Source organism: Coregonus clupeaformis, chromosome 35 (genome assembly GCF_020615455.1).
Source record: "Coregonus clupeaformis isolate EN_2021a chromosome 35, ASM2061545v1, whole genome shotgun sequence".
NCBI lineage: Eukaryota > Metazoa > Chordata > Actinopteri > Salmoniformes > Salmonidae > Coregonus > Coregonus clupeaformis.
The window spans coordinates 3,040,769-3,112,857 of record NC_059226.1 but is presented as its reverse complement, the minus strand read 5'-3'; the positions used below and the strand labels follow the sequence as shown (position 1 = coordinate 3,112,857).

Sequence of the window (72,089 nt, the reverse complement as noted above, 5' to 3'; positions counted from 1 at the left end):
CTGACCAGAGTACCTTCTTCCATATGTTTGGGGAGTCTCCCACATGCCTTTTGGCGAACACCAACTGTGTTTGCTTATTTTTTTCTTTAAGCAATGGCTTTTTTCTGGCCACTCTTCCGTAAAGCCCAGCTCTGTGGAGTGTATGGCTTAAAGTGGTCCTATGGACAGATACTCCAATCTCCGCTGTGGAGCTTTGCAGCTCCTTCAGGGTTATCTTTGGTCTCTTTGTTGCCTCTCTGATTAATACCCTCCTTGCCTGGTCCTTCAGTTTTGGTGGGCGGCCCTCTCTTGGCAGGTTTGTTGTGGTGCCATATTCTTTCAATTTTTAAATAATGGATTTAATGGTGCTCCGTGGGATGTTCAAAGTTTCAGATATTTTTTTATAACCCAACCCTGATCTGTACTTCACAACTTTGTCCCTGACCTGTTTGAAGAGCTCCTTGGTCTTCATGGTGCCGCTTGCTTGGTGGTGCCCCTTGCTTAGTGGTGTTTCAGACTCTGGGGCCTTTCAGAACAGGTGTATATATACTGAGATCATGTGACACTTAGATTGCACACAGGTGTACTTTATTTAACTAATTATGTGACTTCTGAAGGTAATTGGTTGCACCAGATCTTATTTAGGGGATTCATAGCAAAGTGGGTGAATACATATGCACGCACCACTTTTCCGTTATTTATTTTGTAGATTTTTTTGAAGTAATTTTTTTCATTTCACTTCACCAATTTGGACTATTTTGTGTATGTCCATTACATTTACATTTAAGTGATTTAGCAGAAGCTCTTATCCAGAGCGACTTACAAATTGGTGCATTCAACTTAGGATAGATCCAAATAAAAATCCATTTAAATTACAGGTTGTAATGCAACAAAATAGGAAAAACGCCAAGGGGGATGAATACTTTTGCAAGGCACTGTATCTCTATCTCTCTCTCTCTTTCTCTCTGTCACCCCCTAGTTGTAAGGTGCATGTTGCATGGCGTGTTGGTTGCTGTGAAGGAGGTGATCTGGGTAACGTTAGATGAACAGTACGGCAATAGCCATTAGCCAATCAAATTGTCACTACCAACCACATATTTGCCTATCTATTCATTGTATTTACACATAGCCTAGTTCTAAGTCATTATATAGGGCCGGGAGTTTTGTCCAGACAATCTGATCCAACCAAGAAAAACCCAAGGCTCTAGTTCAGAGTTAAAAGCTAACAAGGGCCCAGAGTTTTTCCCAACCCTGTGACCTGACAAAGGAAAACCTCCTGGCCCTGTATCGTGAGATTACAATTCCACAAATTAATCATTACGCTAGGTATGGCTGGAATCCATCCAATGGTTACCAGCCGTTACCAAAGGCTACCAGTGGTTACTCATGTTTAACACATTGTTCTTTCCCACCTCAACCTTTCCTGACCAGGGCCTCCGTCCCGGTCCTATCCTGGTCACAGCGAGCTGAGCTAAGCAAGGCTGAAAACAAACATGTCATTACTGTTGGACATGATAGGCCAACCGGTTGGGAGGTATCGATTTCAATCAAACCACCCCCCTACGGCCTGTGGAGCCCTAAGACCACACACGCACCCATGAAAGCACACAGACACGCGTACACACGCAAACACGTGCACTCTTCCAAATCAGCTAAGAGCTGCAGGGCTGGGATAGATGAGAGCTGTTACAAGGGTCGACGTCTCAAACACAAGAGTTTGAATAGAGAGAGACCAACGCAGGAGGTTATCCTACACAGCCATGCACTGTACCTTTGAATAAGGATGTGTGTACTGTACCCTACACCTAAAGTGATGCTAGTCAGATGCATATGTAAAGATATGAAAAACGGTAATTAATGCTAATACGTAAATATATTGTATTAAGAGAGTAGACACATGCACATATATTTACACAACATCAATTTGGGACAGAGGTACATGCTCAGTACATGCTCAAGTTTTAATACAGAATCCTGGAAATTACTGTACCCTCAAACAGGCACACAAACCATTAACACACATGCACATGAACACACACACACACTCTCATCACACCTGCTCGGCCAAAGAGGAGTGGTCAGGTTGTGAGGAACACGATGACCCAGATCTGTCGCGTAGCTGTAGCGTACTACCCAGGTAGTATTACCCAGCATGCCTCCTGTTCACAGCACCAGCACATGACTGAGTGGCTCCTATAGGCTGTGCATTTATGTAAGAGCCTGGCGTCAAACTAACTTACTAACTAATCCGGCCGCGACAACGTTAGCCCAGTGCTCCCCAACCCCAAACCTTCCCCTCAGTGTGGTGTTCTACGTTCTAGGTCTAAGTTCTAAATTCCAGACAGAGGCCCAAATCATCTGTTTTCTGGAGAGGATGGAAGTATAGTAATGATATGAATACATGGTAGTTGTGATAGTTCAGTAATTCAGTGTTGTATTATTTTGTTTTGTGTTCTTTTCAGATTTTGATTAGTTTGTGATGACCCAAGTTTTGTCTCTCATTTTGTTTGTTAGTTTGTGTCAGTGTGAGGAGAGGGATGGGAGTTTACAACCTCTCCCCATGCTGTTGGCGACTATGGCCCACATTTAATCAACTACAGATATTGAAAGAAACCGCCATACCTGCTGAAAAAAAAAACAGCATAGACCAGCCTTCGTTGTGTTTTCACTGGTTACCAGCCGTCGTTGTGTTTTCGCTGGTGACCAGCCTTTGTTGTGTTTTCGCCGGTGACCAGCCTTCGTTGTGTTTTCGCCGGTGACCAGCCTTCGTTGTGTTTTTGCCGGCGACCAGCCTTCGTTGTGTTTTCGCCGGTGACCAGCCTTCGTTGTGTTTTCGCCGGCGACCAGCCTTCGTTGTGTTTTTGCCGGCGACCAGCCTTCGTTGTGTTTTTGCCGGCGACCAGCCTTCGTTGTGTTTTTGCCGGCAACCAGCCTTCGTTGTGTTTCCGCTGGTGACCAGACTTCACTGTGTTTTTGACATTGATGACCAACATAAGCTGGTCACCCGCAAAACCAGCATTAAGTCAGATTATGCTGGCTTGCGAAGTGATTTCTTATTCCTATCGGAATCCAGACGGAGTAGGGATAATCATAAGGTACAATCATCACTGCACTTTGAAATGAAGGTGTGTGTGTTTGTGCCAACCGTCAGTTGAAGTGTTGTACCAGTTTAAGGGGGGTGATGGGTAATGTTGTCAAAGGTTGAGCACCTCTTTTAACACTGTCACTTCTGCAATCTTTTTAAGAGCATGTGACATTAAAGAGCTGCACTGTTAAGAGGTTACTGTGCTTTTCACTAGTGATGGGAAACCGAGGCATTCTGAAGGCTTCGGCGCTTTCACCAAAATGTGCCGAAAAACGGAGCTTCATTATCTGTTCACAATGCACATTAGTGACATCTGCTGGTTAGCAATAAATAGCAGCGTATGATTATCAGATAGATGTTGTTTTTCTCCACTGTTTTCATCAAAACTCTGTGGCGCAGCGGTAAGTTGTTGGCTTCCATACCTACAATCAGTTGGAATACCAGTTCGCATCTGTCATCATGCTTCCCTTTTTTGTCTTCAAGTTTACTATTTTTCATAATCTGAATCTATGGCGTTATTTAGGATGCTGAAGATAGAAGCTTATACTATACTAAATAAAACAAATTATTTGAACAACAATAACTTACTGGCACCTTAACTGGCAACCTAACTGGCAACCAGATGTCAGTAAGTTATTGTAAAATGCACAGTAACTTACTTGCAGTAAGGTAGCTCACTGTACCTTCACTGAACATTTCTGATTACAAGATAGCGTATAACATTAGGTGATAACTACTCAGCATTCTTTGTGGTTAGCACACTTGGGAACCAGCCTCACCTCGCCTCAACCTCTTGGTTGATAGCAAACTGACCTTCCTGCCACACCATCAGGTCAGTGAGCATGACAGAGATCAGCCACAATAAGTTCCTGTGAATTTTACAATAACTGCTTGCAGCAAGCCGACAGTAAGTTAATGAAAATTAAGCATGAACTTCCCAATTAAAAACTGCCATTAAGTTTCTGGAAAATGCACAGTAACCTCTTAACAGCGCAGCTCTTGATTGTCACAAGCTCTTACAAAGACTGTAGAACTGGGAGCGGACAAATGAGGCGCTCAACCTTCATCATCTTCTTCTTCTATTATATCATGGCGGTCCGCAAACAACCGTTTCATTGCATGCCGTTACCTACTGTGCTGGAATGTACGATCAATCATGATCTGCCCAATTCTGTACTACCAAATAAATTCCTACTAACTTCTACCACACCCTCCCCCTCTCCCAAAACCCCTCCCCAACCCCCCGTACCCCATTAAACTTGACCTATATCATGCTGAAACACTCCACCCTTAGGATTGTTCAACATGTCAACAACCACTTCAACAGTAACATCTGTTACCTCCAATATCTCTTTTGCCGTCTCCACAATAACCTTCAAAGTGGCATTTCTACTTTCCACAACCCGAGTCGCATTGATAACCTTAACAATAAAAGCTATGAAGTAAACTTTATTCATTTATTCCTTTGACACCCCACATTCATGAGCACAAGATTTCTGAACAGGCCTCGAAACCATGCCAGGACCAGCAGAAACACCGGGGTGGTGTTTCTGCTGGAACCAGCCTCACCTCGCCTCCACTTACTACAGGAGCAGCCATGGAAGTGCCATCATTCCATACTGTAGTTCTACCAATCTGTCTTACAGCCTCTGCATACGATACATCATGACTCATTCTATATCTCTGAGACTGTCTAGCCTCTCTCTGCACCTGGCATCCACCAAATGCTGCATTGTTCCCCCACACAATTACAACACTTAACCTTCATATTGCTCCCACATTCACCGTAATCATGTTCCCCTCCACACTTGGCACATCTTTTCTTTCCTTTACATTGAACAGCTACATGTCTCATTCTTTGACATTTAAAACACCGCAATGGGGACGGGACAAATTCTCTGACATTGAAACTAAAGAATCCTATCTGTACTTTCCCAGGTATAACCTTCTCAAACCTTGGCAGCACTGATAGGCTTTCACTTCTTTGACCTTCTTTCCTACTGATCAACCTTTTGACCTCAATCACTCTTCCTCCCTTCACATTTTCTTTAACATCATCTATGGACATAGATATTAGGACCCTAGTGATGACTCCCCTCAATCTAGCATAAGCACCAGGGACATGGCTTTTAATCTTCTTCACGTTAAGCGTTTCCATTTTCAGAATCTTCTCTTGCTGAGCCTGGCTACCACACAATATTAACAATCTACCATTTCCAATAAACCGAGCTAATTTGACCTACCTCTTTTTCTACGGCATTAGTTAGTCAGACAGGGTGTAAATGTGGCCCTGTGGTCTCATCAAATACTATCACCACTTTCCACTCCAACGCATTATTACTCTTGCTTCCTACCTTGGCCCTCGTTATGTTTCCTTTACTAGACGCTCCACTGCTTTCTGTATCATGATCTCTCTTTTTCCTGTGTCTTTCCACTACCGACCCTTGAACCTCATCCTCCCGCTCCATACCATCAGAACTGACTCCCATGTTGTTCGCATTCCAGCACAGCTGTTGCTTCACCAACTTTTTCTCCATTTCGTCCACACTACTCGCCGCCATTTTCGACTCCCAGACACCACACACTACACCTAGAAGATTGCACCGGTTTTCAATGTCTATGGACTGCACTCATTGAGCAGTGATCGCGGCAGCACACTGCACTGTACGATAGTTGTTCCTCCTCAACCTTCATCAACATAATGATAAAACCACTTCAACTGGTACAATACTTCCACTAACAATTGGCACAAATACAACATCTTTTAGACCATGCCCCCAAATATGCTAATGAGCCCCACCAGCACATTTCAAAGTGCAGTGAAAGTAAGGTAAACAAGTCATTTCACAACAATAACACCTTAATTCAACTGTAAAAAATCAAGTGTTTAAAGTTTAATGGGTTCTCATGCACAAAATGCATATCAGCCAATGAAATCTTTATTTTTTAAAAACTATTTTCTACATTGTAGAATAACAGTGAAGACATCAAAACTATGAAATAACATATGGAATCATGTTGTAAACAAAAAAGTGTTTAACAAATCAAAATATATTTTATATTTGAGATTCTTCAAATAGCCACCCTTTGCCTTGATGACAGCTTTGCACACTCTTGGCATTCTCTCAACCAGCTTTACCTGGAATGCTTTTCCAACAGTCTTGAAGGAGTTCCCACATATGCTGAGCACTTGTTGGCTGCTTTTCCTTAACTCTGCGATCCAACTAATCCCAAAACATCTCAATTGGGTTGAGGTCGGGTGATTGTGGAGGCCAGGTCATCTGATGCAGCACTCCATCACTCTCCTTCTTGGTCAAATAGCTCTTACACAGCCTGGAGGTGTGTTGGGTCATTGTACTGTTGAAAACAAATTATAGTCCCACTAAGCGCAAACCAGATGGGATGGCGGATCGCTGCAGAATGCTGTGGTAGCCATGCTGGTTAAATGTGCCTTGAATTTTAAATAAATCACTGACAGTATCACCAGCAAAGCACCCCCATACCATCACACCTCCTCCTCCATGCTTCACGGTGGGAACCACACATGCAGAGATCATCTGTTCACCTACTTAGTGTCTCACAAAGACACGGCGGTTGGAACCAAAAATCTCAAATTTGTGGAAATCAGACCAAAGGACAGATTTCCACCGGTCTAATGTACATTGCTCGTGTGTCTTTGCCCAAGCAAGTCTCTTCTTCTTATTGGTGTCCTTTAGTAGTGGTTTCTTTGCAGCAAATCGACCATGAAGGCCTGATTCACACAGTCTCCTCTGAACAGTTGATGTTGAGATGTGTCTGTTACTTGAACTCTGTTAAGCATTTATTTGGGCTGCAATTTCTGAGGCTGGTAACTCTAATGAACTTATCCTCTGCAGCAGAGGTAAACTCTGGGTCTTCCTTTCCTGTGGCTGTCCTCATGAGAGCCAGTTTCATCATAGCACTTAATGGTTTTTGCGACTGCACTTGAAGAAACTTCCAAAGTTCTTGAAATGTTCCGGATTGACTGACCTTCATGTCCTAAAGTAATGATGGACTGTCGTTTCTCTTTTCTTATTTGAGCTGTTCTTGCCATAAGGACTTGGTCTTTTACCAAATAGGGCTATCTTCTGTATACCAACCCTACCTTGTCACAACACAACTGATTGGCTCAAACGCATTAAGAAGGAAAGAAATTCCACAAATTAACTTTTAACAAGGCACACCTGTTAATTGAAATGCATTCCAGGTGACTACCTCATGAAGCTGGTTGAGAGAATACCAAGAGTGTGCAAAGCTGTCATTACATTTACATTTACGTCATTTAGCAGACGCTCTTATCCAGAGCGACTTACAAATAGGTGCATTCACCCTATAGCCAGTGGGATAACCACTTTACAATATCTTTTTATTTGTATTTTTTTTTAGGGGGGGGTAGAAGGATTACTTTATCCTATCCCAGGTATTCCTTAAAGAGGTGGGGTTTCAAATGTCTCCGGAAGGTGGTGAGTGACTCCGCTGTCCTGGCGTCGTGAGGGAGCTTGTTCCACCATTGGGGTGCCAGAGCAGCGAACAGTTTTGACTGGGCTGAGCGGGAACTATGCTTCCGCAGAGGAAGGGAGCCAGCAGGCCAGAGGTGGATGAACGCAATGCCCTCGTTTGGATGTAGGGACTGATCAGAGCCTGAAGGTACAGAGGTGCCGATCCCCTCACAGCTCCATAGGCAAGCACCATGGTCTTGTAACAGATGCGAGCTTCAACTGGAAGCCAGTGGAGTGTGCGGAGGAGCGGGGTGACGTGAGAGAACTTGGGAAGGTTGAACACCAGACGGGCTGCGGCATTCTGGATGAGTTGTAGGGGTTTAATGGCACAGGCGGGGAGCCCAGCCAACAGCGAGTTGCAGTAATCCAGACGGGAGATGACAAGTGCCTGGATTAGGACCTGTGCCGCTTCCTGTGTAAGGCAGGGTCGTACTCTCCGAATGTTGTAGAGCATGAACCTGCAGGATCGGGTCACCGCCTTGATGTTAGCGGAGAACCGACAGGGTGTTGTCCAGGGTCACGCCAAGGCTCTTCGCACTCTGGGAGGAGGACACAATGGAGTTGTCAACCGTGATGGCGAGATCATGGAACGGGCAGTCCTTCCCCGGGAGGAAGAGCAGCTCCGTCTTGCCAAGGTTCAGCTTGAGGTGGTGATCCGTCATCCATACTGATATGTCTGCCAGACATGCAGAGATGCGATTCGCCACCTGGTTATCAGAAGGGGGAAAGGAGAAGATTAGTTGTGTATCGTCATCAAGGCAAAGGGTGGCTACTTTGAAGAATCTCAAATATAAAATATATTTTGATTTGTTTAACACTTTTTTGGTTACTACATGATTCCATATGTGTTATTTCATAGTTTTGATGTCTTCACTATTATTCTACAATGTAGAGAACAGTAAAAATTAAGAAAAACCCTTGAATGAGTAGGTGTGTCGAAACATTTGACTGGTACTGTATGCAAAAACGTGAAAATGTTGTCTAACGTTAGTAGTAGCTAGTAGCCTAATCAAGGATGCATCAGTGCAATATTGGCACACAACATTTTGTTACAGACCAACAGAACAAGTCAATCTTGAATTTGTAGGTTTAAAATATCCCTCTAGTGGCCAGGGTTGACCTATTTTAAGAAATGTCATTGGTTGGTCGATATAAAGTCTAAGATCTTTCATAGGCTGATGAAGAAATTGTGCCAGGACATAATCAGTACCATTTGATGAGATTAGCATAGGGCTAATGTGTGCCATGTTATCTGATGGGACCAGTACAATTTAGCGTCACATGTAAGTAAATTGAGGCTTTTCATTGGCTGATACACATTGTGTGTGTGAGAACCCATTTAACTTGAAATGTTTGCTTATGTTCACAAGTATGGCCCAACTGTATTTTTTTTACTGCAAATCAGTAGCAGGTAACTAATACTTGTAGGATACTTCAGGCACATCTGAAGTATCCTATAAGTATAACTGTAAAATCTGTCATTGCTTCTACCTGGAACCAGAGGGTTCTTCATGAGAGGGTTCTTAATGGAACTCAAAAGGGTTCCCCTACAGAGGCAAATCAAAGGGTTCTACGTGGCACCCAACGTTCCTGAACAGTCATTCTGAAAAGTACCTTTTCTCTCATGGCTAACTACCAGGAAGTTTGAAAAGACAGGATGAGTGGGTGGGGAGCTTATATTCATGAGCTCGCCATGACTGACAGCTCTTTGAAACGCCTATGTCAAGCAACTTGGATGCAGTGTTGCAGTAAAATCATCTCAAGCTAAGTTAGTGATTCACAAAGCAACTCAAACAGTGAAATTGCAACAATGATATCATTTTTTTTATATATATACATATCCCGTTTGGGATGTCTCTTGTGATGCGGTTCACAGCAGCACTGACGGATGGGTTGACTTGACAACTGCGTCACAGTTTTGAACGACCCTTCCTCCTCATCTTCTAAACCCTGGCAGTAATTCTGAATGCAGACTGTGGGAATCCACTCTGGTTGGATTCCAATAGGAATTAAACATCATTTTGTAAGCCAGCATTATGTGACTTGATTCTGGTTTTGCTTTAGCTTATGCTGGTCACCAGCAAAAACACAATGAAGGCTGGTCATCAGCGAAAACACAACAGAAACGCAACGAAGGCTGGTCTGCCAGCATAACCAGCTAGACCATGCTGGTCAGACCAGCTTGACCAGCTAGACCACACTGGTCAGCCAGCAGAACCAGAACATGCTGGTCAGACCAACTTGACCAGCTATACCATGCTGACAATGACTAGTATGGACCAGCATAGACCAGCTTGAAATTTATGCTGGTCTGTGCTGTTTTTTTTTTCAGCAGGGCTGCAGGTTTCATTCAGAATGTTGATGCTGTATTTTAAGGGTAGATGTGGTTTTACAAAATCCAAATATCCAATGACAATATCTGTGAGACCTTGTATACAACGTAAACCACTTATCTGTGATTGATTTAATTGGATCCCAGGTTGATGTTTGATGACATGTGATGTGACTGCCTTTCCACCCTCATTCATTCCTGCCCAAGGCCACATTCTCTATTATCAGTAACGATGAAACAAAGTCATTAATGACAACAAAAATAACAATAATAAAGGACACATTAGGAGGAGATATGGCTGTTTGGGTTTAGAGAACAGAGGATGATCAAACCTATCCTGTTATGCCACCTAACCTGAAGATTCTACTGCTTGGTCATGTGTGGTGAGGTTTATATCCAGACTGCTGCTCTATTGTAACTTCACAACACGCACACACACACACACACACACACAAAGTTAAGTGATATAAATATTTTCGCTCCCCCCTCTTTCGTCTGAATTGTAACTGGGAAGAGATAGACTCACTCTTAAAGAGGTGGTGTTAGATTTTGGCTTGCTCTTAAAGGGGTGGTGTTAGATATTGGTTGTGTTCCCCTGCTCAGAAGTTGCTGACAGCACAGTCAATGACGTGGCACACAACCATTGGTTGATGCATGCAACGTCTGAGCAGGGGAATGCGGCCTTTGGCTCACTTTTAAAGGGATGGTGGTAGAATTTGTCTCACTCTTAAAAGGTTGTGTTGAATTTTGGCTCACTCTTAAAAGGTGGTGTTGAATTTTGGCTCACCCTTGAAGGGGTGGTGTGAGATTTTGGCAGATGCAACAACAGCTTGAACTTGTGTCAAACCTCGACCTACTTTGCTCTACCTGATCATTCTCCAGGTTATTGACATCTGTTCTCTAAAAATGTCAAACAGACCGACAAGTTGTAAGAAATGCTGAGGAAGCAGGGATGTACAGTAGTGGCAAAAACTAAATTCAGTCACAATGACTAGTTGGGAGAAATTCAAATTCGAACACTAATCTGGCGTAATAATACAGTTGAAGTCGGAAGTTTACATACACTTAGTTTGGAGTCATTAAAACTCATTTTTCAACCACTCCACAAATGTATTGTTAACGAACTATGGTTTTGGCAAGTCGGTTAGGACATCTACTTTGTGCATGACACAAGTAATTTTTCCAACAATTGTTTACAGACAGAGTATTCCACTTGTAATTCACTGTATCACAATTCCAGTGGGTCAGAAGTTTACATTCACTAAGTTGACTGTGCCTTTAAACAGCTTGGAAAATTCCAGAAAATGATGTCATGGCTTTAGAAGCTTTTGATAGGCTAATTGACATCATTTGAGTCAATTGGAGGTGTACCTGTGGATGTATTTCAAGGCCTACCTTCAAACTCAGTGCCTCTTTGCTTGACATCATTGGAAAATCTAAAGAAATAAGCCATTTTTTTATTTATTTTAGACCTCCACAAGTCTGGTTCATCCTGGGGAGCAATTTCCAAACGCCTGAAGGTACCACGTTCATCTGTACAAACAATAGTACCCAAGTATAAACACCATGGGACCACGCAGCCGTCATACCGCTCAGGAAGGAGACGCGTTCTGTCTCCTAGAGATTAACGTACTTTGGTGCGAAAAGTGCAAATCAATCCCAGAACAACAGCAAAGGACCTTGTGAAGATACTGGATGAAACAGGTACAAAAGTATCTATATCCACAGTAAAATGAGTCCTATATCGACATAACCTGAAAGGCCGCTCAGCGAGGAAGAAGCCGCTGCTCCAAAACCGCCATAAAAAAGCCAGACTACGGTTTGCAACTGCACATGGGGACAAAGATCGTACTTTTTGGAGAAATGTCCTCTGGTCTGATGAAACAAAAATAGAACTGTTTGGCCATAATGACCATTGTTATGTTTGGAGGAAAAATTGGGTAATTGCAAGCCGAAGAATACCATCCCAACCGTGAAGCACGGGGGTGGCAGCATCATGCGGTGGGGGTGCTTTGCTGCAGGAGGGACTGGTGCACTTCACAAAATAGATGGCATCATGAGGAAGGAAAATTATGTGGATATATTGAAGCAACATTTCAAGACATCAGTCAGGAAGTTAAAGCTTGGTTGCAAATCGGTCATCCACATGGACAATGACCCCAAGCATATTTCCAAAGTTGTGGCAAAATGGCTTAAGGACAACAAAGTCAAGGTATTGGAGCGGCCATCACAAAGCCCTGACCTCAATCCTATTGAAAATTGTGGGCAGAACGGAAAAAGCATGTGCGAGCAATGAGGCCTACAAACCTGACTCAGTTACACCAGCTCTGTCAGGAGGAATGGGCCAAAATTCACCCAACTTATTGTGGGAAGCTTGTGGAAGGCTACCCGAACCGTTTGACCCAAGTTAAACAATTTAAAGGCAATGCTACCAAATTCTAATTGAGTGTATGTAAACTTCTGACCCAATGGGAATGTGATGAAAGAAATAAAAGCTGAAATAAATCCTTCTCTCTACTATTATTCTGACATTTCACATTCTTAAAATAAAGTGGTGATCCTAACTGACCTAAGACAGGGAATTTTTACTAGGATTAAATGTCGGGAATTGTGAAAAACTGAGTTTAAATATATTTGGCTAAGGTGTATGTAAACTTCCGACTTCAACTGTATGTGCATAGAGGCTATCCACAACACGAAAAGGTTACGTTCCACAACATCCCTGGGAAGGAGGAGGAGGAGGAGGAGGAGGGGAAGAAGGCAGGCTTGGACCATGAGAGGAAGTATGGGCCTGCATCCACAATCCGTCTCAGTAGGAGTGCTGATCTAGGATCAGGTCACCTCTGTACATTAAAAGCTTATCTTATTATTTTTATTAATGATGATCTAAAAGGTCAAACTGCTCCGAGATCATTACTACTGTGATGGGGGCTCTGAGGGGAAGGTGTAAAGGGTGAATAAGGGGGAGGAAGCCAGCTTCTGTTGGGCCCGGTGAAGCTGTCAGTGTTTTCATAAGGCCTTCCACCACACACAAACACACACACACACACACACAGTAAATGTTCTGCTTATGTTTCTGTTCCCAAACCCTGACGACTTCACCAGGTCCAAGTTGGTCACGTTGTTATTCTGGGGAGGTGCTGAATAGAGCTTTGACTGTATGTACTGTTGCCCTGTCCGTCTGTCTGTCCCTCTGTCTGTCTGAAGTCTGTCTGTCTGGAGGTTTAGAATTCAGTGTTGGAGGCTAAAACATCTGGATGCTGAGTCTGCCCTCTCTCTCTCTCTCTCGATATCGCTCTCCCTTTTTCTGAGAGACAAATGAGAGTTATTCCCTCTCTTTGTGTATGCCAGAGGGAGCTAAAAGTCACTGGAGCTTGACACCAGCTGTTTTATCCATCAGTACTCTCCCCCCTACTATATTCTACTGTACTGTGCTGTACTTTACTGTGTTGTACTGTGTATGCTGGTGCTACTGACAGAGAGCACCATTTTGTATTGATGTGGCAAGATTTTGATGACATATTTTCATAACTCATTTTCCTGTTTTGTCCTGTCTCTCCCGTCTGTCTGTCTTTCTCTCTGTCCCTTGTCTGTCTGTTTGTTTGCTTTGGCCTTAAAACTTGATTTGGATTTTCGGTTTGGCTGTTGATTTAACTTGATTCGGTATGATTTTTATTTTTATTGTTTTATTTTTGTTAAACCTTTTTATTCATAACAATTGGTATTCCTTGCTATTTCTAACCCATTATATATTTTAACACGACATCTTTCTCTGTCATCCAAATTATATCCATGTCCTCCTTAAACAAATAACATTAACAATCGCTAATAATCATTCAAACATTTAAATTAACCACAAACATTTATGCCATTTTACTTTCTTTATTTTGTACCAAATGTCCTGCATTTAAACTGTTTTTAAACCCTAAAACTACTTTTCCCAAAACACCACTGTTGATAACCTCTGCCACCTCTACGGTAACCCCTTGACCTCTAACCTAATGTAACCCTTTAACCATGACAACCTGGTCACCACAGCGACAGGCTATGAGAAGTCCCGCAGCCTCAATAACATTTCGGGCATGTCAGGAGCCCCTATGCGCCTCACCCCCATCACCAACCCTTTCGATCCCCCGGGAACAAACCTCCGCCGCTGTCACTCCCCCATCCCCTCCATTTTGTAGCGTCATGATGTGGAGAAGCAAGCCAACAAGTCAACTGCAGGAGGAGCACCAGGAAAGAGAGACATACCAACACCACTGTAATCCCAGTACTCCCACTGATATTAGTCATATAGTGATAATGATAATGAACTGTAGGGGGTGCCATTTAGCCACATTTTAATAATGCTCTATATTGAAAGCACGGTAGAGGGGGACATTCAGTGTATAAGGGACTTAGAATGAATAGCAAAAATATCCGCTATGACTACATGCACTTTCCCACCACATCCAACGTGCAAAATGTTAAGAGGTATTCAGCGTTAGTCTACAGCAAATTTTATTTTATTTTATTTGATGTTACGCCTGATGGAGCAATGAGAACACACATCAACACAGACACACACACACACACACACACACGTATACTCTCACACACCTGCCTTATTAACAGGGATTGAGTGTAGGTTAGTGATTTAGACTGATAAATTATGTAGAGCTACAGTAGCAGGCCTCCCTGTATTATAATAAATGTGTGCTGTTCTTGCACTCAGTATTACCGCTAATCCTAAAGAGCTCCTTAGTCAAATGAGACTTCTTCTGATACTCTACACCACCACACGTCATCAAGCCTCAACAGCAAACCCACTCACACACACACCGCTTGTATATGGGAGAAGAACACGTACAGTAACTAACACCAACAAAATATCTAATGTGTGTATATATATATATATATATATATATATATAAAATGCATGCATTCGTTTTTTTAAAGAAAACAACTAATGAAAAACAGTAGGAATAAAAATCACACAAAGAAATTCTTATATTTAACAGAAAATCTTTGAAAAGAAAAAAAGAGGCAAGCCCAAAGTAAGAAAGGTATTTTTTAGGAGCACCCATAAAACACGCCGTGTACTGGTTAGTGCTAGATCTCCCAGGGGAGTTGACTCATTGGACCGTTAAATGTGTTTCTGTGTGCTGAAAATAGATTGTTTCATATACACACAGGCACACACATACACAGAGACCACACACACAGAGACTAACTGACCGCTCAAACAGCAATGTATCATTTTAAAAGCTGGGGTGGGGGGGGGTGATAGGGAGTTATACTATACTTGCGTTCATTCATGACTACTGTTATTATCATTATCATTATTGATATTATCAGTGCCATGTAGAGAGCTGGAGCGAATGCAAAGTGTTCTGGGGCTTTTGTGCAATACACAGACTCTGATGGAAGCCTGGACAACGGCCATCAATGTTTTAAAGAAGAGAATGCGAGTAGCATCCTAACCCACAGAGAGGGAGGACATAATAACACACTATTTTTATAATGGTTGTGAGAATTAAAGGGCAGAAGGGATGGAGGGATTCTCTCTTCTTTCTCTAGGGGGCGGGGTTAGGGGTGGTAGAGAAGAAGGGGTGGGGGGTGGGACTCTCATTCCCATTGGTTGGGAGCAGTAAAAGGGGAAGGACCATCGAAGCAGGGGATCAGTATTTCTCATCATTGAACTTGTGCCCATATACCAGCCCTACCGGCCCTCTTGTATGCAGGTGCATGAAATGAAATGTAGCTTCTTTCTCTTTTTCTAAATATGGCTCCTCAGAAATCTGTACACATATCAAACTATACCCTTCAGTCTGCACATGTCAGTGTCAGGAGGGTGTGGCTTTATTGAGAAGTGGCTTCGGGTCACCCGTTAGACGAGAGATCAATTTCAGTATTTTTCATCTTCGTCATCGATCTTCCTCCACTTCCTCAATCCTTCGTTGTCTTCCTGTATCGAGCATTTCACCACATCGCCACTCTCACAATGACTCTTATGATTTAGTGTAGTGATTTTTTCAGTTTTCTTTTTTTCTTTTTCTCTTTTGTCCTTTTTGACCCTCCTCCCACCCCCCACACCCCACCTCCTGGTCCTGGCTGCTGAACCATCGCTCCTCACATAAAAAGAGGGCACCGTGAATGGAGGATGGACTGACAGCGCTTGGTAGAAGAACAGAACGAATCAATGACAAAATGAACAAAAAAGGCAACATACATATATAGAAATATGCAATGTATAGAAATATATTTGTATCTATGTATAGTTAATCCTATGGAGATATGCTGTATGCTGTATATCTGTGGCGCACATGGGAGTTGTGTGGTTTTGTGTGCACAGACATGCATCTACCTCTGGCCCAAGATGCAAGAGTGCCAATTCATCAGAATTACAGATCATTCCTTTCTTTCTCACTGTTTTCTGGGGGGAAAAAAGGAGGGAAAAGGAAGTGTTGAAGTAGGACAAACATTTCCCCTCCATTACAGACATCAGAAAAAAAGAGACCAAAACTTCTTCAAATCCTAATTTCTTTTGAAATTGTTTGTTGAAATGTAGAAGATGACAAGGTTATAGTGACAATGTTAAGACCACTCTATCTTGATACACCCAATGTCGACATTTTAATTATTGTCACTCTTATGGATTGTATATTTTCATTTAAGCGGTTGATTTACAGAAATGTTTATTTTTGTATTTTCCGATGTTACTGTCGATTTTATTATTGATATTTATTAGCATAGAATGTTGCCATCTATTAAGGTAATGCTTATGTCTCTAACTGGTTGTATCCAGTTCTGTTGCTTGGAATTTGTCCGTTTGATTTGATGTGTTTTTTTTTGTTTGACCTACCCATCTCTCCCCCTCCTCATCTCTTACTCTGCCACCTTCTCCTCTCTCACTAGAGACAGACAGAGGGTTGTGTAAGGACCGAAGATGCAATCTTTTCACATTTCGTAGGAAAGGCATTCTCTATGACTGACATTAGCAGTAGCCTGTATACACTCTAGATAGCGTTAAGCTAAAAAGGCTATTAGGGCAACCTCGCTCAGCGATCAAAGTAAAAAAAAGACAATAAGACAAGACCATTCGATAATTCAAAGCTCAGGACTCGTTAGGTTGAGAAGTGTATCCTCTACAGGCTCAAATGATGCTATGAGGTTTGACTTTTATTCGATTAGAATATGAACTGTTGTCGTCAGTCACGTGACATAACTCCATATCTGCACTTATCCAATAGTAGCCTGAGTGCCAGTCTGTTTGTGCTCTATTACCAAGTCATTGTCACTCATTGTCACATCAAACATGTCATGTTTAGCTTGCCAATGACATATGAGTTGGCTAGACAGCACAAACAGATCTGGGACCATGCTAATCCAATAGTAGTGGGTGAGAATCCGAAAAGCCTTCATCTGTGTAGAGTTTGAGTTTGAGGTGGGAGTGTCAGGGAGGGGGAAAGTTTGACCTATAACTATAGTACGGGTGGATTCCATTTTGATTGCAGTCAATTCAGGAGATGCATTGAATCTCAATTCATTAATTGAAAATCGCCTGTTATATTAAATGCGGATTCTTTTCAATTCATGGTTTGCATTTTTATTCACCTCCAGAGTTGATATAATATAAATGGAATTCACCCCAACCTACACTAGTACTCTGCACCCAGAGTAATATATATGATAATATAGTTATATATGGTAGTATACATAGATATATTCCCTATATATGGTTCTGTTGACACCCAGACACCAGTCTACAAACTACCAAATCTATTTTTCCTCCCTTCCTCCCCTGTCTTCTCCCTTGATCTAGTGCTTTGGGTGTTTGTTCTTTAATGATAGGAATTCTTCTTATACCTTTTATTGGTCCAAATGTTCTGTACAGTTATTTCAATCTGCATGGGGTTTCCATTGCAAGCAATAAGGAATTGATATGTCTATATCCATAATCAAGGAAATATGATTTGAGAAGACATCAGATTTTATCATAAGCTTAATGAATGTGTATATATTTACTGTATATATTAAGTGCATATGAATGTGTATATTTCTATACACATAACATATAGACTAACAGCATGCTATTAGGGGAAAAAAGCATTCGCCTCTCACAGTTTTGTCTGAGAAGAGTGGAGCTTATATATGCATGCTAAGATGCTATAGGGTGGAAGAGATCATTTGTACCCAGACGGGGAGGGGGTTTGGGAAAGTTTATTTTTTAATGATGGGGAAGGGTAACTAGTGGTCTTGTGTAGCTGCTCTGTTATTTCTTATAGACCTTACTAGACTAACTGGTAATAATAATTACTTTATGATTTATAATTGTTGTTATCTTTTTACAGAGAACTATTCTGAGAGCCCAGTGCTTATCAGGTATATGCAAAAAGAAGCAGTAACTGTGAATTAATACTAGAGAAAAAAAAAATATCTACTTCTTCCCTTTTCCACGTTAATCAGAACACGTCCTCAAAACTCAATTTCCCAAAACCACATGTGAAAACCACATTGGCCAAAGCCCACCCCAACCTTACCGTCTTTTCTACACACTTCATCACTTCCTCTTCTCTCTGTTCTCCCTCTCACTTATTCCATCAATCCATCCTGTCCTGTCCTGTCTTGTACCCATCTTACTTGAAATATCCTGAGATACAGTACATACAGAACATTTTAGGGGTTTAACGTTTGAAAGTAACGGAAGTTACTCTACTTTTGAGTAGGTTACAAATTCCCCTCACCTCCACTATGTGGAAGGAAAACTCACACAACGTTTGCATTATTAGTGATAAGAAAATGGTGATAATAAGTAACCACAAGGTGTAGCATAACGAAGTAGCATTTAAATGCACATCATATCCCAGGTTACAGGTTATTAGTTTATGACACTTATTGAGTAATAGCAGATAGCAAAACGAACCTCGACTGTCACTAACAATCTACAAATAGACTATACTTTCCTCTCTGGTGGTAGAATTGACACGTAACCAACTGTAGGCTACAGACATGAATGACTCATTGTTGAGCAAAAATACTTATGCTACTTCCTTGTGCATCCTGCAAATTTTTTAAACTTAGGTTGCATCTGAAATAGCACCCTACTCCCTATATAGTGCTTTCTGCAATTGAAATGGCAACCCATTCCCTATATAGTGCACTACTTTTGACCAGAGCCCTATTATAGGGAATAAGAATAGTCAATACCCACTGGGCACACACTGGTTGAATCAACATTGTTTCCACGTCATGTCAATGAAATTACGCTGAACCAACGTGGAATAGACATTGAATTGACGTGTGTTCCCAATGGGTATTGAATATTCCCCCATTGTCACTGGGACAGGAGGGTGCTACTCTTTGACAAGCAGTAGGAGGTGAGCATGTGACATTCTAGAATGGATCAGTATAGGTTGTTGTGATAGGTGGTTATATTGCTCATTATTGATGGGAAAGTTGATGGTTTAGTTAGTGGTTTCAGTTAGTAGAGTGATGTTCAGGTCTGTGCATCATAGCATGTTTTCGTTCAATCATTGCAGATAAAAAACTCTGGGAAGAAAGATACTTTTTATCAATCCTAAGAAGGGAGAATGACTTTAAGATGCTAAAATTGAGGATGTTTGTAGTCTAGCCAATAACTGACGTAGAAATGAATTTAATAATATCATCAGTGCAATGTTTTTGACTACACCTCTGTCTTCCCCCTTTTCCACATTTCCCCTTTCCCTCTCTTCGTCAGTCTCCCTCCATTCACAACTCAGGTATATCTCTCTCTATGTTGGTTTAAATCAGTGCTTCCAGACGTAATGTCTATCAGAGCCGAACAGTGAGAAGGTTTGAAATGTTTCGCTTCGTCTCTACTGTATGCATGGACCTGTAAATAGTGTATGTCCTGTGTCCTCATCCCAGCTCACCTATGTACCCTGTTATGTAATTCTGAGATTTTGTCCCTCCACTCTCCTCTCCCTCCGACACACACGTTTCACCCCATCTCAACCTCTCCACCTTCTCCTATTCTTTTTTAATTTGTATTTTGAGATGTCTCTACTGCTTCCATTACAAAACCCACAAATTTAACAACAGACTTTGGGGAAAATGAAAAGACCACCGCCATAAATGTTGAAGTTCCATCTTCCCTAAAAGTGGATTACAAATGTCTCCCGAGGATAGGAGTGGACAGAAAAAAGGACAGAAAGACTGTCAAACGTTACGTATGATGTTTTGGGGGGGAAGTAGGAACTGTATATTTAAAAAAATGATTGTCAACAAAGGAAGAACCATGAAATGGAGGACAGTTTGGGGAAGAAAGAAAAAAACTAAAAGAGAGGAGGAAGGAAGCTGATCACTTCTCAGTGTAAGGATGCGTGTTTTGTGTTCTGTGTGCTGTTTCGCTCTGTGCTTCGTGTGCTGTGTTTCCGCAGTGTGTGTTTGCGTTTGTGTGTAACTGTGTTATGTGTTGCGTGTGTTCGCTCTGTTTCATGTCTCATTTTTTCTTCCATGTTGCCTATCTGTGTGTGTGTGTGTGTGTGTGTGTGTGTGTGTGTGTGTGTGTGTGTGTGTATGCTGTAGGATACATACAGTGCCTTCAGAAAGTATTCATACCCCTTGATTTATTCCACATTTTGTTGTGTTACAGCCTGAATACAACATTGATTAAATATATATTTTTCTCAACCATCTACACACAATAACCCGTAATGACAAAGTGAAAACCTGTTTTTAGAAAATTTTGCAAATGTATTGAAAATGAAATACAGAAATATCTAATTTACATAAGTATTCACACCCCTGAGTCAATACATGTTAGAATCACTTTTGGCAGCGATTACAGCTGTGAGACTTTCTGGTTAAGTCGCTAAGAGCTTTGCACACCTGGATTGTACAATATTTGCAGATTATTCTTTTAAAAATTGTTCAAGCTCTGTCAAGTTGGTTGTTGATCATTGCTAGACAGCCATTTCCAAGATTTTCAACCCAATTTAATTCCAAACTGTAGGCCACTCAGGACCATTGAATGTTGTTTTGGCAAGCAACTCCAGTGTATATTTGGCCTTGTGTTTTGGGTTATTGTCCTGCTGAAAGGGGAATGTGTCTCCCAGTGTCTGTTAGAAAGCAGACTGAACTAGGTTTTCCTCTAGGATCTTGCATATGCTTAGCTCTATTCCATTTATTTTTATCCCCCCCCAAAAAAACTCCCTAGTCCTTGCCGATGACAAGCATACCCATAACATGATGCAGCCACCACCATGCTTAAAAATATAAAGAGTGGCACTCAGTGATGTGTTGTGTTGGATTTGCCCCAAACATAGCGCTTAGGATTCAGGACATGAAGTTCATTTATTTGCCAATTTTTTTTCAGTTTTACTTTAGTGCCTTATTGCAAACAGGATGCATGTTTTGGAACATTTTTATTCTGTACAAGCTTCCTTCTTTTCACACTGTCATTTAGGTTAGTATTGTGGAGTAACTACAATGTTGTTGATCCATCCTCAGTTTTCTCCTATCAGATCCATTAAACTCTGTAACGGTTTCCTTCCTCTCTGGAAACTGAGTTAGGAAGGATGCCTGTATCTTTGTACTGACTCTATGTATTGATACACAATATGAAAATGGATGCACTCACTAACTGTAAGTCGCTCTGGATAAGAGTGTCTGCTAAATGACTAAAATGTATAATGTAAAATACACCATAAAAAGTGTAATCAATAACTTCACCATGCTCAAAGGGATAGTCAATGTCTGCTTTTATTTAATGTATTATTTTCATCTACCAATAGCTGCTCTTCTTTGCGAGGCATTGGAAAACCTCCCTGGTCTTTGGTTGAATCTGTGTTTGAAATTCACTGCTCGACTGAGGGACCTTACAGATAATTACTGAGTTGAGGTAGTCATTCAAAAATCATGTTAAACACTATTATTGCACACAGAGTGAGCCAATGCAACTTATTATGTGACTTCTTAAGCACATTTTTACTCCTGAACTTATTTAGGCTTGCCATAACAAAGGGGTTGAATACTTATTGACTCAAGACATTTCAGCATTTCATTTTCTATTAATTTGTAAAATGTTCTAAAAACATAATTTCACTTTGACATTATGGGGTATTGTGTGTAGGCCAATGACACAAAATCCCAATTTGATCCATTTTAAATTCAGGGTGTAACACAACTAAATGTGGAAAAAGTCAAGGGGTATGAATACTTTCTGAAGTGCTCTCAGCTCTTGGTCTGTGTTTAGCTAAGCTAACAGTCCTGGTGGGCTGTAGTCCTGTGTGGGAATGACTCAGTCCTTTTTGCTGGAAAATCACCCTATTGGACTATGACTAACCAATGAATTAAGAGGTAGACAAACACCAGCGGACTAAACAGCCCACAAGGACTGAAACCACCCACACCAATTGTATTGGTGTCTGTGCGTGTGTCTGTGCAAAACGTACAGGCTTTTCTGCCTTTTCGTATTTTGTGTACATGCATGCCAGATGTGCTTTGCAAAAAACAGGTATTTCGTTTGCTTTATCGTCTATCAATCAGTTGAATAATTTGAAGAGTTGTACTCATCATAAGTAAACCCAGCCATACAATCAAACACTTGACTATAACATTTGAGAATATGAAATGAATTCAAACTCCCATTCAAGCTCATGTTAGGTTAATAATATCAACTAAACTACCCTAGATCGTGTAGGTTTTTAAACATCCAGTCGTAGCTGGTTGATATTCTAGGTTTGCTGGAACTTTCCACTGATTCTTCTCCTTGTTTCTTTCCTCTTTTTCCCCCAGTGTTGAGTTTCTAAAATTCCCCTTTCTGTCCAAGAAGAGGAACAACCTTAGGACACAATTCACCCAGAGCTCCCTACTGGATTCACTGTAGGCTGAAGGGATACGTAACCGAGAGAGAGAGAGAGAGAGAAAAAAGGAGAGAGAGAGAGAGAGGAAGAAAGAGAGAACTGAAGGTGATGATGAGCGGATGATGAGCGGACAAAGAGATTTGGTCATCCCTCCACGCCAGAAGCATCCTTCGTTCCTGTGGACTCCTCAATCAGCACCATCCCTTCGAAAACAAACTCCAGACCAACTTGACAGACTTACAGTGACTCTGACTACCTGGAAAACACTGAAACACATACCTTATGTCACCCTGCTTTACCGAGTCTTATTATACTAGGTCATTGACAATGAAATCTCAGACAGATAATAAAATAAACAAACAATAGAGCAGAATGCTACTAGGAAAGAGCCAAAGGGTCATGGGACAGTAGGACAATGTTCCACAACTTGGTTGTCATCCTACTGTTTCATAGACAATGTATGCTCTTAACCACTGTCAGACGTTCCCTTAGACAAATTACATCTTAGTGGCTCTCAGATACAGTATATTCAATTGTTTTTAAATCTTCCTATTTAGTACTTCAAAGATTGGACATACAGTAGGGTAGGCTATATAAACAAACTACTGCAGTGTTCTGAGATGACTCACCATAGTCAGCGTGGATGTGACTACAGAAAAGGAAAGCCAGGTGCTAGCCAATGGCAAAACATTTACATAACAGTCATTTGACTGTCTTACAGCCAAACACTATGCAAAGCTATGAGGCTGAACGACCACTGGGTCCAGTGACTCTTGAGTCGGCCCTCTATGGTGACACTATCTTCTTATGTTCAGTCAGTCACACCCGTTGGAGTGTTTTCATTGATTGACAGCCCTCCTCTTACCTCTCACAAGAGACACACTTCAGAAGATACTGAATTATGGGCCCCAATAGTAGATTAACCAGTCATATAGTACACCAGGCCATTGGCCATTTCATATCAGCCTGTACGTAGATCTGACATGAAATACACTCCCTGACTGACTGATAATGACTCACGTTGCATGAGAGAGGGTGTCGGACAGACCTACTCATCGACCACTTTGAAGGATTTGGACCCAAAGAAAACCAGAGTATATGTGTGCGCGTGAGAGTGTGTGTGCTGGAGAGTTGAGGAGCACGCCAAAGGAGAGACACTGGAAGCATGGCCGCAACGCGCATGCCAAGAACGGAAGCGACTGCTGGAGAACAAGGACATACATTGCCCTCTCTTTCTCTCTCTCAATCTCTCCCTCTCTTTTTCTCCACCCCTCTGCATCTCAGCATTGCTCCCCCTCCGTAGCAAACTGCATGGCATGATCGAAGAAACCTGAGGGGCGAAACGTAGAGAACAAAAGGATGGAGAGAGAGAGACCAGAGACTTTTATTTTTTAAACCAAACAATCAAACAATCATAGTCACATCAACCTTTTTCAAAAATATCCAATTGGTAACTATCTGCAAGTGTCAAGATGACAAACAGTCGACTGCTCGTTGAGAGAGTGGCTACTATAAGGGTCTCTCTCCTTTCTGTAGAAAGGAGGAAGCTCAAAGAGCACTGTACCTATGGGGGGGTCAGAGAGGTTCACAAGGAAGTGCGGGAAAAGAGCGGGAAGAGGGTGAACTTTGATAAACAATTCCCGGGAAAAAAGTGAAAAAGCATTTTTATTACTTTATTTACCAGCATGACTATTCTGCATGACTCTACTTCTGCAAGCCCTAATCCTCCCCCCCACCCAAAAAAAAAAAAAAGAGGGCTAGGAATGGAAAAAATGAACAAAATCGAGACAAAACAAAAAATATTTATGTTATATGCAACTAATTTAAAAAAGAGCAGGATTATATTAAAAAAAAGATCTATATTTTGTTTTGGGATAATAAAAAAGGAATAATGAAAAAAATATATAGGATATATAGCAAGATACACATTGAACAATGTTTTCTTAGATAAATAAGATACAAACACCACAAAATCTACCAGAGATGAACTGTGCGAGGAACTGATACTACAACTACTACGACTTCGATGACTACTCTTCTCACTCTGCTACTTCTTCTTCTACCGCTCTCACTCTCTGGTCCTACCGCCCTGATTGCGCCCCCTGATGCCAGTTCTCTGTCTTCCACCCCACTGTCCATCCAGGCCCCCTCTACACTGTCTGTCTGCATAACTCTGTTTAGTTGGACTGCATTCAGATCCGATGTGTCATATTCACTAGGATACAAATGGAAGCAAACGGGCCGGAACGGGGAGGCACTATACCTGAACTTGTCTGACAAGTTTTCTGCTGCAAATCGGTTTGCTACGGTGTGCACTAATGAATACAACCATGATGGACTCTGTTGTTGTTCTTTCAGTCTCGTGCTCAAGGTGGGAGATGGCAGCTTCACCACTGGGACGCTGTTGTAGACCCTATAAGGTATCGGCTAACTAAGGCAGTGTAGCGAGGCTCATTGCCCACAGCGCATTGGGAGAAAGTATCTGATCTGGTGAACGAGATTAGCTATGACCTTACACATAATACATTACATTGATTGGATCATGTATACTGTAGCTCTGCCACTGTACTGTAGCTAGCACCTGTAGCACTGCACTGACTGGCCATAGATGGCGTCATATTAGCTCAGCCCTGATATTGTAGCTATACGATGTATAGCTTTGTATTGCTATGTGATAATGTACTGTAGGCCTATCTCCATGATTACGGGGATGTGCATAACGCATCGTTGTGGCATTTAACACAATCGCCCCCCTAAATCGCTAACTCTAAAGCCCATGTGACAGTCAACAGTGTTTGTTTCACACATGCTGGTTCCCCCGGCGTCGGTGAAGCAGCCATCTTTGCTCCATTTCCTCAGGCGGGGATAGCATATTGCCGGGACAACTGCTGTTCAAATACGTGTGAAGGGAACGCGAAACGGTCTATCTATGCTGTCATAGTGAGCTTATCTAGATAAATTGTTGTTGTTTCTGTTGATGAACAAAAGCTCTTGTTGACCTTCCACCACCACTGCCTGTTTTGCAGTATGCACCAGGCACCTCACCACACTCTCAACAACAACAGATGTTTTGTTTTATTTCCCAGTTTTTCCATGTTTCTTTGGCAAGTGAAAACTAATGTTGCTTTGTTCTAAGCCTGTATGTATAGGTCATATGGTATAGCTCATATAGCTCTGCTGGTAGAGCACGGCGCTTGTAACGCCAAGGTAGTGGGTTCGATCCCCGGGACCACCCGTACACAAAAAAATGTATGCACGCATGACTGTAAGTCGCTTTGGATAAAAGCGTCTGCTAAATGGCATATAAATTAATTAATTAATTAATATATCACCAGTCACTGCAAACCCTTAGCTAGGTCTACATCAGAGTTTAGATAATATGCTGCGTATGTAGCCATGGGGCGGCAGGTAGCTTAGTGGTTAAGAGCGATGTGCCAGTAACCAAAAGGTCGCTGGTTCTAATCCCGAGCCGACTAGGTGAAAAATCTGTCGATGTGCCCTTGAGCAAGGCACTTAACCCTAATTGCTCCTGTAAGTCGCTCTGGATAAGAGCGTCTGCTAAATGTGTAAAATGTAAATGTAGCCTACTCTTTGTCGCCCTCTACTGGGCTCCAGTGCATTGCGGGGGATGTAGTTTATCCCCAGTGAAGAGTGCCATCATCTGAGCCGTGATTAGTCTCTGGTGACTTTCTGGTCTAACAGAGTGTTCCAGCAGAGCAGGGTTCATATCAAGGGTGTTATTTAATGTTACAGTGGGAGAGGAGTGTTAATTATGTTTTTAAATGACGTCACTTCGGACCGTGTCAAATACAATTTGGGACACTAATTTGCATATTGCTCGATTATATTTTTGTCTCAAATGCATGTTAACTTGTGTTCACTTGCCAAAACTGTTCTTTTGTTTTTGTTTTGTTTGTTTATTTGTTATTACGCAATGATGAAGATTTTGATGATGTTCCAGAGATGTTGGGGGCTAACTGTACTGAGAACTGAGCAACTACCTATGCAAGAGTTTGACTGTAGCATACGATTATACTTCAGTGTTTCATTGTGCCAAAGGAGTTCAGTGTGTTGGGTCTGTCTGTCTGTTGTGTGGGAGGGCAAGAATGGGGCAGGGGAAGGGTGAATAAAGGGGGCAGCTACTATATCTAGCATGGTGCATTGTTTACTGCAGTAAATGGGGGTGTGGGGTTAAAGTAATTAGAATAGGGCTCCCCTGAAGACCCTGGAGTTTGCCACTCAGGATATGTCCCTGAACTCACCGTTTTCATTTGATAACACTGGATCTCTGTCATTCATCACCTTATGTCTGATTCCTCCCACTTTTCCTTCTCCTCCTCGACCCCCATCCCTTTCACCTTCATTCCCTCTCTCCCTCTCTTTCAACTCCGGACTACTCTTTCTCTCACTCTCTCCCTTTCCAAAAAAGTTTATTATGGCACGATGTTTGTTACCAAAAGAATGATTTGAAATGATAGAGACATATGTAAGCATAGACTATGGAAGGACGCATTGCTACTAGACATTTCATTCTGAAGATGGAAATGATTGTTTGTGGGGTAGAGAAGGAGAGGGATCGGGTGCAAGGTGGATGGGAAGAAGAGGGGATGGGCACAACTGGCTTAGATACAGCTAAAGACAGAAGTGAATGGATCATACACCCCCCTCCCCCATCATCCTTCAGGTAGCACAACTCACACAGACACTTTAAATGGAAATATAGACCGTTCCATTTACAATGTCAGGGGGGAGGGGGGTCTATTGTCAGAGCAATAATTTGTTCCAAACCCTCTATTTTGTGGGCCAGTCCAATGCCATTTACCTAACCTTACTGTCAAAGTAACCTTACCACCTGTAAAAAAAAAAAAAAAGAACACAAAAAAACCCTGTTAAATACTTTCTTCTGTAATGTTTTCATCTTGATTTTAAAGCATGCATACACATCTAGTCTCTCTGAGTTTTGGGATGGGTTTTCACAAAACAGGTGGTGAATATACTGTGAATAACCTCCATCGTATGTGAATGACTGTACTAGCACAGTTGTGAGTCTGACTGTGTGTCAGTGGGAATGTGTGTGGGCTACCAGAAGACACGTTGTGCAGGTGGGGGGGGGGGGGGTGATCCTGCTCCTGAACTTGGCCACGCCCACTTGAGAGGGTTGACAGCTCAACACTTGTGTAACTTTACTTGAAACCCAAATACAAAACATATCAAGAGGAGCAGAGTAAAGCCAGAAACCCCGCTGTCATATATTCTCTCTTTCCCCGACGTCTTCCTCCCTCTTATCCCCCTCTCCTTCTCTCCCTCCTCCACACATTTTTGAGGAAGAAGCTCTTTTTGCATCCTTGTTCTTGTGTTTTTCTAACATATTGTTTAAAGTTGAATTCTAATGCATGCGTGGGAGAAAAAAAAAGACGGCTTAACTTATTTGTGAATGGCCAGAATGAAGTAACTCTCTTTTCGCCTGCAATCTCTGTCTTCCTCTTTCTCTGTCAGCCAGTGGTGAGAGGATGGGGGGGAATATGCAAACTGAAACAGACTCTTAAAAAAAACATATTTTTCTATATCGCTGTTTTATGTGAATTTTTTGGTTGTCATATTTTTCGTTTACTGCAGTGTGGCTTGACTGAATTGGTAGAAATACACTGGCTATCTTTCTATGTGTATTGTACTTGGAAGGAAAGGGAGGTGAAATAGGCTCAGTTTAATGAGTCCGATATCTTCCCTGATACACATACAACAGTCTGGGAGATCTCAGCAGTGCTATTGGCATTGCGCCAATCTGTCCATTCTGTTACATTTTTCATTGTCCATGTCTTTTGCATCTGCACATCTCTATATATCATTCTGCCTATCTTCTGTCTATAACAGTAGGTTATTTATCTATGAATCTACCCGTCTAGATACAGATACGTCAATATCAGTTTTACTTCATTTTTATCTGTTAATTTTCCTTATTTGATGCTTTTATTTATTTTTATTTTCATTTGGTGCCTGTTTACTCTTTTGTCTGATGTTTTTATCGCTGATTTGTGTTTATGAATTTTACATTTGAAAGAACATTGCACTATTAACGCCAATGCAGCTAATGTTTCTATTGGTCCTGCCAACTGTTGCGCTGTGACTACATCGCCGCTAAGCGAATAAGGCACTGGGTGCAGCCATGCCACTTTCCTATCAGGGGAGAAAGAGAGGGAAGACAGAGACGGAAGAAGAGAAGGTTACTACAATAACACTGAATGGGGTTTATGCTATAAAGACTGATGCTGGATACAATTTTAATGTCATACCACAGGAAAATAAAAATAAAAGAATCAAGAACTGTATAAAATATATTTCAATGGAATGTTTATTATTTACCTTTTATATTTTTGAAACGTGTAAAGAAAAAAGACTAATAAACAGTAATAATTTAACAAACAAGTTTGTGAAAAAAGAGACTTAAACAGTTCTATTATTAAAAGTATGAACGTTTGAAAGTGAATGCTAATTAAACTAAAAAACTCTTCTCCATTACAGATAGAAAAATAAAACAAGAATAATCAAATGAAAAAACACACAAAATTAACTGGAAAAACAAACAAATCCAATTTAAAGAGAAAACATCAGAAACTCAATAAAAATATTAAAAGCTTATGCCAAAATTTTCAATTTGTGTCCTGTGCATTTTTTGTACATTTAGCTAACAACTACTATCATGACTGATATTATGGAGCTGACTGACTGACTCTCATGTTGAGGACTTTTAGGGGTCATAGTTCAAACATGATTATTGCAGCACAAACATCATCGTCCACTCACATTTATGTTGTTTATCCTAATTAAATGGCACGTTTAATACATTACATTTAAGTCAAACATCCCAGATTTTATTCAAAATACATATTTCATACATTTTCATAATAATATGACTTTTCTGTAAAAAAAACAATCACATAACATGATGTTTGACTGTTAGGCTTACACTGGTTTCTCATTTCAGGCACAGATACCCTAGTCTAGCAGGATACCAACAAACATGATGACATACGTAAATGTAATGTAAATGACATACCCTTACGGGAAACACCACATGATTTCACATGTGAAATTTCTACGTTTTGCACATGTAACATTTTATTTCACGTGAAATTTCACATGTGAAATCATTTGAAACCATGTGGTTTTGGAACACTTCATGTGATGATATACATTTATTTCATTTTATTGCATTTTCACATTTGAAATCGTATTTTCACATGAAATAACTGTTCACATGTTGAGCTCAAATGTCACATTTGAAAACAAGAGACACATGCGAGGTCAGTTGTTCACATGTGAAACCATTTGTTCACATGTATTCAATATAGAGTTCACATGTTAACGCCACCCTTTCACATGTGAGAATAACATGTTTTCACCTCACATTTGAATTGCAGTTTCACATGTGAAAGACTTTCACATGTGAAAATCAAATTTGGACTTTCACATGTGTTTCACACCCCTTTGTGTTACAGCCTGAATTTAAAATGGATGACATTTAGATTTTGTGTCACTGATCTACACACAATACCCCATAATGTCAAAGTGGAATTATGTTTTTAGAATCTTTTACTAATTAATGAAAAATGAAAAGCTGACATGTCTTGAGTCAATAAGTATTCAACCCTTTTGTTATGGCATGCCTAAATAAGTTCAGGAGTAAAAAGGTGCTTAACAAGTCACATAATAAGTTGCATGGACTCACTCTGTGTGCAATAATAGTGTTTAACATGATTTTTAGTGATTCAGGAGTAACATTAAAACAGAATATGCCACACCAACATTAGACAACTATACAAAAAAAACTCAAATTGCTGAGATAAGTAAATTAAATCAATTTGAGAATAATCAAATGAATTGATAACTAAAATAGCAGTGCAGATGGCACACTTTTTCTAAGTGCAGAGATGTATACAGAGTATTTTGTGTAGATCGTTGACATATATATATATTTTTTTTAATCCATTTTAATCCCACTTTGTAACACAACAGATTGTGAAAAAAGTCAAGGGGTGTGAATACTTTCTGAAGGCACTGATAAAAATGAGTTTTATTTTACCATTATTTTACCAGGTAAGTTGACTGAGAACACATTCTCATTTACAGCAATGATCTGGGGAATGGGGGGGTTAATGAGCCAATTGGAAGCTGGGGATGATTAAGTGGCCATGATGGTATGAGGGCCAGATTAATTTAGCCAGGACACCGGGGTTAACACCCCTACTCTTACAATAAGTCCTATGGGATCTTTATTGACCACAGAGAGTCAGGACACCCGTTTTAACGTCCCATCCGAAAGACGGCACCCTACACAGGGCAATGTCCCCAATCGTTTAAAACAACCAAAAAATATTTAACCTTTATTTAACTAGGCAAGTCAGTTAAGAACAAATTCTTATTTACAATGACGGCCTACACCGGCCAAACCCGGACGACGGTGGGCCAATTGTGCGCCGCCCTATGGGACTCCCAATCACGGCCGGTTGTGATACAGCCTGGAATCGAACCAGGGGGTCTGTAGTGACGCCTCAAGCACTGAGATGCAGTGCCTTAGACCGCTGCGCCAATCTTTGCACTGGGGCATTGGGATATTATAATTTTTTGACCAGAGGAAAGATTGCCTCCTACTGGCTCTCCAACACCACTTCCAGCAGCATCTGGTCATCTTCTTTATCCTGAGTAAACCAGAAGGTAGGTAACTAATAATACATAGGCTAGGTAAACAAATATATTTGTGTGTGAGTGTGCGCACGCCCACACGTTTGCATGTCATGTCACACAATTGTGCTTGAACCGGAGTGGGACTGTGTGTGTGTGTGTCACGTCCTCCTGGAGAGTTTCCAGGTGATGACACTACCCAGTATGACACCTCCGAGGAAGACCAGGATGAGCCCTGAAGACCAGGCGCTCATAGAGGACATCCTCTCCACCTGCACACGTGCCAGCTCAGCAAAACTGTTCACCTGGGAAGAGAGAGAGAAAGATAGGGGGAGAAGAGAAAGAGGGGGAACAAAGAAAGATGAGGAGAGAGAAAGGGGGAGAAGAAAAAGAGGAGAAAGAAAGAGGGCCGAAAGAGAGAAATCAATGACAATCCAAGTTCAGTTTTCTCTTACAACAGTTAATACCACATCATACACTTCAACCAAGACCAAGTTTATATCAATATACAATATTGCCCATTTGGTTTATTTTAATACAAAGGGGAAACACTTGGGGGACAGCCTCTGATGGTATCCATATCTTACCCATCCTCCATGTTTCTGGATCCAGTCCAGTAATTTGCTTCTGAAGTACTCCAGAGTCCACTTCAGAATGTCCTTCACTAACTGGGGGAGGTTAGCAATCACCACCTAACAGAAACGAAAAGAGTGATTTAATACACACACACACACGCTTACAAACAGTGATTGTACTGTACGTCCAATAATAATAATAACAAAGTAACAAGAACAGTGTATAACATACCTTGACAGCTATCCTCCCTGCTACGTAGAACAGCACAGCAATTCTCTCCCAGGTGATTTGACCATCCTCAAATACCTTTTCTACCAACTTCCAGTAGTTGGTCTTGCTGGTCATTTGCCCCACCATTCCATCTATCGCACTGTTGCTCGGACAGACGGGTTGAGGGAGGTAGGGTAGGAATTAGACTACTGACTTAGACCATTGTAAACTAACACACAGATAGACACACATACTCTATATTCATATTTGTTTACCTACCCAGCAAACCAAAATTGGTTCTGTGAAAGTTCCCAGAACATTCGTTAGGTTGCGGCAAATGTTCTCATAACACAAAAACTGTCCACTTGATGATTATACAGTGTTTGTACAAAAAATGTGCCTGATGTTGCATGAACGTTCCCAGAACACATTTAGTTTTTGTTATTACATTACCTGGAAACCGAATGAGAACATTTGGGGAATGTTCTGTTGTGATTATTACAAATGTTGTGCACAACATTTTAGTGAATGTTAGGAGAACATTGCAAGGATATTTCATTTAAAACTTTTTCTGATGAAAAAAAAATGCTAATGTTAGATAAAACCCTAACTAGAACTTAATGTGACGCTTAGATAATGTTATGGGAATGTTCCCGGTTTGCTGGGTAGTCTACTGCATCAGATTCATCAACGTGAATTCACACGATAAAAAATAAAAAAATAAATCAGTTTGAGAAATTGAACAGGTACTGTAAAACACAAAGCAATGGCTCTAATGTCAACTGACTCGTCCAGCTTCCCGTCCTTTTTGACTGCGTCTCCGATGGTCCGTATCATCACAGCCAGCTGTAACACCACCTTCTGCTCCTGATCACTCTCAACCTCCTGGGTTTCTGTGGGGAGCACTACCAGGGCTTCTGATGACAACACCTCCTCCAGCTGCTCCCGCATCACTCTGGGGACGAGACAGCATTCTGGTCCAGAACTACCCCTTCTTAGAGCACATAGCCTGCTGTAGTGTGTCAAACTAAACTACTGTTGTCACGACACACAGTGTCTGCCGGTTTTCATTTCTTCCTTGCACTTAACTGATAATGTAGAGAATACATTTTTTTTTTTTTGCTGTCTGTTTTTGTCAATTCCCAACCCCACAGGTTTACAGCTAGGTGTGTCTATAGGATGCGTCTTTGTGGTCAGTTTTATGAGTATCTGTGAAAGTAAAACTCACCTATTCAGCAGGACCTCTCCTACTCTGTCATCTGTAGAACAAATAAAAAATGAAACCAAAACCAGTTTAGGTCTAGTCGACATAAAAAGTATCCAAATAGAACAGAATCATGATAACTAGCATTGAAAATGTACTGAAAACTTGGTTATATTGTTGCAGTGATGAGATATTGCACTGGCACACCTAGCTACCTGATGTCTCTACACACGCCATTGACAGTCCACATCCAGGCCAAATGATAACTGTAACTTCAGAAAACTTTAGTACAGTAATTGTAGTTCTTCTCTTATACCCGTATGAAACTATTATACATCTATTTGACAGACAATGGTTGCTGCTGTTTTATCTCTATTAAGAAAATATGACAATCCTTAAAGATAATATGCAGAATCTACAAGCGCAAGAAATAAGAACAACCCGATAACAAGACCTGACAATGGAATGAAAGACGAGATTCGAGAGAGAGCAGAGGACGGAGACAATCGGCGCGTGCGCATTGTCAATATGGGTCCACACGCTAATGTGTCCGTGTGGAAACTGGCTAACATACACAACATGCTGGCTGATTCTTTGGCTGCTGTGCTAGCTAGGTAGCTAGTTTATTTTTTTTCTTCCGGCTAGCTAAAGCAGAGAGGGTGGCAACTAAGCTAGTAAAGTGGGAGGGAGTTAGCGCGACAGGACATAACATTATTTCTTCAGGCAGGACGTTGCACTCGTCGTGGGGAACTTTTCTTTTGATATCTGAACTGACATTTTGCGACGCTAGCTAGCATTATTTCTGGTTAGCACGCTGACGGACTACAGAACAAGCAAGGCAGTGTCATTCCATCACTGATACATTGTGTCATGTTGATGATCAACACAAGTTAGAAGTTACTTCTTGCAACATTATATCATGGCTGGCAGCACCACCAAGACAGTCCACGATATATTTCAATCTATGGAGTACGGACCGAGTAGTTCCAGCACTGCTACTGCTCAGGTAAAAACAAAACAAAAAACATGTATTTGCTGCACAAGTGTCGAGATATTGGTTGCATAGGTCTAAGTAGTAGTAAGACATAAAACCACATTTGAGGTGAATTTACTCGAAATAACATTTTGTTAGAATATGTAATGACATTTTAACTTCACTCTTGTACATCACGTTTTACAGCATGTCTTAGATAATATGATTTCTGTTAGCTGGCTATTACCATGTGAAGTGTATTACTGTAACTAACTCACAAGGCAGACATGTGATTGTCTGACAATGTGTGATGGCGTCTGTGTGGCCCTGGGGATCAAGTTGGGTGGGATCTTCTGTAGAGAACAGTAGTCTGTCTGAACAGCCAGACTCTTTCAACAGCTAACCACCTAACATGTCCAGATTACATTTCAGAAATGTAGCTTTTGCTAGATTATGTGCGGTAGGATGTGCTTGGAACTGGTGAAAAGTGTACCATGACCTGACTACTCTGTCAATATCTGATACTCCCTAGGAGCCCTGTTATTTTATTGGTTACTCAGGGTTGGCGGTGTCAGTCTCTGCAGCCAATCAAATGTGAGCATAGCGCAACACAGAATTGGTCCCATTCATATCTACCTGTCCACATTTTAATAGGCCTACATTATAAGACAATTATGTCAAATATATTAAAATTCAGTCCATGCCACACATTTCTCCCACAACACTGGGGGGAGAAAACGAGCTGCATTATGATGCTGCTGAATTCTTATTTTATTGTTACTACAATTGTCACTATATCTTATACAAGAATGGATGTTAAAATAGATGCTGGGGTTGAATTTGAAGGCAGAAGATGCTCTTATCACTATCAGTCTCAGTGTTTGGGGACCTTCCTCTCTGACTTCTTCCTCTTGTGAACCAGTATCTCTGCCTCTGGGCTGCTGGGGGGGCTGGTGGTTGACATCATCATCATCACTCCACTCCCTCTCCTCTTGCACAAGGGACTCTGGCTGGGGGAACTCAACCTAGCATATTCAGTTCCAGGGCCCAGACCCTTACTACAATCCCCAACAGGTGTAGGGATTTCTCTTCCAGGGGTTGGCTGAAAATGGTGCCCGGTCTAAAGGTACACCCTCACCTGAATTGAGAATAGTCAGGGAGACATGATCAGTATTTTCAACCTTTGAACTTCTGCTGCGGTTGAGCTCATCCTCATCTTCAGAAGTTTATTTTGGGGTTGGATCCCTTGGAAGGAAGTAGGAAGTAAAAAATACTGTGCTAGTGTGGCGGGCCACAGGCCTCCTTTTGAGAGGCATTTCCAGCTCATCATCTCTTGGCAGGTGGATCCAGAGAGTTGGTTGTAGGCTAGGGGAACTTGGTATTGTAAGAGCTGGGCAGGTTTTAAGTACCTTACACTGGGTAGGATACTATCATCACCATCCTCATCTTTAATGAGCCCTGGGCTAGTGTATGTTAGATGGTCTTCGGACCCTTTGCATGTCACTAGGGCTTGCTTGGGGAATTGTCAACCCATTTAGTCACTGGATCAAGCTCCTGACCGCATCTTGGCTACAGCTCAATCTCCTGCAGCTGCTCAGGAGAAGGCTCCGAAGACACCTCAAACACTTGACAGAACATCGGAGGTGTCGCGGTCTGAGGCCAAGGTTGAGGATACTGCTCTGTGTTTCACCCTCAGCCCCTTTTGGTAACTCAAGGGATATCCCACTCTACTGCAGGGGTTCAGTGGGAATGTCAGGCAGTGCTCTGATTACACTGGACAGCTCAATCTCATTGCTTGTACTAGGCTTTGGCGGTATACCGTATATGCTGTATACCGGGGTATTTGGAAATAGCCACGGGATGTTTTTTTTTACCGTTTAAACTATTTATTTGGAATGGGATTTTTTTGGTGCTACTTTTTAAGTAAATACCTGCAGTCAACTTATGCAATACATTAGGAGATGAAGAAGAGACACGTTCTTCATTTCACCTGTAACATAATTTTTTAGGGCTGACCCCAATTAGTCGACTGGTCGATTGTTTGGTCGATAGGCTGTTGGTCGACCAAGATGTTTTTGTTGTTGAGCAAATATATATACAGTACCAGTCAAAAGTTTGGACACACCTACTCATTGAAGGGTTTTTCTTTATTTTTACTATTTTCTACATTGTAGAATAATACTGAAGACATCAAAACTATGAAATAACACATCATGTAGTAACCAAAAAAGTGTTAAACAATTCAAAATATATTTTATATTTGCGATTCTTCAAATAGCCACCCTTTGCCTTGATGACAGCTTTGCACACTCTTGGCGTTCTCTCAACCAGCTTCACCTGGAATGCTTTTCCAACAGTCTTGAAGGAGTTCCCACATATGCTTAGCACTTGTTGGCTGCTTTTCCTTCACTCTGCTGTCCGACTCAGCCCAAACCATCTCAATTGGGTTTAGGTCGGGGGATTGTGGAGGCCAGGTCATCTGATGCAGCACTCCATCACTCTTCTTTTTGGTCAAATAGCCCTTACACAGCCTGAAGGTGTGTTGGGTCATTGTATTGTTGAAAAACAAATGATAGTCCCACTAAGCCCAAACCAGATGGGATGGCGTATCGCTGCAGAATGATGTGGTAGTCATGCTGGTTAAGTGTGCCTTGAATTGTAAATAAATCACAGACAGTGTAACCAGCAAATCACCCCCACACCATAACACCTCCTCCTCCATGCTTTACGGTGGGAACTACACATGCGGAGATCACCCGTTCACCCACACGCGTCTCACAAAGACACGCCGGTTGGAACCAAAAATCTCCAATTTGGACTCCAGACCAAAGGACAAATTTCCACCGGTCTAATGTCCATTGCTCGTATTTCTTGGCCCAAGCAGGTTTCTTCTTATTATTGGTGTCCTTTAGTAGTGGTTGTAAATATACACTACCAGTCAAAAGTTTGGACACACCTACTCATTCAAGGGTTTTTCTTTATTTTGACTATTTCTTACATTGTAGAATAATAGTGAAGACATCAAAACTATGAAATAACACATGTGGAATCGTGTAGTAACCAAGAAAGTGTTAAACAGAGTAGGAGATGACAGCTTTGCACACTCGTGGCATTCTCTCAACCAGCTTCATGAGGTAGTCACCTGGAATGCATTTCAATTAACAGGTGTGCCTTCTTAAAAGTTAATTTGTGGAATTTATTTCCTTCTTACTGCATTTGAGCCAATCAGTTGTGTTGTGACAAGGTAGGGGGGTATACAGAAGATAGCCGTATTTGGTAAAATACCTAACTCATGAAGCTGGTTGAGAGAATGCCAAGAGTGTGCAAAGCTGTCATCAAGGCAAAGGGTGCCTACTTCGAAGAATCTCAAATATCAAATATACACTGCTCAAAAAAATAAAGGGAACACTTAAACAACACTATGTAACTCCAAGTCAATCACACTTCTGTGAAATCAAACTCTCCACTTAGGAAGCAACACTGATTGACAATAAATGTCACATGCTGTTGTGCAAATGGAATAGACAACAGGTGGAAATTATAGGCAAATTAGCAAGACACCCCCAATAAAGGACTGGTTTTGCAGGTGGTGACCACAGACCACTTCTCAGTTCCTATGCTTCCTGGCTGATGTTTTGGTCACTTTTGAATGCTGGCGGTGCTTTCACTCTAGTGGTAGCATGAGACGGAGTCTACAACCCACACAAGTGGCTCAGGTAGTGCAGCTCATCCAGGATGGCACGTCAATGCGAGCTGTGGCAAGAAGGTTTGCTGTGTCTGTCAGCGTAGTGTCCAGAGCATGGAGGCGCTACCAGGAGACAGGCCAGTACATCAGGAGACGTGGAGGAGGCTGTAGGAGGGCAACAACCCAGCAGCAGGACTGCTACCTCCGCATTTGTGCAAGGAGGAGCAGGAGGAACACTGCCAGAGCCCTGCAAAATGACCTCCAGCAGGCCACAAATGTGCATGTGTCTGCTCAAACGGTCAGAAACAGACTCCATGAGGGTGGTATGAGGGCCCGACATCCACAGGTGGGGGTTGTGCTTACAGCCCAACACAGTGCAGGACGTTTGGCATTTGCCAGAGAACACCAAGATTGGCAAATTTGCCACTGGCGCCCTGTGCTCTTCACAGATGAAAGCAGGTTCACACTGAGCACATGACAGACGTGACAGAGTCTGGAGATGCCGTGGAGAACGTTCTGCTGCCTGCAACATCCTCCAGCATGACTGGTTTGGCGGTGGGTCAGTCATGGTGTGGGGTGGCATTTCTTTGGGGGGCCGCACAGCCCTCCATGTGCTCGCCAGAGGTAGCCTGACTGCCATTAGGTACCGAGATGAGATCCTCAGACCCCTTTGTGAGACCATATGCTGGTGCGGTTGGCCCTGGGTTCCTCCTAATGCAAGACAATGCTAGACCTCATGTGGCTGGAGTGTGTCAGCAGTTCCTGCAAGAGGAAGGCATTGATGCTATGGACTGGCCCGCCCGTTCCCCAGACCTGAATCCAATTGAGCACATCTGGGACATCATGTCTCGCTCCATCCACCAACGCCACGTTGCACCACAGACTGTCCAGGAGTTGGCGGATGCTTTAGTCCAGGTCTGGGAGAAGATCCCTCAGGAGACCATCCGCCACCTCATTAGGAGCATGCCCAGGCGTTGTAGGGAGGTCATACAGGCACGTGGAGGCCACACACACTACTGAGCCTCATTTTGACTTGTTTTAAGGACATTACATCAAAGTTGGATCAGCCTGTAGTGTGGTTTTCCACTTTAATTTTGAGGGTGACTCCAAATCCAGACCTCCATAAATTTGATTTCCATTGATAATTTTTGTGTGATTTTGTTGTCAGCACATTCAACTATGTAAAGAAAAAAGTATTTAATAAGATTATTTTATTCATTCAGATCTAGGATGTGTTATTTTAGTGTTCCCTGTATTTTTTTGAGCAGTGTATTTTGATTTGTTTAACACTTTTTTGGTTACTACATGATTCCATATGTGTTATTCACAATGTAGACAATAGTAAAAATAAAGAAAAACCCTTGATTGAGTAGGTGTCCAAACTTTTGACTGGTACTGTGTGTGTGTGTGTTATATATATATATATATATATATAACACACACAGTGCCTTGGAAAGTATTCAGACCCCTTGACTTATACCATATTTGGTTACGTTGCAGCCTTATTATAAAATTGAAAAAAAAAAAGTATCCTCAAATCTACACACAATACCCAATAATGACAACGCGAATACAGGTTTTTAGAAATTTTTGCAAAATAGAGCTCCAAGACAGGATTGTGTCGAGGCACAGATCTGGGGAAGGGTACCAAAACATTTCTGCAGCATCGAAGGTCCCCAAGAACACAGTGGCCTCCATATTCTTAAATTGAGAAGTTTGGAACCACCAAGACTCTTCGTAGAGCTGGCCGCCCGGCCAAACTGAGCAATCGGGGGAGAAGGGCCTTGGTCAGGAAGGTGACCAAGAACCCGATGGTCACTCTGACAGAGCTCCAGAGTTCCTCTGTGGAGATGGGAGAGCCTTCCAGAATTACAACCATCTCTGCAGCACTCCACCAATCAGGCCTTTATGGTAGAGTGGCCAGACGGAAGCCACACCTCAGTAAAAGGCACATGACAGCCTGCTTGGAGTTTGCCAAAAGGCACCTAAAGACTCTCAGACCATGAGAAACAAGATTCTCTGGTCTGATGAAACCAAGATTGAACTCTTTGGCCTGAATGCCAAGCGTCACATCTGGAGGAAACCTGGCACCATCCCTACGGTGAAGCATGGTGGTGGCAGCATCATGCTGTGGGGATGTTTTTCAGCGGCAGGGACTGGGAGTACTAGTCAGGATTGAGGCAAAGATGAACGGAGCAAAGTACAGAGAGATCATTGATGAAAACCTGCTCCAGAGTGCTCAGGACCCCAGACTGGGGCGAAGGTTCACCTTCCAACAGGACAACAACCCTAAGCACACAGCCAATACAACGCAGGAGTGGCTTCGGGACAAGTCTCTGAATGTCCTTGAGTGGCCCAGCCAGAGCCCGGACTTGAACCTGATCGAACATCTCTGGAGAGACCTGAAAATGACCTGCTGATTTTGTACGTTTGCCCACTGACAAAGAAATGATCAGTCTATAGTTTTAATGGTAGGTTTATTTGAACAGTGAGAGACAGAATAACAACAAAAAAATCCTGTAAACACACGGCCAAGGCAACAAAGGAGTGGCTCAAGAAGAGGCACATTAAGGTCCTGGAGTGGCCTAGCCAGTCTCCAGACCTTAATCCCATAGAAAATCTGTGGAGGGAGCTGAAGGTTCGAGTTGCCAAACGTCAGCCTCGAAACCTTGATGACTTGGAGAAGATCTGCAAAGAGGAGTGGGACAAAATCCCTCCTGAGATGTGTGCAAAGCTGGTGGCCAACTACAAGAAACGTCTGACCTCTGTGATTGCCAACAATGGTTTTGCCACCAAGTACTAAGTCATGTTTTGCAGAGGGGTCAAATACTTATTTCCCTCATTAAAATGCAAATCAATTTATAACATTTTTGACATGTTTTTCTGGATTTGTTGTTTGTTATTCTGTCTCTCACTGTTCAAATAAACATACAAAATTAGCAGGGGATCAAATACTGTTTTCCCTCACTGTACATGTGTGCCAAGCTTGTAGCGTCATACCCAAGAAGACTCAAGGCTGTAATCGCTGCCAAAGGTGCTTTTATCAAAGTACTGAGTAAATGGTCTGAATACTTATGTAAATGTGATATTTCATTATTAATATTTTTTAAATAAATTAGCAAACATTTCTAAAAACCTGTTTTTGCTTTGTCATTATGGGGTATTGTGTGTAGATTGATGAGGGGAATAAAGCTGTAACGTAACAAAAATGTGGAAAAAGTCAAGTGGTCTGAATACTTTCCGTATGGACCGTGTGTATATATATTTCCCTATCCTCCATTTTATAGCCTACTCTCTCAAACACATACACACTAATGTAAGCTCTGTCTCTTCTCTCAGGCTTGGCTTGAGCATCAGTCTCGTGCTCTCGGCTTGTTCGTCGATGGAAAGTTTGTCCGCCCTGCAGACAGACAGACATGCAATGTGACTGACTCTTCAGGTAAAAAGAGAACCTACAGGGGAGCTATCCCCTCAATTTAATATCCTTGTTCTATCTATCTGTCTCTTCCTCCACTACCCACCGTTTTCTTGTTATATTTTAAATGCCTTGTTCATCAATAAAATGCTATTTTGACAGACAATGTTTCTCTCCCTCTCCCACCCCTAGGTGGGACTGTGTGTAGTACTGTGTGTGCTGTGGAGGATGATGTGTCCCTGTCTGTGTCCTCTGGGGCCAGTGGCTTCAAGGCCTGGAGTGCTCTCCCCTGTCATCTCAGAGCCAAGACTCTACTCAGGTAGCTACACACAACACCCCTTCACCTCTGTCTAGGGTTCACTGATACAACACCCCTTCACCTCTGTCTAGGGTTCACTGATACAACACCCCTTCACCTCTGTCTAGGGTTCACTGATACAACACCCCTTCACCTCTGTCTAGGGTTCACTGATACAACACCCCTTCACCTCTGTCTAGGGTTCACTGATACAACACCCCTTCACCTCTGTCTAGGGTTCACTGATACAACACCCCTTCACCTCTGTCTAGGGTTCACTGATACAACACCCCTTCACCTCTGTCTAGGGTTCACTGAGGCCCACCAATAAAAAAAATGACATTGATAAACTATAAAAAATATTAAAAAGTTGATAAAAACAATGCAGATTAAAAACACTTTAAACAAATAATTACAGATAATTTTGCATGAGTAAATTACCAAGGCTACCACTGGGCTCCATGGCAACCATAAACACAAACACTACACTACAGACCACAATTTAATATCTAATATTTATGCCGGGCAAATTCAAGTTAGCATTTGTATTATCTGTATCACGTCTGTTGTCTCTTCGTGTGTGTGTATGTGTGCTCGCGTGTGTGCATCCATCGGTCTGTGTGTGTGTGTGTGTGTGTGTGTGTGTGTGTGTGTGTCAGGTTGGTGAGTGGCCTCCAGAGACACGGTCAGTGTCTGTCAGAGCTGTGCGACCTGGCCCAGTCTCCCAGTTCCCCTTCAGCACTGGTCAGACTGCTGCAGTACTACTCCGGCTGGGCTCAGCTCAGAGACTCCCTCATTCCTGACTGGACACCACGTGGTAAGGCCGTTCGTACGCGCGTGTGTGTGCACGTGAATCTTTATCTGTGTGTGCACGTGCGTGGTGGAGATCTATCACCTAACTGTGATTGTGAAGTGTGTGTATTGAATGTACTCTGTGTTTTGTGTCTTTCAGGTGTGGTGGCAGTGGTTGTCTCTGATGACTGTTCTCTCTACTTTCTCATGCTGAAAGTCTTGCCTGCACTGGCCATGGGTATGACAAACACATACACACACACAGATAAAGATCCAGGCTATCTAATCAACATCACCAAAGGTTAATTTCCTAGAAAGTCATGGAAACAAACAGTTTCAAAATGGACCCTGTCACATTGTACCCTGAAAAAAATACCCTTCCGGAAAGTAAAGCTTTACTCTACCGTTTATGACCTTAACGTTTCTGTTTATTTCCCAGGCAACGCAGTGGTGGCGATCCCTGGCGTGGGGACAGCTCCTCCTGCTCTCTTATTGGCTCAGCTGTTTGTGGAGGCGGGACTTCCTGCGGGGGTGCTGAATGTGGTGACGGGCAACGTTTTGTCACTGGGTTCTAAAGTGGCTCAAAACCCCCACATCAGCTATGTCACTTACAGTGGCAACAAAAAGGTGGACACACACACACACACACACACACACACACACCTCTCAAACCAATGTTTTAGTCAATAGGGCTTATACTTGCTTTTTTAATGTATTTTTCCTGTATGCATCTGCTAGTGCATCTTCTTGCACCAGTAACACTTGTCTCTTCTTACTAACACTAATTTTGCTGATTTATTGAGGAATGTTTTTACGTGCTATGACTGTGATATGTGGTTGTTTATCTACCCTAGTTGAAAGCACTGACTGTAAGTCGCTCTGGATAAGAGCGTCTGCTGAATGACCAGAATTCTATGTAAATGTAATGGGACTGTAATTAGCTGTGTGAAGTGAACATTTTCTATTGGTGCAGCAGTGAATTGACAGTTGTCCCACGACAATCGTGTGTGGTGTGCTTTGGATTGTGAACCTCCTCTTTCCGCTCTCTCACACTAACTTGTACCGTCCCTCCAATCCCCTCTTTCCTTCGTTTTCAGGATGGAGAGATGCTGTGCAGGGCCACAGCAGGCATGGGTGTTCCCGTCTCTCTCTCCCTCTCCCTCGGAGCCACCTGTCCCTTCATCATCTTTGAGTCTGCCGATATCGACAGCGCCGTGGATGGCGTGATAGAGACTGCCTTTAAGAAGAACAGAGAGGTGAAACGGCTGGCTTTCTTCTTTCTTTTCTCACTCGTTATTTGAAGCCAAATCAGAGAATGAATCAGGAGATTCCAGTGAAATAAGAAGATGCAATTCGAAGCATGGCCACAGGTGGTCAGTGTTGTACAGTATGACAGCTCTGGAGCTCTCCTTCGCTCTAGAAACTAGCACAGAAATATACACATTTAAAGCCCTCTCTCACTGACTCAATAGGCCTATATGACTTATCTGAACAGTAGACTAATCTAATGAAATAACCTGCCCTCTCTCTCCATCTGTATCTCTCACCCTCTTTCTCTTTCTCTCCTTCCCCCCTCAGTGCCAGTGGATGCTGTGTGTCCAGGAGTCAGTGTGGGACAGTGTTGTAGCCCGTCTGAAGGTTCGGATGGCAGGGATGAAGAGTGTTCCTCTCCTGGCCGAGGGGGACCGAAGGCTGGTGGACGCTGCAGTACAGGAGGCCCAACAGCAGGGGGCTACGGTCAGTCACTACATTTGCATTTTAGTCATTTAGCAGACGCTCTTATCCAGAGCGACTTACATGAGCAATTAGGGTTAAGAGCCTTGCTCAAGGGGACATCGACAGTTTTTTCACCTAGTCCGCTTGGGGATTGGAACCAGCACCCTTTCGGTTACTGGCCCAACGCTCTTGACCGCTAGGCTACCACATACACTGAGTGTACAAAATATTAGGAACACTTTCCTAATATTGAGTTGCACCCCCTTTTGCCCTTAGAACAGAATCAATTCGTTGGGGGCATGGACTCTACAAGGTGTTGAAAGCATTTCACAGGGATTCTGGCCCATGTTGACTCCAATGCTTCCCACAGTTGTCAAGTTGGCTGGATATCCTTTGGGTGGTGGACCATTCTTGATACACACTGGAAACGGTTGAGCGTGAAAAACCCAGCAGTGTTGCAGTTCTTGACACACTCAAACTGGTGTGCTTGGCGCCTAATACCATACCCTGTTCAAGGGCACTTAAATCTTTTGTCTTCCCATTCACCCTCTGAATGGCACACATACACAATCCATGTCTCAATTGTCTCAAGGCTGACAAATCCTTCTTTAACCTGTCTCCTCCCTTTCATCTACACTGATTGAAGTGGATTTAACAGATTACCTCAATAAGGGGTCATAGCTTTCACCTGGATTCTCCTGGTCAGTCTTTGTCATGGAAAGCGCAAGTGTTCCTAATGATTTGTACACTCAGTGTACACACTATAACCTGTGAAAGTAACCGCCCCTTCCTCTTTACTTCTGGGTCATGTCCCATAATTTTTTTTATGGGCTTGACGATTATATCATAAAATGTGTGAACGTGGTCATTTAAGATATACAATTATATTAATGTTTGTGGAGGAACATACTTCTCCAGATGCCTTTTATGAAAGATTTGACTTGAAGACCATTCAAAAAGCCTACAAAAGTTCAAAGACTACAAGGCTACAAAAGTTCAAAGACTACAAGGCTACTTCCTGGTAAATGACGTGTCACTTTCATAGCGTATAGCCCTTAGTACAGGTGGGGGGCATCAGTCACTCAATACCATATAGGCCATAGGAAGGCAACATTTTGTACAAGCACTGCAGTGAGCAAAATAATCATTTCAAAAAGTCCTGAAGGCAGTAAATTCAATGCAAGTTCCAAATACTGCAACTCGAAATTCCATCTTGGACTATATGGACTATTTCCTCTTGCTTTAGCATTTTCTTTGTTTGTACCATCATTTTCTTAGATATGGTGTTGAGCAGAATGAATAAGAAGTCCCTTTTTAATAAATGTTAACCTAATGATGTGTTTTGCTTGTATCAGCTGATCCAGCCGTGTCCCCCGCCCTCCTCCGGTCCTACCTATCCCCCCACGGTGCTGTGTGGAGTAGCCCCCTCCTGCCCCTGTGTGGTGACCCCATCCCCCGGCCCTCTGCTACCCCTCCTCTCCTTCAGGAGCCACGGGGAGGGCATCACTCTGGGTAAGGAGGACCACGCCATACTATTTCTGTGACCACACCACACTCAAACATCAACCACTAACGAAACACTTATCTATCCAACTCTATTCATCTGTCTATCTGTATTGTCTTGACAGGGAACCACAGCCCTCACGGCCAGGCTGCCTCTCTCTGGACTGAAGACCTAACTCTGGCCCTGGAGGCTGCCAAGAGGTACAGACGCACCCACACTTACTTCCTTACACACACTATCTTGGTCTATAAATCTCAAGTCATCACGTCTGCAAACATTTTGTGTGGTGTATGCTCTCTGCATTAGATGTATAATTCCTGTCACCCGGAACCCACCTGATGGTCTATGAGATATAACCCATACACACCTTTATTAACACTTCCTCGACCTCTCTCTGCAGTCTGTCTGTAGGTTCAGTGTGGGTAAACTCCCACTCTGTGATGGACCCTTCCCTGCCTCTCTCTGGCCACAAGGAGAGTGGCAACTGCATCGATGGAGGGAAGGAGGTATGGACAATAGCCATTTTCTGTCCCTGTCCAGGGGGAATCTTGTTGATAATGTTTGTAATGATCCAATCTTTTCCGATCTTCACACATACCTTCTAGGGTGTCGGGCTATAGGTTGTTTTAGACAGTGTCTCTTATGTCTGAGTGTCTCCTAAATGACTCTTTCCTCCTCTTTTCCAGGGTCTGTTCCAGTTCCTCCGCCCTTCCTCCTCTCCTCCTCTACCCCGCTCCTCTCCAGCCTCTGTTGATTACTCCAAGTTTGGAATGGCGGCATCAGCGGCCATCATTCCAGAGGGATCTAATTCATCCAGGTGTGTGTATATGTCTTCCTTGACTTCTTTTAAATATGCTTTTGTACTTATTCAGTCACTTTGTAATGTTTTTCAGTATATCCTCTCTTTCCCTCCCTCCTCTTTCTATCTCTCCCTCAGTACCCCTCGTTCCTACCTGCAGTATGTGGGGGGGAAGCAGTGTAAGTCGGAGTCTGGCAGCAGTGTGTGTGTCCTGGCACCAGGGGGAGCTGTGCTGGCCTACTGTCCTGACGGGGGGAGGAAAGATGTTCGCAACGCCGTGGAGGCGGCCATTAAAGTCCAACCTGGGTGAGCTCTGCTCTGCTTTAGGCTGGCTTTTTATCCACCGAACGTCACCGACACTGTCGTCAAGGCCATGTGGTACTGGGGCAGTACGGAGGTGTGTTTGACCCCTGTATACTCACGTATCGGGGGAACACACCAACAAATAGCACTTCCAGTAGAGCGTGTGAGGGAGCTGTGTTTAATGTTAATCTAACTTGGTCTCTGTCGGTCTCTGCCCCCCGCACCTCACTGATTCAGAGGGGTTGGGTTAAATGCAGAAGACACATTACAGTTGAATGCATTCAGTTGTGCAACTAGATATCTCCTTTTCCTTTTATCTCTGTACAGTGTGTGGTGAAGGCGGTTACGGAGTACGTTTAGTGGAGCATTAACCTGACTCTGGGCTCTATACAATATGGACTATCACGTATAAATGCCTTCCTTCTCTCATCTCTCCTTCGAAATGACTGGCAAGAAAGGAGTTCGAAAAGAAAATGCATATGGGTCTGGGTCTCTGTGTGTGATTTACACTGAGTATACCAAACATTAGGAACACCTTCCTACTATTGAGTTGTATCCCCTTTTGCCCTCAGAACAGCCTCAATTCGTCGGGGCATGGACTCTACAAGGTGTCGAAAGCGTTCAACAGGGATGCTGGCCCATGTTGACTCCAATGCTTCCCACAGTTGTGTCAAGTTGGCTGAATGTCCTTTTGGGTGGTGGACCATTCTTGATACACACGAGAAAGTGTTGAGTGTGAAAAACCCAGCAGTGTTGAGGTTCTTGACACAAACCGGTGTGCCTGGTACCTACTACCATACCCGTTCAAAGGCACTTAAATATTTGTCTTGCCCATTCACCCTCTGAATGGCACACATACACAATCCATGTCTCAATTGTCTCAAGGCTTAAAAATCCTTCTTTAACCTGTCTCCTCCCCTTCATCTACACTGATTTGAAGTGGATTTAACAAGTGACATCAATAAGGGATCAAAGCTTTCACCTGGATTCACCTGGTCAGTCTGTCATGGAAAGAGGAGGTGTTCTTAATGTTTTGTATACATATTTTCTCTCTCTCTCCTGACAGTTGGATGAAGAAGAGCCCTGTGGCCCGAGCTCAGTCCCTCTTCTCCCTGGCTGAGACCTTGGCGCTGAAGAAGCGGGACATGGCCGTGTCACTCCACTCCCAGACAGGCCTCTCATTGGAGGAGGCTGACATGGAGGTGGAGCTCAGCATCGCCCAGCTCTATGATTGGGCCGCCCGCTGTGATAAGGAAAGGGGCGGAGTTCCGGTGAGAATTTGTGTATTATGTCCTATAGTAGTAACTTTTGTATAATACTATTGGCTGTTTATGTTCAACACTTACTCACTCACCCGCAACACTCTGGCTAGCACACAGGGCACCAACAAAGCCTTTCCACTTCAGGCGGTCACACTGTAGATAAAATGTCTCTTCTCTAATCTTCTGTTCTCTAGCCCGTCCCACAGTCCGGCTCGGCTCTGTCCATCCCTGAGGCTCTAGGAGTGGTGGGTGTGGTTCTCCCTGACTCCTCCCCCCTCCTCTCTATGGTCTCCTTGCTGGCAGCTGCTGTTGCCATGGGCAATGCTGTCGTCATGGTGCCCAGTCCAAAGTACCCCCTGCCTGCTCTAGAGTTCATCCAAGTGAGTTCTGTCCTGCCCCCTGACATTTTGATTCAACTGTGTGTTTGTGTGCACACTCTTGCTTGTGTATGCTGTTGTGTGTATTTTCCCCTAAACACATCTCTTCCCTGTCTCTCTAGGTTCTCCAGTCCTCAGATCTTCCAGGAGGCGTGGTCAGCATTATAACTGGTGGCAGAGATCAGCTGACCCAGGCTCTAGCCAATCACAGTGTCATCAAGGCCATATGGTACTGGGGGAGTATGGAGGTGTGTTTGACCCCTGTATTCTCACACACACCAACAAATAGCACTTAATTGTATTCCAGTAGAGTATGTAAATGAGCTGGGTTTAATGTCAATCTATCTTTGTCTCTGTCTCTCTCTCTCTCTCTCTCTCTCTCTCTCTCTCTCTCTCTCTCTCTCTCTCTCTCTCTCTCTCTCTCTCTCTCTCTCTCTCTCTCTCTCTCTCTCTCTCTCTCACTCTCTCACTCTCTCTCACTCTCTCACTCACTCACTCTCTCACTCACTCACTCACTCACTCACTCACTCACTCACTCTCTCACTCACTCACTCACTCACTCACTCACTCACACAGGGTTGCCAGTTCCTCCAGCACACGTGTGCCAGCCCTCTGAAGAGCCTGTGGCTCCACTGCCAGGAGGAGGAGGATGGAGGGAGAGACTGGGCCCAGCCTCATCCCTCACTCCTGGAGGAGATGTGGAGACAGGCCGTCCAGTGGAAGACTGTCTGGATCCCCACTGCTTAGAAAGGGAGAGGGAGGGAAAGAGACAGATAGGTGAGAGAGAGGCGGGGGGAGACAGATAGCGGGGGGACAGTAGAATGAGAGATTTAAGTATATTAAAACAAGAAAATGTATTCTAAGTGGGGGGGGGTCATTCTTAGTCGCGTTCTGGGAATGATTTTGTGTAACGCACTTGACAGACGGGCGATTTGGGAGTTTTCTACAAACCATATAAAACGTCCTCTTTCATGCAGAATATCATGATGACTATGAAACCTTCAAGGATGTTCCAGTGGTTTCCTCCCATCAGAGGACTGTAGGCCGATGACTCAGTGGTAAATAACACCAGATACATGGAGAGATGTTATAGAGAGATGTTATAAACGGTTATATCCTGTATGGATCACTGACCTCTACCTCTATTGCTCCTGGTCTGACGCCTTAATAGTAATGGCGACGATGCATTCTCTACAGGAAGACGGCTTTAGTCAGCCAACAATACCTTCATCATTTTGCCTTACTGTTATATCAATAAGGGGCTTCGATTGAGAAAAAATGAAGATTTGTCCCCCATGAGAAGTTAATACAGCTGTACCAATTTTAGATGATTAATACTGTTATGTTAAACTGTAGCAGTGTTCCAAACACAAAGGTAGACATTCCTTTTGTGGGATCTTCAATCATGCCAGATAGGCTACTGTTTCAGCACAAGTAGTCTTCACGTTTCTGTCATATGTCCAATTAGACATTTTGAAATATATATGATAAAAACATTATAAATTATAATGTAGTTCTGACATTCAAAAGGCATAATAAAAAGATAATCACCTCAGGAAATACATCTCTGTTTTTTTAAGGAGTAGGCTATCTTAGTTCATGAGGGCTGGTCATGAGATTGCTTTTTGAGGAAGTGATTGTGTGACTGGCAGGCGTGTAACTTGCAGGAGGTCATGAAGACGTGTGTGCGTTTTACCCCCTCAATTATATACCATGATGAATTTGACTGTTTATACATTTGTTCCCTACTGTAAAGCGCCAAGCAGCTACTGGCTTTATGTGGCTTTACACCACACAATGCTACTCAATTCCTCATTTGTATGTGTGTGCTCAGTTCCTCATTTTATGTTTGAAACCCACTGCTACCAATTACGCTTTTGGTTGGTCCTGGTCCTGAGGCAGAAGTTCATGGTTTGTGAAGGGAAAAAAGTTGAACAAGGCTTCTAAGGAGAACAGAGGTGCAATATGTATTTTCATTATTTTCCCTTTTGTGACGGTAACGAGGAAATATGGTATGCCAACAATGTCCTCATCAGCTCATTTTTATATAGTATTCTGTAACTAATATAATAATATTGTATTGAGGATTACTCCTCTCGAGACATGTAAAATCTGTTGGCCACTAAATCTGGTAAAACCATGTAACAACGGCTAGCTGGAGCTCATCTGAACCGTTGGCTTCTGAGCCCTCATCTTCTATGTACTTAATGCTGAGGCTACATACAGGCACCCTAGTCTGATGGCCTTGTCTCACATTTCATCATTGTGCTGATAGTGCATCCTTTACTGTCATAATTGTATTTTACAAGGGCAGTGCCTTTCCCACATTGTGGTCATTTCCAGGCCTAGTGCTTTATCATAGCCTTATAGCATACAGTGCATTCGGAAAGTATTCAGACCCCTTGACTTTTTCCACATTTTGTTACGTTAGCTTCATTCTAAAATTGATTAAGTTAATGTTTTTCCTCATCGATTTACACACAATACCCCATAATGACAAAGCGAAAACAGGTTTTTAGATTTTTTTGCAAATGCATAAAAAATTAAAAACTGAAATACCTTAAGTATTCAGACCCTTTGCTATGAGACTCGAAATTGAGCTCCGGTGCATCCTGTTTCCATTAATCATCCTTGAGATCTTTCTACAACTTGATTAGAGTCCACCTGTGGTCAATTCAATTGATTGGACATTATTTGGAAAGGCACATACCTGTCTATATAAGGTCCCACAGTTGACAGTGCATGTCAGAGCAAAAACAGGATTGTGTCGAGGCACAGATCTGGGGAAGGGTACCAAAACATGTCTGCAGCATTGAAGGTCCCCAAGAACACAGTAGCCTCCATCATTCTTAAATGGAAGAAGTTAGGAACTACCAAGACTCTTCATAGAGCTGGCCACCCGGCCAAACTGAGCAATCGGGGGAGAAGGGCCTTGGTCAGGGAGGTGACCAAGAACCCGATGGTCACTCCGACAGAGTTCCTCTGTGGAGATTGGAGAACCTTCCAGAAGGACAACCATCTCTGCAGCACTCCACCAATCAGGCATTTATGGTAGAGTGGCCAGACAGAAGCCACTCCTCAGTAAAAGGCACAGGACAGTCCGCTTGGAGTTTGCCAAAAGGCACCTAAAGGACTCTCAGACCATGAGAAACAAGACTCTGATCTGATGAAACCAAGATTGAACTCTTTGGCCTGAATGCCAAGCGTCACGTCTGGAGGAAACCTGGCACCATCCCTATGGTGAAGCATGGTGGTGGCAGCATCATGCTGTGGGGATGTTTTTCAGCGGCAGGGACTTGGAGACTAGTGAGGATTGAGGGAAAGATGAAGGAAGTAAAGTACAGATATATCCTTGATGAAAACCTGCTCCAGAGTGCGCAGGACCTCAGACTGGGCAAAGGTTCACCTTCCAACAGGACAATGACCCTAAGCACACAGCCAAGACAACACAGGAGTGGCTCTGATTGTCCTTGAGTGGCCCAGCCAGAGGCCGGACTTGAACCCGATCGAACATCACTGTACCTGACATGGCTAATGCTAGCTTCAGGCTCTACCTGAGCCTGCTTACTATACTGAACAAAAATATAAACTCAACATGCAACAATTTGAAATCAGTCATTAAGGCCAAATCTATGGATTTCACATGACTGGATAGGGGTGCAGCCATGGTTGGGCCTGGAGTGCATAGGCCCAACCCACCCCATTCCTGCAGTCAGCATACCAATTGCATGCTCCCTCAAAACTTGTTTAATTGTGTTTTGTGACAAAACGGCACATTTTAAAGTGCTTTTTATTGTCCCCAGCACAAGGTGCACCTGTGTAATGACCATGCTGTTTAATCAGCTTCTTGATATGCCACACCTGTCAGATGGATGGATTATCTTGGCAAAGGAGAAATGCTCACTAATAGGGATGTAAACACATTTGTGCCCAAAACACCTTCCTAATATTGAGTTGCATCCCCTTTCGCTCTCAGAACAGCCTCAATTCGTCGGGGCATGGACTCTACAAGGTGTCGAAAGCATTGCACAGGGATGCTGTCCCATGTTGACTCCAATGCTTCTCACAGTTGTCAAGTTGGCTGAATGTCCTTTTGGGTGGTGGACCATTCTTGATGCACACAGGAAACTGTTGAGCGTGAAAAACCCAGCAGCGTTGCAGTTCTTGACACACTCAAACCAGTGCGCCTGTCATCTACTACCATACCCTGTTCAAAGGCACTTAAATCTTTGTCTTGCCCATTCACCCTCTGAATGGCACACATACACAATCCATGTCTCAATTGTGTCAAGGCTTTGATCTACACTGATTGAAGTGGATTTAACAAGTGACATCAATAAGGTACTCCTGAGTGGCGCAGTGGTCTAAGGCACTGCATCGCAGTGCTAACTGTGCCACTAGAGATCCTGGTTCGAATCCAGGCTCTGTCGCCGCCGGCCGCGACCGGGAGACTCATGGGCGGCGCACAATTGGCCCAGCGTCGTCCAGGGTAGGGGAGGGAATGGCCGGCAGGGATGTAGCTCAGTTGATAGAGCATGGCGTTTGCAACGCCAGGGTTGTGGGTTCGATTCCCACGGGGGGCCAGTATAAAAAAAAAATGTATTCACTAACTGTAAGTCGCTCTGGATAAGAGCGTCTGCTAAATGACTAAAATGTAAATGTAAAAATGTAAGGGATCATAGCTTTCACCTGGTCAGTCTGTCATGGAAAGAGCAGGTGTTCTTAATGTTTTGTACACTCAGTGTATAGTCTGTGTTCTATGAGTGGTGGGTGTGGTTCTCCCTGATTTGCATGTTTAATTCTATTTCCATTTATCTCTTTCCTCCTAGAAACCACACACCAAGTGAACCTAAGTGCATTAAGACACACTGAGTATACAAAACATTAAGAACACCTGCTCTTTCCATGACATAGACTGACCAGGTGAATCCAGGTGAAAGCTATGATCTCTTATTGATGTCACTTGTTAAATCCACTTCAATCAGTGGTGTAGATCAGGGCTCTCCAACCTTGTTCCTGGAGAGGTACCGTCCTGTAGGTTTTCACTCCAGGAACAGGGATATAGAGCCCTGGTGTAGATGAAGGGGAGGGCACCATTCAGAGGGTGAATGGGCAAGACAAAAAATGTAAGTGCCTTTGAACGGCCTATGGTAGTAGGTGCCAGGTGCACCTGTTTGTGTCAAGTTCTACAACACTGATGAGTTTTCACGCTCAACAGTTTCCCATGTGTATCAAGAATGGTCCACCACCCAAAGGACAACAGTGGGAAGCATTGAAGTAAACATGGGTCAGCATCCCTGTGGAACGCTTTTGGCAACTTGTAGACCATGCCCCGAAGAATTGAGGCTGTTCTGAGAGCAAAAGGGGCGGGGGTTGCAACTCAATATTAGGAAGGTGTTCCTAATGTTTGGTACACTCTGTGTATGTGTGTCTTTGATTATAAATTCTTTCCCTACTGTAAAGCGCCAGTATTCTGTAACTAATATAATAATGTTGTATTGAGGATTACTCCTCTCGAGACATGTAAAAACTGTTGGCCGCTAAATCTGGTAAAACCATGTAACAACGGCTAGCTGGAGCTCATCTGAACCGTTGGCTTCTGAGCCCTCATCTTCTATGTACTTAATGCTGAGGCTACATACAGGCACCCTAGTCTGATGGCCTTGTCTCACATTTCATCATTGTGCTGATAGTGCATCCTTTACTGTCATAATTGTATTCTACAAGGGCAGTGCCTTTACCACATTGTGGTCATTTCCAGGCCTAGTGCTTTATCATAGCCTTATAGCATACCTGACATGGCTAATGCTATAATCAGGCTCTATCTGGACCTGCTTACTAAACTCAGCAAAAAAAGAAATGTCCTCTCACTGTCAACTGCATTTCTTTTCAGCAAACTTAACGTGTAAATATGTGTATGAACATAAGATTCAACAACTAAGACATAATAATGTGTCCCTGAACAAAGGGGGGGTCAAAATCAAAAGTAACAGTAGGTATCTGGTGTGGCCACCAGCTGCATTAAGTACTGCAGTGCATCTCCTCATGGACTGCACCAGATTTACCAGTTCTTGCTGTGAGATGTTTACCCCACTCTTCCACCAAGGCACATGCAAGTTCCCAGACATTTCTGGGGGGAATGGTCCTAGACCTCACCCTCCGATCCAACAGGTCCCAGACGTGCTCAATTGGATTGAGATCCGGGCTCTTCGCTGGCCATGGCAGAACACCGACATTCCTGTCTTGCAGGAAATCACGCACAGAACGAGAAGTATGGCTGGTAGCATTGTCATGCTGGAGAGTCATGTCAGGATGAGCCTGAAGGAAGGGTACCACATGAGGGAGGATGAAGTCTTCCCTGTAACGCACAGCGTTGAGATTGCCTGCAATGACAACAAGCTCAGTCCGATGATGCTGTGACACACCGCCCCAGACCATGACGGACCCTCCACCTCCAAATCGATCCCGCTCCAGAGTACAGGCCTCGGTGTAACGCTCATTCCTTCGACAATAAACGCGAATCCGACCCTCACCCCTGGTTAGACAAAACCGCGACTCGTCAGTGAAGAGCACTTTTTGGCAGTCCTGTCTGGTCCAGCGACGGTGGGTTTGTGCCCATAGGCAACGTTGTTGCCGGTGATGTCTGGTGAGGACCTGCCTTACAACAGGCCTAGAAGCCCTCAGTCCAGCCTCTCTCAGCCTATTGCGGACAGTCTGAGCACTGATGGAGGGATTGTGCGTTCCTGGTGTATCTCGGGCAGTTGTTGTTGCCATCCTGTACCTGTTCCGCAGGTGTGATGTTCGGATGTACCGATCCTGTTTAGGCGTTGTTACACGTGGTCTGCCACTGCGAGGACGATCAGCTGTCCGTCTCCCTGTAGCGCTGCCTAGGCGTCTCACAGTACGGACATTGCAATTTATTGCCCTGGCCACATCTGCAGTCCTCATGCCTCCTTGCAGCATGCCTAAGGCACGTTCACGCAGATGAGCAGGGACCCTGGGCAACTTTCTTTTGGTGTTTTTCAGAGTCAGTAGAAAGGCCTCTTTTGTGTCCTCAGTTTTCATATCTGTGACCTTAATTGCCTACCGTCTGTAAGCTGTTAGTGTCTTAACGACCGTTCCACAGGTGCATGTTCATTAATTGTTTATGGTTAATTGAACAAGCATGGGAAACAGTGTTTAAACCCTTTTACAATGAAGATCTGTGAAGTTATTTGGATTTCTACGAATTATCTTTGAAAGACAGGGTCCTGAAAAAGGGACGTTTATTTTTTTGCTGAGTTTATTTAGCCATCCATATGTGATTCAGGCACTGAAATCATGCATGTTTAGCTTCATGCATGTTTAGCTTCAGGGCTCTTCAATCAGATCCGCTTTAGCTGACATTCGCATAGCGGTTGTTTTGGCGTTGTCAGAGGTGGAACTGCGTTGGTGGAACTGGCATTATAACTACGGTGAGGGGAAAAAAGTATTTGACCCCTCTGCAAAACATGACTTAGTACTTGGTGGCAAAACCCTTGTTGGCAATCACAGAGGTCAGATGTTTCTTGTAGTTGGCCACCAGGTTTGCACACATCTCAGGAGGGATTTTGTTTCTCTACTGCAGATCTTCTCCAAGTCATTAAGGTTTCGAGGCTGACGTTTGGCAACTCGAACCTTCAGCTCCCTCCACATATTTTCTATGGGATTAAGGTCTGGAGACTGGCTAGGCCACCCCAGGACCTTAATGTGCTTCTGCTTTGTTGCCTTGGCCGTGTGTTTTGGGTCATTGTCATGCTGGAATACCCATCCACGACCCATTTTCACTGCCCTGGCTGAGGGCACATGGCCCCATCCATCGTCCCTTTGATACGGTGAAGTTGTCCTGTCCCCTTAGCAGAAAAACACCCCCAAAGCATAATGTTTCCACCTCCATGTTTGACGGTGGGGATGGTGTTCTTGGGGTCATAGGCAGCATTCCTCCTCCTCCAAACACGTCGAGTTGAGTTGATGCCAAAGAGCTCGATTTTGGTCTCATCTGACCACAACACTTTCACCCAGTTCTCCTCTGAATCATTTAGATGTTCATTGGCAAACTTCAGACGGCCCTGTAAATGTGCTTTCTTGAGCAGGGGGACCTTGCGGGCGCTGCAGGATTTCAGTCCTTCATGGCGTAGTGTGTTACCAATTGTTTGCTTGATGACTATGGTCCCAGCTGCCTTGAGATCATTGACAAGATTCTCCCGTGTAGTTCTGGGCTGATTCCTCACCGTTCTCATGATCATTGCAACTCCACAAGGTGAGATCTTGCATGGAGCCCCAGGCTGAGGGAGATTGACAGTTATTTTGTGTTTCTTCCATTTGCGAAAAATCGCGCCAACTGTTGTCACCTTCTCACCAAGCTGCTTGGCGATGGTCTTGTAGCCCATTCCAGCCTTGTGTAGGTCTACAATCTTGTCCCTGACATCCTTGGAGAGCTCTTTGGTCTTGGCCATGGTGGAGAGTTTGGAATCTGATTGATTGATTGCTTCTGTGGACAGGTGTCTTTTATACAGGTCACAAAATGAGATTAGGAGCACTCCCTTTAGGAGTGTGCTCCTAATCTCAGCTCGTTACCTGTATAAAAGACACCTGGGAGGCAGAAATCTTTTTGATTGAGAGGGGGTCAAATACTTATTTCCCTCATTAAAATGCAAATCAATTTATAACATTTTTGACATGCGTTTTTCTGGATTTTTTGTTGTTATTCTGTCTCTCACTGTTCAAATAAACCTACCATTAAAATTATAGACTGATCATTTCTTTGTCAGTGGGCAAACGTACAAAATCAGCAGGGGATCAAATACTTTTTTCCCTCACTGTAAAGCAGACATTGCCATTGGCTACACGGAGTTGCATTAACAGAAATCCCATGCAGCCTTGTTGTCCTCCACAATAAAATCGGGGAGGGGACTGTGGATCAGTTTTCATCCGTTAGTGCGTGAGACTAATGTACTATCTCAGACAGCACTGGACAATTTTGACAAAACTTGTGTGAATGATGCGTCTTGCAATAGAGTCCCGACATCTACAAAATTACACTGATTGGCAAGATGGTGGCGCTATAACAAGAGATTGAAAATGCACATTTGAAAAGTCATGCCCCTCACCCCGTTTGACCTAAAGTCATGAAATTCGGTACGTACATCCATCTCCTCACAAGGAACAAATTTGCCTCAGTGACCCTTAAGGTCCACCCTGATGGATTGTCCGCCATTTTGAATTTGATAAACCGTTAAAACGCTATATTTTGGCACCGAATGACCGATCTGCATGAAACTTTATGTGGCATCTATGGACAAAGGTCTCTTAACGCAATATTTCCCAGACTAGTACCTAAAACAACATGGCTGCTATTGGCCAATAAACATTCACGTGGGTGTGGTCTGGCACATAAATGCAAATAAATCAGTCAAAGATATTCATATTGTAACAACATTTGGTACACATGTTGCAAACACTGTCAATACTCAGCATACGCAATAACATTCATATCGACCACATGGTGGCGCTATAACTGACACATTTTTGTATCTCTTGATCTGTTTGACTCAGATACTCAGCGATATCTCAGACACCACTGGCCTGATTTTGACGGAATTTGGTTTTGCACCCCCCCGGGCTCGTGCAGTGGAGGAGATCTTCATGGGCTATACTCAGCCTTGTCTCAGGATAGTAAGTTGGTGGTCTCCTTCTTTCCACTCCTCTCCTCTTTTGACCTCACCCTCTCACCGTCCCCCCCCTACTCACAAGGCAGACAATACGCTTGACCTCATCTTTACTAGATGCTGTTCTTCTACTAATCTCACTGCAACTCCTCTCCAAGTCTCCGACCACTACTTTGTATCCTTTTCTCTCTCACTCTCTTCCAACACTACTCCCTATGCCCCTACTCAGATGGTAATGTGCCGTCGCAACCTTCGCTCTCTCTCTCCCGCTACTCTCTCCTCTTCTATCCTATCATCTCTTCCCTCTGCTAAATCCTTCTCCCTCCGATCTCCTGATTCTGCCTCCTCAACCCTCCTCTCCTCCCTTTCTGCATCTTTTGATTCTCTATGTCCCCTATCCTCCCGGCCGGCTCGGTCCTCCCCTCCTGCTCCGTGGCTTGACGACTCATTGCGAGCTCACAGAACAGGGCTCCGGGCAGCTGAGCAGAAATGGAGGAAAACTAGACTCCCGTCAGCCCTGTCGTCTTTTCACTCCCTCCTCTCTACATTTTCTTCCTCTGTTTCTGCTGCTAAAGCCACTTTCTACCACTCTAAATTTCAAGCCTCTGCCTCTAACCCTAGGAAGCTCTTTGCCACCTTCTCCTCCCTGCTGAATCCTCCTCCTCCTCCATCTCCCTCCTCCCTCTCTGTGGATGACTTTGTCAACCATTTTGAAAAGAAGGTTGACGACATCCTCATTTATTAAGTCAAATGACACCGCTGGTCCTGCTCACACTGCCCTACCCTATGCTTTTACTTATTTTTCTCCTTTCTCTCCAGAAGATGATCTTGCGACTTGTGACGGCCGGCCGCCCAACAACCTGCCCGCTTGACCCTATCCCCTCCTCTCTTCTCCAGACCATTTCCGGAGGCCTTCTCCCTTACCTCACCTCGCTCATCAACTCATCCTTGACCGCTGGCTATGTCCCTTCTGTCTTCAAGAGAGCGAGAGTTGCACCACTCCTCAAAAAACCTACACTCGATACCTCCGATGTCAACAAATACAGACCAGTATCCATTCTTTCTTTTCTCTCAAACTCTTGAGCATGCCGTCTCTAGCCAACTCTCCTGCTATCTCTCTCAGAATTACCTTCTTGATCTAAACCAGTCAGGTTTCAAGACTAGTCATTAAACTGAGACTGCTCTTCTCTGTGTCACGGAGGCTCTCCGCACTGCTAAAGCTAACTCTCTCTCCTCTGCTCTTATCCTTCTAGACCTATCTGCTGCCTTTGATACTGTGAACCATCAGATCCTCCTCTCCACCCTCTCCGAGTTGGGCATCTCCGGCGCTGCTCACTCTTGGATTGCATCCTACCTGACAGGTCGCTCCTACCAGGTGGCGTAGCGAGAATCTGTCTCCGCACCACATGCTCCCACCACTGGTGTCCCCCAGGGCTCAGTTCTAGGCCCTCTCCTATTCTCTCTATACACCAAGTCACGTGGCTCTGTCATATCCTCACATGGTCTCTCCTATCATTGCTACGCTGACGATACACAACTAATCTTCTCCTTTCCCCCTTCTGATAACCAGGTGGCGAATCGCATCTCTGCATGTCTGGCAGACATATCAGTATGGATGTCGGATCACCACCTCAAGCTGAACCTCAGCAAGACGGAGCTGCTCTTCCTCCCGGGGAAGGACTGCCCGCTCCATGATCTCGCCATCACGGTTGACAACTCCATTGTGTCCTCCTCCCAGAGTGCAAAGAACCTTGGCGTGACCCTGGACAACACCCTGTTGTTCTCCGCTAACATCAAAGCGGTGACCCGATCCTGCAGGTTCATGCTCTACAACAGTTGCAGAGTACGACCCTACCTTACACAGAAAGCAGCACTGGTCCTAATCCAGGCACTTGTCATCTCCCATCTGGATTACTGCAACTCGCTGTTGGCTGGGCTCCCTGCCTGTGCCATTAAACCCCTACAACTTATCCAGAATGCTGCAGCCCGTCTGGTGTTCAACCTTCCCAAGTTCTCTCATGTCACCCCGCTCCTCCGCACACTCCACTGGCTTCCAGTTGAAGCTTGCATCTACTACAAAACCATGGTGCTTGCCTACGGAGCTGTGAGGGGAACGGCACCTCCTTAACTTCAGGCTCTGATCCTACACCCAAACGAGGGCATTACGTTCATCCACCTCTGACCTGCTAGCCCCCTTACCTCTACGGAAGCACAGTTCCCGCTCAGCCCAGTCAAAGCTATTCGCTGCTCTGGCACCCCAATGGTGGAACAAGCTCCCCCACGACGCCAGGACAGCGGAGTCACTGACCACCTTCCGGAGACACTTGAAACCCTACCTCTTTAAGGAAGATGAGGACCGGAGGTCAATTTTACAATCTTCTATAGATTATATATAATATATATTCTAATTCTGTACAAATTATGTTTAAACCCAGACAGCTTTTAGGGAAACCCTTGCCATCAGTTAAAGATTACATTTTTCTGCGTCGGTAGACCTACTGTCTGGGTGTCACGCCCTGACCTTGAGAGCCCTGTTTTCTCTAGTTGGTGTGTTCAGGGTGTGAATTCTAGATTCTGTATTTCTATGTTGGCCTGGTGTGGTTCCTATCAGAGGCAGCTGTCGATCAATGTCTCTGATTGGGGATCATACTTAGGCAGCCATGTTGCCTACCTTAGTTGGGGGATCTTGTTTCTGTTTGGCATGTTTGATGTTTAGCCTCTTGAACTTCACGTTCTGTTGGATTTTGTTATTTTGTCTGTGTTTATAATAATAAATGACTATGTACGCATACCACGCTGCACCTTGGTCCGATCCTTTACACAACGAACGTGACACTGGGGGGGGAAAGGGAGGCCTAAATTTGGAAAGTACCATGCTCAGATTCTTCACAGGGACAGTTTTGTTGCAAACAAGACGCACTGATTTGTCACTGGATAAATATGATAGGCCTATGTGTTCATCGTATCTCTCTGTCTATTCTTAGCCTGTAATTTCAGTAATTTGTGTAGTATAAAAAAATATGTTCAATTACACAGAGGTGCATAACATTTTTAAAAAGGCAAATTTTTCTCAGATATGCAAATATGATGATAGATTCATCCAGTGATTTTACTATAAATTAGATCTTTCCACCCCTACTCTTGTCTATAGGGGTCTGTGAACCCACAGCCTTCTGGCCCGCAGCCAGGTGCGCTATCAAAATTCCTGCGTTGCCATGTAATGCTGACAGGATGAAGAAGAGTTTCTAAAACGGCATATCTAAGGCTCTGGTCTGTCCAAGAGTTGAGGGTAACCTGTAAGGATGTTCTCGGGTATCCACTTTGTTTTAATTATTAATTTGGTTATAGGGGAGGGTCACTTGTTTTTTCTCAAGCGTTCAGGGAGGGTTTAGGTAAAATATAATTTGCTGAAGGTAGAGACATCTATTTTCATTGTGTAAACCTTATTATGAATAACGTTCACTCCTGAAGTTGGCCCTTCTGCTAAAACAAGGTCACTTTGAATGAGTGAGGGTTGCTGCTGACTATCAACAGTTCATAAGGGTTGCTGCTGACTAACAACAGTTGAGATGACATAAATGACAGAGACATTTGTCCTTTTGTGATACTATGAAAATGACCCTCAAAATCCTCCTGATCTGAACCATGGATTACAATCTCTCCTGGCCCACTGTCAGGGTAAGGATTTCTAACTAGGCCTATATGATTTGGTTTAAAACGCCAACTTATCCTTTTAAGCATGACACATCATTTAGTCAAAAAGTGATGTCACTTATCGCAAAGAAAAGGAATGCAAAGTATGTCACAGCCCTTTTGTAACACCGGTTTAAGCATACAGCAAGTCTACTGTCACTCCCAACAGTCTGAAGAGGCTTTGTCTCATTAACTCCAAAACGTAGTTTGCACTCATAATCAAAACATTAGGCTATAAAGAGTTGGTCAAAGTAAAAGCGAGCAGAGCACACACTTCAAGGACTATGAGAGCTTCAAGTTCCTTGGTGTCCACATCACCAACGAACTATCATGGTCCAAACACACCAAGACAGTCGTGAAGAGGGCACGACAAAGCCTATTCCCCCTCAGGAGACTGAAAAGATTTGGCATGGGTCCTCAGATCCTCAAATAATTCTACAGCTGCACCTTTGAGAGCATCCTGACTGGTTGCATCACCGCCTGGTATGGCAACTGCTTGGCCTCCGACCGCAAGGCACTACAGAGGGTAGTGCGTACGGCCCAGTACATCACTGGGGCCAAGCTTCCTGCCATCCAGGACCTCTATACCAGGCGGTGTCAGAGGAAGGCCCTCAAAATTGTCAAAGACTCCAGCCACCCTAGTCATAGACTGTTCTCTCTGCTACCGCACGGCAAGCGGTACCGGAGTGCCAAGTCTAGGTCCAAAAGACTTCTCAACAGCTTCTACCCCCAAGCCATAAGACTCCTGAACAGCTAATCATGGCTACCCGGACTATTTGCACTGCCCCCCCACCCCATCCTTTTTACGCTGCTGCTGCTACTCTGTTAATTATTTATGCATAGTCACTTTAACTCTACCCACATGTACATATTACTTCAACTACCTCAACTAGCCGGTGCGCCCGCACATTGACTCTGCACCGGTACCCCCCTGTATATATAGCCTCCCTACTGTTATTTTATTTTACTTCTGCTCTTTTTTTCTCAACACTTTTTTTGTTGTTTTATTTTTACTTTTTTTGTTAAAAATAAATGCACTGTTGGTTAAGGGCTGTAAGTAAGCATTTCACTGTAATATCTGCACCTGTTGTATTCGGTGCATGTGACAAATAAAATTTGATTTGATTTGATCTATGTTCAAAAACCCTTTCCCCCATTTGAAGCATCATTATCATTTTTCAACAAACAATAAACCTAAATAGTAGTTATGACAAACTGATAAAGCCTGTTTCGGGTTACATACTTGGAAAAAGGGGGTTGTGTTCTCAAACAATTGGATTAGAGGTGCTACCTTACATACGAGGCCATGACAGACTAGGGGTCATATAAATGTATCAAGCCTATTGTCAGAGTAGAAATGCTGATCTAGGATCGGGTCCTCCCTGTCAACGTAATGTTATTTTACTTTTTTTAAACGTTTTCCTTTACAACAAACTAAGCATACATGGACAAAAACAATACACTTCTTAATATTTGCATACATACAGTGTCTTCGGAAAGTATTTAGTACATGTTTTGTACATTAATGAAATCACACTTGCTCAGACCCACTGTATTCACACCCGGTGTTGTTTCTAACACTTGAAAGACTCTACCCCATATGACTTCAAATTGTGTTATGTTGTTTCTGTCTGTAGCCAACACACCCACCATCTTGTGCCAATATCAGTTCTTTTTAAGTCTTGGTTCCAATAGTTTATATATTTTTTTTATAGATTGTCAGTTGGATAGACTCTCTGTAAGGTTTTGTGTATCTTACCTATCACATGAGTATATGTTTCTGACTCAAATAGGATTCCATCAACATTGCTCTGATGTCCAAAAGCTTTCAGGTTGAAATTTCATGATATAAAACTTTTCAGTTGCATATATTTGAAAATGTCTACATTGGTCAGTCCAAAATTCCTTTTTAATTCTGTTATAGAAATAATTGTATTTCCTATTACCACGTCATTTACGGTTTCTATGCCATTAGTTTTCCATGTAGGCCAATTTATCGGTGTATTCTGAAAAGCTATCCAAGGATTGTTCCATAGGGTTGTGTTTTTAGCCAGTGATATTGGTTAGTGTAGAATCCGTTAAATTTTCTTCTATGTTGTTTTAGTGTTCTTAAGTATGAAGTTGTTAATGTTATTAGCTCCATCCTTTGAAAACAACCATGTGAAAAGATTCTGGGGATGAGCATCTTATGTACCCATTGTTCCTCTTTAGTGATAAAACAATATGTCACTAGTAAAAGCCTTGGGTGGTGAGTTATATTATATGCTATATATTTATTGTTTGTTGTCACTTATTAAGTAATAAATACAATATAAATATATAATAAATACCTAAGTATTTCATATTTTTGAGGTCCAATTAAAGGATTGCTGTAGATCATGAGTTATTCTTTTTAATTTTCCAATTGCCATTATTTCATTTTTTCCATGTTCATTTTACATCCTGAGATTTGAGAGTATTCCGAAAATATTTTTAACAAAGGGGGCTTCGAGTTTTCAATATCAGTCAGGTATATCAGGAGATGGTTGGCAAATATGTTTAGTTTATATTAATGTTTAGAGATCCACACTCTTACTCTGAGACACTCAATACATACAGCCCCAGAAAACCTAGTTCTTATGAATCACAATGATGTTGCAACTACATGGCTATATTGAACCAGCACCCTGAAAAACCAGCACCCTGAAAGCACTGAAGTTGTTAAGAAGATTACTGTGATCATTGTTTTCCACTTCCAGCTTAATAACCTATGTATGGTTAGCAGTGGAGGCTGCTGAGGGGAGGACTGCTCATAATAATTGCCAGAATCAATCACATGGTTTTGATACATTTTAGTCATTTAGTAGACACTCTTATCCAAAGCGACTTACAGTAGTGAGTGCATACATTTTCTTACTGGTCCCCCGTGGGAATCGAACCCATAACCTTGGTATTGCAAGTACCATGCTCTACCAACTGAGCCACATGGGACGATACCATTCCATTCCAGCCATTACACTTTATTCCAGACATTATTATGAGCCGTCCTCCCAGCCATCAGCAGGCTCCACTGATGGTTAGGTGTAGCTACTGATTTTGTGTAGTTATTTCTGAGCAACTTTGATAGACCACATGTGAACTACAATATGTAATTTGAAACCGAAGGTGTATTGTCAAATACCATTTCTACAAAAGCCAACACATCTGTCTAAGTCCACGTACTGTATTCCCATACTTCATTCTGAAAATTGAGTTGATATTTATTTTTATTTTTGATAAAACCTAGTTTTTCTTGACTGTGTTCTCAAAAAGGTCAATAATTAGGCTTATTATGCTATTTAAACATGTGCTATAACAGAATTAAACGTCACAGCCTTAGAGGAGCAAAGTTCAATTCCTTTTAAATAAAATGTAGACCTAGGCTATTTCTTAATTAGCCTATTATCAGAAAGCATGTTCAAGTTCTTCGTATTTTCTTCTAAGGATATAATACACACACATTTTGCAACAATAACAGCTGTATTTAAACTGTAGCACTGCTTTTGGTTAATACTGTTTTAAATGTTACCAATAAAATGTTACTTTGTAACAAACATTGATTTCTTCAGGTCATGTGTGAGTGTGATTATCATCAACATGCGGTTGGACAGGGACCTTGGCAAAGTCTCAGCTCACTCAACATATAGCTGCAGATGACCCTATGCCTGTTAGCTCTTATGGGAAGGAGCTGACTATCCCCTCTGACTTTAAAGCTCATAGGGGGCTTGGGCTAATGCACCTAAATGTGTGAAGTATTATTTAAAAAATGGACACAATTGACATTTGGGTACAGGACTCATTTCAAGACATTCTGGTTCTCTCGGAAACATGGTTAAATGGTTCTGACTCTGATAAAGACATTGAAGTAAATTATTATAATGTATTTAGATGTGACAGAGTACAGAAAGGAGGAGGAGTGGCCATATATGTAAAATCTAATTTCATGGTGTACCAATATTTAAATATTTCTGTTCCCAAGAAATGTGAGCTCCTGGTTGTAGATGTGTCTATAAACCAGAATACACATTTATTTGTTGCCGGGATTTACCCCCCTCTGCCATGGCGGATGCTATTGGTACTATATCCGAGTGTTTAACACCTTTTTTGTCCTCGGAGATAGTCATTTTAGGGGATTTGAATTTGGATTGGCTATTCCCAGCCTCAAATCAATTTAAGAGTATTTGCATTGATTTTAATCTGACTCAATTGATCTCAAAACCCACACGGCTAAATTCTTCATTTTTACTATTTTCTACATTGTAGAATAGTAGTGAAGACATCAAAACTATGAAATAACACATGGAATCATGTAGTAACCAAAAAAGTGTTAAACAAATCAAAATAAATGTTATACTGTATTTGAGATTCTTCAAATAGCCGCCCTTTGCCTTGATGACGGCTTTTCACACTCTTTGAATTCTCTCAACCAGCTTCACCTGGAATGCTTTTCCAACTATCTTGAAGGACTTCCATACTCATCCAAAAACATCTCAATTGGGTTGAGGTTGGGGATTGTGGAGGCCAGGTCATCTGATGCTGTCACGACTTCCTCCGAAGCTGCCACCTCTCCTAGTTCGGGCAGGCTTTGGCATTCGCTGTCACCGGCCTTCTAGCCACTCCTCATCTAATCATAAATCATTCCATTTGTTTTGTCTTGTTTATTACACACACCTGGTTCATATCCCCTCATCAGTACCTGTATAAGTGTTCCCTCTGCCCCCTTGTCTTTGTGTGTGATTGGTTATTGTGGAGAGTAGTGAAGCTCGGTGGAGCTCCTTGTATTTTGTATCGCCAGGTTAGTTCCCTGTGTGCCTTGTGTTTTCCAGTGCGCCTGTTTTGCGCACTGGAGTGTTTTTACGTGTTATTGCTTAACTCTGTGGTTACGGAATAAAGCCGGTTATTCTGTGATTTACCCTCCTGCGCCTGACTCCTTCAACATCACCTCATCACAGAATCACACACCCAAGACATGGAGTCAGCAGGAGAGGAGCACAGGTCCGGGAGCATTCGACGATGCTAGCCAGCTTGGGAGAAGCGATGGATCGGGTTCTCCAGGTCGTCCAACGCCTGGAGAGGAGAGGACCTGATCTTTCGGGACCAGCTGAGCGACCGGATCCAGCCACCCACACTCCAGCACCCAGAGGGATTCATATATCCGGACCACGAGATTTTGACAGGACAGCTGCCCTCTGCCAGGGATTCCTCCTACAACTTGAGTTATACCTCTCGAACATCAGCCCGGCTTCATCGGAGCGGGAGAAGGTGTCCGCCCTCGTCTCCTGCCTCTCGGGGAAAGCCCTGGAGTGAGCCAACGTGGTCTGGAGTGAAGGAGGAGCCGCGTTGGACAACTACGGGGAGTTCGCTTGCCTCTTTCGGGTGTCTTCGATCATCCGCCTGAAGGTAGAGAGGCGGGCGAGCAGCTGGTCCACCTGAGGCAGGGGACGAGGAACGCGCAGGACTTCGTCCTGGAGTTTCGTACTCTAGCTGATGGGTCCGGGTGGAATGAGCGGGTCCTCATCGACCACTTCCGGTGGACGTCCGAAGGGAGCTAGCCTGCCGGGACACCACGTTGTCCTTCAATCAACTGGTGGACATGGCCATCCGGTTGGACAACCTGCTGGCTGCTAGAGGACGTCCTGGAAGGGGCCTGCCCGTTCCACCCCCACCAACCCGGATCCCGAGATGATGGAGCTGGGTGGAGCGGCGATCCGGGAGAGCGGAGGACGACAGCGCCAGTGTCACTCTTGTGGCACGAGAGGACATTTTCCTGCACGCTGTCGTCAGTGTTCTTTAAGGTATGGAGGCGGCAGGCAGGGCACTCTCGCATCACCCCAGGTATTGAACACCCACACTCGTTCAGAGCCCTCTGCTGTGCACTGTACCCTACACATCCACTTTATCATAAGATACTCTACCTCAGGCGAGCAAAACCTCGAGACTTCCTTAGTATTTGATTTTGTGCACCAGCTGTTGTTTACAGATATACACAGACCGCCACCCCTTGTCTTACCGGAGACAGCCGTTCTATCCTGACGATGTAGCGTATAGCCCGCTAGCTGTATGTTGTCCATGTCGTCGTTCAGCCACGACTCGGTGAAACATAAGATATTACAGTTTTTAATGTCCCGTTGGTAGGATAACCGTACTCTTAGGTCATATAATTTATTTTCCAATGATTGAAGATTGGCTAACAGGATTGATGGAAGAGGCAGTTTACTCGCTCGCCATCGAATCCTTACGAGTCATCCCGACCTACGTCCACGATATCTCCGTCTCTTTCTCCTGCGAATGACGGGGATTTGGGCCTTGTCGGGTGTCTGTAGGATATCCTTCGCGTCCGACTCGTTGAAGAAAAAATCTTTGTTCAATACGAGGTGAGTAATCGCTGTCCTGATATCCAGAAGCTCTTTTTGGTTATAAGAGACGATGGCAGAAACATTATGTACAGAATAAATTACAAATAACGCGAAAAAACACACATCTTCTCCGGCTCTACTTCCATTGACTTCCTGTCGCGCTTCCTCTTCCGTCTTTGCTTGAGTCTTCAGAATGCTGAGTCACAATGACAAAGAAGAAATATAGCCAGGGTAGAGCCTGGGTCAGTCCACAATGTAGTAAAACAAACAGGAGGCTATGACATGAATAAGAGTGGGAGGGAACATTAGGAAGAGGGGGGAGGGGGAAAGAGTACAGACAAAAACACTGTGTCACCCTTCAGAACGTCAATATAAAGAGTTCTGTAATGGTTAACCATTTACAGTATTACTTAACTGTTTATACCTTTGTGCGGCTGGTCACATGATGGACCCGCTCGTGACTTTAACAACTTAACACAGGTTCCGTGGGTTGAACATTCCAGAAAGGATTTGCATAAAAAAATTAAGAAAATGATTTGTAAAATGCCATTTTAATGCTATGTTTGCCCCTCTGCTAAAACAAGGTCACTTAGAACAACCTGGACTCAGGGGTAGACGTAACATTGTAAATGTAAATCCGGGATACTCCAATTAGTATGATATGTTACGTTTTGTATGGTATGTATTCATTTGTGGATGTCCATCATCCATTTTGTATGCTATGTTACAAATTACAATTCGTATGATATGTTATGAATTGCAACTTGTACAACATGTTGCGAATTGCAATTTCTAGAATATATTAGGAATTTGCTAAACATATGATATGTTACGAATTCCAATTTGTTGTGGCTAACGTTAGCTCGGTGGCTAGGAGGATAACGTTAGCTATGTGGCTAACGTTAGCTAGGCTAGGGCTTAGGGGTTCAGGTTAGGGTTAAGGTTAGGTGTAAGGTTAAGGTTAGGAGTTAGGAGTTAGGTTAAAGGGTTAAGGTTAGGGTTCGGGGAAGGGTTAGCTAACATGCTAAGTAGTTGCAAAGTAGCTCAAAAGTAGTAAATAGTTGCAAAGTTGCTAATTAGCAAAAATGCTAAAGTTGTCCGTGACGAGTTTGAAGCAAACTTGTTATACGCTCACCCAAACTTATCCTTTAAGCATGACACATCATTTAGTCAAAAAGTGGTCACTTTTCACAACAACAAAAAAAGTGGGTTAAATAAAGGTTTAATTAATTAATTAATTTTAAAAAAGAATTCCAAGTATGTCACAGACCTTTTGTAACACCGGTTTAAGCATAGGTCTACTGTCACTCCCAACAGTCTGAAGAGGCTTCGTCTCATTGTCTCCAAAACGTTGTTTGCGCTCATAATTAAAACATTACGCTATAAAGTGAGGTTCAGTCTAGAACAGTTGATCAAAGTAACAGAGAGCAGTGCACACACTTCAAGGGCTATCTATGTTGAAAGACCCTTACCCCCATTTGAAGCAGCTTTATCATTTTTCAACAAACAATGAACCTAGATAGTAGCTATGACAAACTGATAGATAGAGCCTGTTTTGGGTTACATATTAGGAAAAGGGGGGTTCTGTTCTCAAACAATTGGAGTAGAGGCGCTACCTTACATACTAGGCCAGTACAGACCAGGGGCAGTATAAATGTATCAAGCCTGTTGTCAGAATAGGATTACATGTAATGTTATTCAGTGTGATCTAAAAGGCAAAACTGATCCTGAATCAGCACTCTTAATCTGAGACACTTGAAACCTAATGCCCCAGAATACCTAGTTCTTATGAATCCCAATGATGTTGCAGCTACATGGCTGTAGTGAGCAATAACCCAGCACCCTGAAAGAACCATGTCAGCAGTTATGGAAAATCAGGTTGAAATTCAAATCAAATCAAATCAAATTTTATGCACCGAATACAACAGGTGTAGACATTACAGTGAAATGCTTACTTACAGCCCTTAACCAACAATGGTTAAGGGCTTTTTTATAAAAAAAGTAAAATAAAACAACAACAAAAAAGTGTTGAGGAAAAAAGAGCAAAAGTAAAATAAAATAACAGTAGGGAGGCTATATATACAGGGGGATATTGGTGCAGAGTCAATGTGCGGGGGCACCGGCTAATTGAGGTAGTTGAGGTAATATGTACATGTGGGTAGAGTTAAAGTGACTATGCATACATAATGAACAGAGTAGCAGCAGCGTAAAAAGATGGGGTGGGGGTGGGGGGGGGCAGTGCAAATAGTCCGGGTAGCCATGATTAGCTGTTCAGGAGTCTTATGGCTTGGGGGTAGAAGCTGTTGAGAAGTCTTTTGAACCTAGACTTGGCACTCCGGTACCGCTTGCCGTGCGGTAGCAGAGAGAACAGTCTATGATTAGGGTGGCTGGAATCTTTGACAATTTTGAGGGCTTTCCTCTGACACCGCCTGGTATAGAGGTCCTGGATGGCAGGAATCTTGGCCCCAGTGATGTACTGGGCCGTACGCACTACCCTCTGTAGTGCCTTGCGGTCGGAGGCCGAGCAGTTGCCATACCAGGCGGTGATGCAACCAGTCAGGATGCTCTCGATAGTGCAGCTGTCTAATTTTTTGAGGATCTGAGGACCCATGCAAAATCTTTTCAGTCTCCTGAGGGGGAATAGGCTTTGTCGTACCCTCTTCACGACTGTCTTGGTGTGTTTGGACGATGATAGTTCGTCGGTGATGTGGACACCAAGGAACTTGAAGCTCTCAACTTGTTCCACTACAGCCCTGTCGATAAGAATGGGGGCGTGCTCAGTCCTCTTTTTTTTCCTGTAGTCCACAATCATCTCCTTTGTCTTGGTCCAGTTGAGGGAGAGGATGTTATCCTGGCACCACACGGCCAGGTCTTGGACCTCCTCCCTATAGGCTGTCTCATCGTTGTCTGTGATCAGGCATACCACTGTTGTGTCGTCTGCAAACGTAATGATGGTGTTGGAATCGTGCCTGGCCATGCAGTCATGGGTGAACAGGGAGTACAGGAGGGGACTGAGCACGCACCCCAGAGGGGCCCCCGTGTTGAGGATCAGCGTTGCAGATGTGTTGTTACCTACCCTTATCACCTGGGGGCGGCCCGTCAGGAAGTCCAGGATCCAGTTGCAGAGGGAGGTGTTTAGTCCCAGGATCCTTAGCTTAGTGTTGAGATTTGAGGGAACTATGGTGTTGAATGCTGAGCTGTAGTCAACGAATAGCATTCTCACGTAGGTGTTCCTCTTGTCCAGGTGGGAAAGGGCAGTGTGGAGTGCAATAGAGATTGCATTATCTGTGGATTTGTTGGGGCGGTATGCAAATTGGAGTGGGTCTAGGGTTTCTGGGATAATGGTGTTGATGTGAGCCATGACCAGCCTTTCGAAGCACTTCATGGCTACAGACGTCAGTGCTACGGGTCGGTAGTCATTTAGGCAGGTTATCTTAGTGTCCTTGGGCACGGGGACTATGGTGGTCTGCTTGAAACATGTTGGTATTACAGACTCAGTCAGGGACATGTTGAAAATGTTGGTGAAGACACTTGCCAGTTGGTCAGCACATGCTCGGAGTACACGTCCTGGTTATCCGTCTGGCCCTGCGGCCTTGTGAATGTTGACCTGCTTAAAAGTCTTACTCACATTGGCTACGGAGAGCGTGATCACATAGTCATCCGGAACAGCTGGTGCTCTCATGCATGCTTCAGTGTTGCTTGCCTCGAAGCGAGCATAGAAGTGGTTTAGCTCGTCTGGAAGTCTTGTGTCACTGGGCAGCTCGCGGCTGTGCTTCCCTTTGTAGTCTGTAATAGCATCT

General features: G+C 43.3%; 3 protein-coding genes across 7 annotated transcripts in view; 2 read left to right on the top strand and 1 right to left on the bottom strand.

Annotated features, from left to right (window-relative positions):
* Positions 1–24,183, top strand: part of LOC121550361 (potassium voltage-gated channel subfamily C member 1-like) — a 94,538-nt gene extending 70,355 nt beyond the window's left edge. For 2 of the 3 annotated variants that reach the window (XM_045210762.1, XM_045210761.1), the window contains one exon: positions 13,952–14,783. In XM_045210762.1, the coding sequence (XP_045066697.1) occupies positions 13,952–14,097 (146 nt within the window). In that variant the 3' untranslated portion in view covers positions 14,098–14,783. Of the gene's footprint in view, positions 1–13,951; positions 14,784–22,675 lie in introns of those variants that run through there. The other variant, XM_045210764.1, reaches the window with a different exon arrangement.
* A 7,172-nt stretch (positions 24,184–31,355) lies between these two features.
* baxb (BCL2 associated X, apoptosis regulator b) lies at positions 31,356–33,889 on the bottom strand. 2 transcript variants are annotated; one of them, XM_041862591.2, is made up of 6 exons: positions 33,620–33,889; positions 33,437–33,467; positions 32,996–33,163; positions 32,230–32,368; positions 32,010–32,114; positions 31,356–31,727 (listed from the first exon to the last, which is right to left on the bottom strand). In XM_041862591.2, the coding sequence occupies exons 3-6, from the start codon at positions 33,157–33,159 to the stop codon at positions 31,584–31,586; spliced, it is 552 nt and encodes a 183-aa protein (XP_041718525.1). In that variant the 5' UTR covers positions 33,160–33,163; positions 33,437–33,467; positions 33,620–33,889; the 3' UTR covers positions 31,356–31,583. The 2 variants fall into 2 exon arrangements, with proteins under 2 accessions (XP_041718525.1, XP_041718524.1); XM_041862590.2 differs by having other exon boundaries at positions 33,628–33,889.
* A 90-nt stretch (positions 33,890–33,979) lies between these two features.
* On the top strand, positions 33,980–58,211 carry aldh16a1 (aldehyde dehydrogenase 16 family, member A1). 2 transcript variants are annotated; one of them, XM_045210759.1, is made up of 18 exons: positions 33,980–34,418; positions 41,410–41,509; positions 41,678–41,804; positions 42,443–42,600; positions 42,736–42,813; positions 43,015–43,202; positions 43,673–43,831; positions 44,154–44,312; positions 45,647–45,803; positions 45,920–45,995; positions 46,196–46,301; positions 46,482–46,612; positions 46,733–46,900; positions 47,964–48,168; positions 48,354–48,539; positions 48,659–48,784; positions 49,113–49,313; positions 58,110–58,211. In XM_045210759.1, exons 1-17 carry the CDS (start codon positions 34,332–34,334, stop codon positions 49,281–49,283), a joined length of 2,382 nt encoding a protein of 793 aa, XP_045066694.1. In that variant the 5' UTR covers positions 33,980–34,331; the 3' UTR covers positions 49,284–49,313; positions 58,110–58,211. The 2 variants fall into 2 exon arrangements, with proteins under 2 accessions (XP_045066694.1, XP_045066693.1); XM_045210758.1 differs by lacking the exon at positions 58,110–58,211 and having other exon boundaries at positions 49,113–50,096.
* Positions 58,212–72,089: the final 13,878 nt, after the last annotated feature.

Excerpts from the sequence above, each read along its gene's own strand:
- baxb (XM_041862590.2), bottom strand. The coding sequence starts at position 33,649 with ATGGCGTGTGTAGAGACATCAG. Across the intron at positions 33,164-33,436 it reads GGAGAGGTCCTGCTGAATAG|AGTGATGCGGGAGCAGCTGG; the intron begins GTGAGTTTTACT and ends TCTCGTCCCCAG. Across the intron at positions 32,369-32,995 it reads AAGGACGGGAAGCTGGACGA|TGCGATAGATGGAATGGTGG; the intron begins GTCAGTTGACAT and ends TCCGAGCAACAG.
- aldh16a1 (XM_045210759.1), top strand. The coding sequence starts at position 34,332 with ATGGCTGGCAGCACCACCAAGACAGTCCACGATATATTTCAATCTATG. Across the intron at positions 41,805-42,442 it reads AGAGCCAAGACTCTACTCAG|GTTGGTGAGTGGCCTCCAGA; the intron begins GTAGCTACACAC and ends TGTGTGTGTCAG. Across the intron at positions 46,901-47,963 it reads GCCATTAAAGTCCAACCTGG|TTGGATGAAGAAGAGCCCTG; the intron begins GTGAGCTCTGCT and ends CTCTCCTGACAG.